The 72,089-nt window shown below is 46.5% G+C and overlaps 1 protein-coding gene across 1 annotated transcript; it reads right to left on the bottom strand.

Annotated features, from left to right (window-relative positions):
• Positions 1 to 24,103: 24,103 nt before the first annotated feature.
• LOC146788933 (glutamine amidotransferase-like class 1 domain-containing protein 3, mitochondrial) lies at positions 24,104 to 30,990 on the bottom strand. The gene is made up of 4 exons (XM_085630500.1): positions 30,512 to 30,990; positions 28,059 to 28,230; positions 26,185 to 26,386; positions 24,104 to 24,747 (listed from the first exon to the last, which is right to left on the bottom strand). The coding sequence occupies exons 1-4, from the start codon at positions 30,617 to 30,619 to the stop codon at positions 24,555 to 24,557; spliced, it is 675 nt and encodes a 224-aa protein (XP_085486626.1). The 5' UTR covers positions 30,620 to 30,990; the 3' UTR covers positions 24,104 to 24,554.
• Between the last annotated feature and the right edge of the window lie 41,099 nt (positions 30,991 to 72,089).

Here is a 72,089-nt window from a genome sequence, read left to right as displayed (position 1 = left end):
GTCACACAGTACCCTCAAGTCACTGTAGGAGGCATTCTAAGGAGTACAGAGAACAGGGGCCTTATATACCCACACAGGGGCTCAAAAGAAGGCGGTACAAGTACACATGAGAAGACGTACACACATAGATGGTCATACAGAAAATGCACAGTCAACAAGTAGGAGGAGTAATGAGTTGCTGACATCATTGGAACAGCCTGACAGTTCTATACTAGGAGCAGGTGCATTCTACTAGCTAGGCCCTTCTGAGCATGTGCGAAGTTCTTGAAGAGGGAGAAAGCAAATGGCTAGCACATAGCCAATTAAAATGGCTGACAAGTACAAAATGGCTTTCAGCTCATGCTAACAGATTCCTGCAATCTTTAACAGTAGTTCATCAGTATCAGACCAAGTACCTCCTGAAGAAGCAAGTAGTTCATCAGTATCAGACCACCCAACTCTGGAAGAAGCAAGTAGTTCATCAGTATCAGAACAAGTAACTCCTGAAGAAGGAAGTAGTCCATCAGCATCAGACCACCCAACTCTGGAAGAAGCAAGTAGTTCATCAGTATCAGACTACCCAACTCCAGAAGAAGCAAGTAGTCCATCAATATCAGACCACATAACTCCCGAAGACCACTCAACTCCGGAAGAATTAAGTAGTCCGTCAGTATCAGACCACCCAATTTTGGAAGAAGCAAATAGTTCATCAGTGTCAGACCACCCAACTCCGGATGAAGCAAGTAGTCCATCAGTATCAGACCAAGTAACTCCTGAAAAAGCAAGTAGCCCATCAGTATCAGACCACCCAACTCTGGAAGAAGCAAGTTGTTCATCAGTATCAGACTACCCAACTCTGGAAGAAGCAAGTAGTCCATCAGTATCATACCACCCAACTCTGGAAGAAGCAAGTAGTTCATCAGTATCAGACTACCCAACTCTGGAAGAAGCAAGTAGTCCATCAGTATCAGACCACGTAACTACGGAAGACCACCCGACTCCGGAAGAAGCAACTAGTCCATCAGTATCAGACCACCCAACTCAGGAAGAAGCAAGTAGTTAATCAGAAATAGACTACCCAACTCGGGGAGAAGCAAGTAGTCCATCAGTATCAGACCACACAACTCTGGAAGAAGCAAGTAGATCATCAGTATCAGACCATCTAACTCCGGAAGACCACCCACCTCCGGAAGAAGCAAGTTGTCCATCAGTATCAGACCCCCCAACTCCAGAAGAAGGAAGTAGTCCATCAGTATCAGACAACTCAACACTAGATAAAGCAAGTCAACCATCAGTACGAGACCACCGAACTCTGGAAGAAGCAAGTAGTTCATCAATATCAGACCACCCAACTCTGGAAGAGGCAAGTCGTCTATCAGTATCAGACCACCCAACTCCAGAAGAAGCAAGTTGTCCATCAGTATCAGACCACCCAACTCTGGAATAAGCAAGTAGTCTATTCAGTATAAGACCAGCCAACTCTGGAATAAGCAAGTAGTTCATCAGTATCAGACCACCCAACTCCAGAAGAAGCAAATTATCCATCAGTATCAGACCACCCAAATCCGAAAGAAGCAAGTCATCCATCAGTATCAGACCACCCAATTCCAGAAGAAGCAAGTCATCCATCAGTATCAGACCACCCAATGCCAACAGGTGAACTTACGTATAGCTTCGGGTAACCCCTGTCCTTATAGTGAGCTGTTCTGTGTACTTGGGGCCCAACTGGATTGATTTCTGGGGACTGGGGCTTATTTTGTATCACCAAACTTGTCCCAGAGCAAGAGATTGAAAAACAGAAAAGGATGAAAGATGATTAGATAAACTGTGACATAGAGAAGGCAGATGTGAAATAGAACCTGCAAGAGTGAGCTAAAGAGACAGGAAGTGTAAACAGTGGATAAAAGAGGCATGGGGAAGAATCAAGACTGGGTATCCTTGGCAGCAGGCAAGCCTGACATTCGGCAGCGGGCTCCTAATAAAAAATCATCAGGCCCCTGCATTTATTTATTTTACAAATTATACACTGCCGCACATGAGGTTCTATTGGCAATTTGCTCCAGCCTCTCAGACTTTGACAAATTATTTGTCCATTTAAACAATGATGTCGGCATATCGATTTGTTAACACTTTGGGTGACAAACTTTAATACATCAAGGAACGATAAGCATTGGCAAAGGCAGGATTTCTTGTCTATGTTACCTACTGGCTTTGCCAATGCTTTTTAACCATGCTGCACAGCAAGAGGAGACACGTATACCAGGGAGAGTGTTCAAAAATACACCCTCTCTCATGGAGTGCCTAGCACAAAAGAAAAAAAAGAGCTTAAAAACCAAGCAGTGGAGCAAAGATGGCAATCACAGAGACTGTAAAGAGGCAATGGCTATAGAAGAGACAAACACAAGATTAACAAGCTGGAATATGAACAAGCAGCAGGCAAATGAGATTGACAATGAAAGCCAGTCAATAGTAGGCAATGGGAGTGGTCCAAGCCCCTCTATGTCCTTGGTAAGCCACAATATGTCTTGCAAAAGAGATCGTGCGAGCTGTCTAGCAGGCTTGACGTAAAAATCATAGACATTGTGTGTAGAATGCTGTGGCAAAATCCCAGCTATTAATGGGCTCAGGTAAAAGCATATGCTCAGAGGAGGTTGGAGTTTCGTAATACACCCATATCATATACCAAAATGGAATAAAGTAATCGTCGGGTCAGGACAGTCAATAACCATATTGTGCAATGAAGGTCAGTATGGATGCCTAAGAAGGACAAACGCCAAACCGGAAATCAATCAAAATGGGAACAAAAATCCTTCTACCAAAATACTTTTTTATGTCCTATTACAGGCAGTCAAATTTCAAAGATCTTATAAATCTGCAGACAGTCACAAAACGTGTCAAGAAGAATTTATAACAAGTTTAGCAAATGCCAATGGACTTTGAAAAAAAATATTTTAGAGAGGTTCTGCAAGGGTCCTGTTGTGTTTTAACTACATTCTGTTTTGACTTGAGGTTGCCCAGTAAGATTCTTTGGTTGGTGGGGAAGGTTTTCAGGTGACTGGAGGACAGGAAGTGCCTCATTGGGATCTCAAATGTTACCTGCAGGAGCTCGTGACCTTTCTTCCCACCATCAGTGGCCCAACGTGCCAGCCCCTCTTCCTATTTCCACTCCAGAGCAAGCTCAGTTTCTCAACCTTGTCATGCAGCCTCCATAGCCAGGCTTGGTAGGCAGTAGAGATGGGCATGACAGGGATTGCTCTTGACCAGAACTAAACATCTGCTGAATCAGCTGGGGAGGGGGCTACGAGAGTGTGAGCACTGAAAGATTCCCTCCCCTAAATGGTACATATAAGCCCATATTCCCGGCAAGGTCATGTGCTCCCATCACCTACTTGTCAGAAACTGGCAAGCAGGGCTTGAGGTTGTTTACCTCTGATGTTCCAGGGTCCATCCGACAATGGTTCTGTAAACTGGGCCAAGTACAACCCCTTCAGCACTTGACTTTCAGTGGCAGCGATCGCGAGCAGACTCAGGGTTATCAAGGAGGTAGTGTGGCAGTGATCTAGCACAGTACTCAATAAACACCCAAGAGTGTTCAGTTCAGTTCAGTTCAGTTCAGTTTAGTTCATAAAGCTTTATTCCATTTTTACAAATTTACAATCATAAAAGTACAATTTAAAAATCGTTTTTGCATTGCATTCAGTTAAGTAAAAGTTACAGAGTAGCAGCTATCATGTTGGCAAAACGCAATCTTAAAAATAGACGATATTATTACATGGAGAATTAAAATCATTCGAACAAGAATTATAATTCAACAGTGGTAATTAAACTTTTCCTTAAATAAAATACTCACTTTAAAAATATGGCAAGTCTCCATACTACATGATCATTTTCCAGTAACTGAAGTTTTAAAAAAGCAGGGCAACATTGTCTTAGCCCATAAGTTTTTAAGAGCGGGACCAGCCACACTTTTCTTAGTTCAAAGTAAAATTTACAGAAGAGAGCGGTGTGGATTGTAGACTGGTGTGAGTGGTTATCGCAGGAACGCGGTGGGAGTTGTCTCGACCAATCATTCATTTTGGGCCATGACACCATTCTATGGAATATATTTAACCTACATCTAGCCAATAACATTCTATCAAAGGTAACAGATACATATGACAAGTATGGCTCCATTCCAAAAGTAGTTAAAATAATTTGATGATGGTTAACGGTGGGCTTAGCGAGTTCACTAGACAGTCTGGCCTCTTCTAACATGCAGAGCCCCTCCCTTTTTAATGTTTCCTGTGAGATCTTCTGCAAGGAGCTTGGGTTTGTAAAATACACTAGGTGCCCTAAATCAGTCCTAAAATCCCGAACAAAGTTGATCCATGGTATTTTTAAGGCTCCATCTAATTTAAGACAATCAGCGAGAATATCCCGATTTAACTGTGTCTGCTCCTTAATCCAGATACTATGCCACAATGGTATCGGTTCGATTTTAATTAAATTGGATAAAAAAGGGAGACCCAGTTCTTCATGACAAACAAAAGTTGATGTGCTTGGGGAGACGGATAATATAAATCTTAAAAAAGAGTTCTCCACTTGTTGCAGCTGTGTTGTGTTTGCTAATCCCCAAACCCCGGCTCCGTACATCGTGGAGCTGATACACCTTGCTTTGTAAGAGTGTACTAACTGACTGTCCAACCCAGTGCTTCCCCTTCAAGAGTCAAATTACTTGTAATGCACACTGGTAGTTAATAGTACACACAGTAGTATGAGCACAATGCAATTTAGCACCCTGGCACGTACAGCTGGCTCAGGCTCTTCCTTCTATGACCCTGGGCACTCCCCCCATTGTGGTAAAGGTGCCGCACACCTCTGCTCACACAATTATGGGCAGAGAACTTGCTGCGCTTTGACAAATGGAGAGGGCAAGAATGTGCCACATCTGCTAAGATGTGGTGTATTCCCACTCTCCCTCTGTGCTGGCGCACTTGTGGCTGCCAAGCGCCAATGCAGACACCCATCTGCTATGATGCCAGGGTGCCTGCGTTACAGCCAGGATTGTTTTTGTGCAGGAAGGGACACCTTCCTGAATAAAACAATCCTCTGAGGTTTTTTCCTCTTTCTGTGTGTGCTACAGGATGCATACATTTAGAAAGCAAAAACAAGAAGAAATAACATGTTTCACCTTGTTATGCCTCCCTTGGGAAGGCATACCATTTTGACGCATTCCCAGGTTTACTAGTGTTGGTAAACATAGGGAATGTGCCAAAATCCATGGGTGGATGCCTGGGAACACCCTTACTCCACCTACGGAATACCTTCCCAGGGCAGAGTAATGCAAGGCAGTGACTTGCTCTGCCTTGTGAAACTCCAGACTTACTTTGTCATGTAGAACCCCACAAGGTGGCTTCCCATGGCATAGTAACTCTCACTTAAGGGCTTGTGTTGCCCTTGCGCCACCTTGCATGACACAGGGCAATGAAAGCCCTTGATAAATCTGTCCCCTAGTGTGCTTCGACACAGGTACCGATCACCCCATACTCTCATAAATAAGAGTTCCATCTCAACAGATCTCTCATGGTTTCTCACTCTCGAGTCTGTACCAGCCTGAGTGGCTCAGGTTCTCCGGTGGCGGCTGCCTGGCTCCTCTGGTGCTCGCATGGTCACCTGTTTCTGCGGTGAGCTACAGTCTTGATTGACCTCCTCAGCGGTGGGGTTGGTTGGTCATGGCGATGGAGGGTGATCTGCACCCTCTTCAGGGCTGGCTCAATAGGTGCTTGTTGCTGCCGCGCTTGGGCTGTTTGGGTCCGGGTCGGTGTAGTCTAGCACAGTCGGTCATGAATGGAGTTACAGGTCTCGCACACAGTGACATCACATGCCCTTTGACCCTAATAACATCATAGGAAGTGACATCATGTGACCTTTCATCTGATGTCATCTTAGGAAGTAATGTCACTTAAAGTTCTACCCTGATGATCTCTCTCAGCTGCCTTTTACCACTATATCTCCTTATCACCGCTCTCTGGATTGTCTCTCCCTTCTCTCAGCAGTCTCTTTATCCCCCATTAATTACCTAACCATTCTCTCACCTTTCAACTGTTTCCATCTAATCTGCCTGTCTCTCTATTACCCCCACCCCGTATGCCCTGTTTCTTTCAGTTTGTCCTTGTCTTTTTTTTTATCACCTTTCTTCCCCATCTCCTACTCTCCCTCTCTGTCTCCTTAAAGTGTCTCTTTCTCACCGGTCTCCCGTCTATCTTTCATTCCTTTCAGATATCTCTTTTTCACCTGCACCCCACAGCTGTGTCTTTCTATGCAGCCCTTTCTCCCACCTCCCTCACCCTCTACTTCTTTATTGTGTCTCTCTCATCTGTTTGTCTGTCACACCGTACACCTATCTTTTCCCATCTCTTGCTCTCCTCTCTCAGTCTTCATCACCTCTCTCTTTAGTATCATCCTCTATCACAACTGTTGTTCTCTAGCACTGCAACCTCTGTCTCTTCCCCTCTCCATCTCTCTCCACTGTTTTTGATTTTTTCTCTCTCTCTCTCTCTCTCTCTCTCTCTCTCTCTCTCTCTCTCTCTCTCTCACACACACACACACACACACAACCTTTGCCCCTGTATCTCACTTGTTTATCTGTTTTGTCTTCTTCCTCTGATGTGGTCTCTTACCTGCACTTGTTCATCTCTTAACTCTTCTTTTCTCTGTCTCTCTCTTCTCTGCCTTCTTTCCCTCTCCCTAACATGGACAGAGGCACTGAGACACCTTTCCCTGGACCCCCTCAACCAGCAACAATAAATTAATTGTCTTGCATGTTGGTTATTTCCAGTTACTGTGCTGTTGCAGAAGATGCAAAAAGAACAATTGATGGACAGAATGCAGAACAATGTCATACATTCACCCCAGTACAGAGATCTGGGCCTAAATCCATCGTTTTTTTGCTCACCATGCCAGTCCACTGTGGACCCAGCGTTATGCAAAACAGCCTTGACCCTGCGCCCAAAGGGAACAGTCCAGCCCGAACTGCCAGGCCAGGTCCTCCCTGGACTGGAAACAAGCATCTTAGGACCGGTTTCGGGCTTTGAGCCCTCATCAGCCAGGATAGGTTGACTCCAGTGGTATGGAGAGCACGGGACCCACGTCTGGGCATACCCGTCCCACTCGGGGTGACAAATGCAAAAAGAAGATGCCATCACAACACAGCTTGCAAAGGCAGCTCAGTTTAGAGGCCCAGAGCCCCCAGGCAAAGCCTGCTTCAGGGCAGTGCGACTGGTGCAGCCGCACTGAGTGCTGACCTGTGTAGAGGGCGCTCACCTCAAAGGAGGGGTGCACAGCATTTCACAATAACTGATGAATGGAGAGATGAGGGGCAATTTTGCCGAGAGGTAGTGAGAGAATCCGAGGAGGCGTTCATAGGGTGTGGGGATGCCAAAAAGGATTGTCGCACCCGGCGACAACAGCGTTAAGGCCAACCCTGCCTCCAGGTCATGAAATGATAACATTTAGTTTCAGTGCATTGGAAGTTTCACTGCTGATTGATGGGTGGCAAAGATCCCTGTTGTCTGTCAGTTATAGAGAATTAAAAAAACCTAATGAGATGTTAAAATTTCCAAGCCTGGATAACCAGTGTTATGGGTTGCAGGAGGTAAACCATGGGTCATCAATGAGAAACCTGGTGCCCCTAAAGCCCTTATTTGGGAGGTCCCTACAACACTTCTTCAGTCTGCACCAGGTCCACTGAAATGGTGTCCCTTGTAGTGCCGACAGTGGCCCCACCGACAGGAACAACGCAAGTGTCGACCCTGTAAATGAGGCTGTGGCTCAGACAGTAGCTAGGATTTGTGGCAGCTATCCGGATAATACCATTCTTGAGCAGTAAATGATTGACCAGTTCCCATGATGACTCCTTTCCAGTGTTTCTAAAGAGGTCACAGATTGGGAGACCCCGTGATGACTGCCTCACGCCCACCCTGGTGCCCCTCACCTATAAGGATGTCAGTGGCCCTGAGGCCTCAAGTGTGACTCTATACCTGCCCCTCCCCCACAAGGATGTCAGTGATCCCGAGGCCTCAAGTGTGACTCTATACCTGCCTCTCCCCTATAAGGATGTCAGTGGCCCTGAGGCCTCAAGTGTGACTCTACACCTGCCCCTCTCCTATAAGGATGTCAGTCATCCTGAGCCCTCAAGTGTGACTCTATACCTGCCCCTCCCCTACAAGGATGTCAGTGATCCTGAGGCCTCAAGTGTGACTCTATACCTGCCCCGCCCCTATAAGGATGTCTCCATGATGACCATATACCTGCCTCTCCCTATAAGGATGCCAGTGATAATGAGGCCTCAAGTATGACTCTATACCTGCCCCTACCCTATAAGGATGTGAGTGATCCTGAGGCCTCGAGTGTGACTCTATACCTGCCTCTCCCCTATAAGGATGTCAGTGGCCCTGAGGCCTCAAGTGTGACTCTATACCTGCCCCTCCCCCACAAGGATGTCAGTGATCCTGAGGCCTCCATGATGACTCTATACCTGCCCCTTCCCTACAAGGATATCAGTGATCCTGAGGCCTCAAGTGTGACTCCCCTCCCCTATAAGGATGTCAGTCATCCTGAGGCCTCAAGTGTGACTCTATACCTGCCCCGCCCCTATAAGGATGTCTCCATGATGACCATATACCTGCCTCTCCCTATAAGGATGCCAGTCATCCTGAGCCCTCAAGTGTGACTCTATACCTGCCCCTCCCCTACAAGGATGTCAGTGATCCTGAGGCCTCAAGTATGACTCTATACCTGCCCCTACCCTATAAGGATGTCAGTGACCCTGAGGCCTCCATTATGACTCCAAACCTGCCCCTTCCCTACAAGGATGTCAGTGATCCTGAGGCCTCAATTGTGACTCCATACCTGCCCCTCACCTATACGGATCTCAGTGATCCTGAGGCCTCAAGTGTGACTCTACACCTGCCCCTCCCTATAAGGATGTCAGTGAGCCTGAGGCCTCAAGTGAGACTCTATACCTGCCCCTCCCCTATACGGATCTCAGTGATCCTGAGGCATCAAGTGTGACTCTAGACCTGCCCCTCCCTTGGCATTCACCTGATGTAGCCAGCTAAGGTCTGGCATACCAACGTTCCTGCAGATCCATGCAGGAGAAAATAGGAAGTTAAAGGGGGTGGGGTTCAAAGAGATATGTTTTGCCTTTTTAGCTTCCATAGGAAATGTTTCTGGCTATAACTGTTGACCAGATTTACACCAAACTTGGCATTATAGTATAACCTTGTTTCAAAAACCCTGCTTTCCTTGGTTTCCTGTAATTCCATGCAGTAGTTTCTTTTCGATAAAAGCATTTTAAAAAAAAGAATGGGTGGGTTTTCAAGGGGTAACACTTTTTTTATACGTATCTGCCATTTAACATGATGATTCAGTGGTTCGCGGTCTCTGTCAATCAAATTTGAATTTTTTAACAAATGTGATTGGCTGCACAGGGGTTCTGTAGAATTTGTTTTCTGCCATCTTGAAAATCATGAATCAATTCTGATTCCTGATGCTTGTGCCGTAGAAATAAGGGGAGTGCTCATGGGATCCTAGAGGCATGGAAATGAGAACAGCCACATCAGGAAAAACAAACATTGCCAAAGCCAGTATGTCTCATCTGTGGGAGAGTTATTGGCTTTGTTATATTCATTTAGCCATGTACAGCAGCGTGGATGCTGTGCAGCATTGTTGAAAGTCAGAAAAAATAAAATCGATGACGCAGCCAGCTACGACACCATGGGGAGTTATATGTTTTCTTAGTATGGGAGTGTCGTTTACCTTCACAAAAAACCTTTGTAATTACCTTACCTCTGAGCAGAAGTTTGCCGTGATGGTCCCGCATGAAGACAACACCAGAGGAGTAAAGGGTGGTGATGGTTACTTGAGGTTTCGGAGTTAGCAGAGGTAAAGGAGGTGAGGGTGACTTGAGGGTTCGCGGTGGTTATGGATAAAGGGAGGTGAGGGTGACTTGAGGGTTCGCTGTGGCTATGGATAAAGGGAGGTGAGGGTGGCTTGATGGTTTGGGGGGTGGGTAGAGGTAAAGGGAGATGAGGATGAGTTGAGGGTTCATGGATGAGTAGAAGTAAAGGGAGGTGAAGGTGAGTTGAGGATTCTGCTGTGGATAGAGGTAATGTGATGTGAGGGTGACTTGAGGGTTTGGGGATGGATAGAGGTAGCAGGCGGTGAGGGTTCCTTGAGGATTCGGGTGGGCAAAGGTAAAGGAAAGTGAGGGTGACTTGATAGTTATGGGATGGGTAGAGGTGAAGGGAGGTGAGGGTGACGATAGTTATGGGATGGGTAGAGGCGAAGGGAGGTGAGGGTGACTTGATAGTTATGGGATGGGTAGAGATGAAGGGAGGTGAGGGTTACTTGAGGTTATGGGGCAGGTAGAAATAAGGAAGGATAAGGGTGACTTGAGGGTTCAGGGGTGGGTAGAGGTAAAGGAAGGTGAGGTGAGTTGAGGACTCGGGTAGATTCAGGCAAAGGGAGGTGAGGGTGACTTGAGGGTTCAGAGGTAGGAAGAGTTAAAAGGATGCAAGGATGGTTTTCGGGTCTGGGTGGGTATAGGTAAAGGTAGGTAGGTCTAAATTTAGAGTTCTAGTTGGTAGAGGTAAAGGGAGATATAGATGATTTTAAGGGTTCATGTGGATAGAGATAAACGGAGGTAAGGGTGATTTTAGGGTGAAGCAGAGGTAGAGGTGAAGGGAGGTGAGTATGACGTGAGGGTTCAGGAACCGGTCCTAGGATGTTTGTTTCCAGTCCAGGGAGGCCCTGGCTTGGTAGTTCGGGCTGGACTGTACCCATGAGGCACAGGGTCAAGACTGATTTGCATATGGCTGGGTTCAACCTGGAATGGCATGGTGAGCAAAAAAAACGATGGATTTAGGCCCAGATCTCGGTACTGCGGTGAATGTATGACATTGTTCTGCATTCTGTCCATCAACTGTTGTTTTTGCATTTGTCACCCTGAGTGGGAAGGGTGTGACCAGACGTGGGTCTCGTGCTCTCCATGCCACTGGAATCAAGCTATCCTGGCTGAAGAGGGGTGAAACCCCGAAACTGGTCCTAGGATGTTTGTTTCCAGTCCAGGGAGGAACTGGCTTGGCAATTCGGGCTGCACTGTACCCATGAGGCACAGGGTCAAGACTGATTTGCATATGGCTGGGTTCAAACTGGAATGGCATGGTGAGCAAAAAAATGATGGATTTAGCCCCAGATCGCTGTAGTGGGGTGAATGTATGACATTGTTCTGCATTCTGTCCATCAACTGTTGTTTTTGCAACAGACTATAAATAGTCTACGTCATGACCGATTACATTTATGAACAGATCTAGTCTCTGCCAAAATGCATTCAAGCAAGTATTAAGCCAACATGAAATTGACAACTCTGCAATACCTTTTGGAATTTCAATACCAATTTTATTGACACCAGAATAATGTTTTTTTAGAATGTTTATATGATATCATTATTTAAAAATAATGAAATTTCTATGTTTTGCATAGCCAGGTTTTTAGCTATGTACTAGTTATTTATGCTTTTTACATAATACATTTATATATTTATACACTCATGTATAAGAGGAATGATACTTCCCAAAAATGTTCTGTCTATCACTCATGAAAAAGTCTTTTTTCCATGTCCTTACCTGTGTTTTTTCACCACGTGGTTTTGAATTGCACTATAAGTAGTAGATCTGGAGTGTACCTCGGTATGTGAACAAGCCCAACGAGGTGGGCGAAACGCGTCATTCTGCCATCAAAATCTCTTAAATAAATTACATTGACAACATCCAGTGGAGTCCGTGTTCCCGCTTTGTTGCTACGCAGTGGTGTAGGGATCTTTTATTTGCATGTATATATATATATATATATTTCCAGAAAAAAACATAGGTTTTACAGATGTTATAGTTAGGAATTTGCATTTAAAAAACCTTAGAAATTCACTGAAAAAGCCATAGGTGGACATTTGACTCATATAAAACCAGAGAAATTTGCATGTTATAGTTAGTTGAGCTAATTATAACTCGCGCGCCGGCAATGCACTGGTGATGTCGTCACATATTACATCACTCATGACATGGTCAGTGACATCACTGATGACATCTCAAATGACATCACTGATGACATCACTGATGACATCATCCAGTGAATGTGTGTTTCTGTAAAGTTTAAATATTTTTCATAAATATCTATGTCAAGGTGTATTGAAGAATGAGTGGATTTACAAGTGACTGAAAGGATTATTTAGTAGGTGCTTGACTGACTGTATAAGTGAGTGATTGAACATATGCTACTGAATGCAAGGGTTAGTGACTAAACTGTGTGAAAGTCTGTATTAGTGTCTCAGTTGGTGTATAAGCGGCTGCATGAGTTGGTGAGTAGCTACATGAGTGTCTATATGGGTTATTGATTTGTTGTCTGAGTATCTGTATGGGTGCTTGAGTGTCTATCTGGGTGGGTGGGGGTGTGTGACTATGTGCATAGATGTCTGACTGGGTGATTCACTGGTTGTATGGATTCAAAAGTGCATCTGGGAAGGGCTGTATGGGTGATTTAGAGTGTGTATCGGTGTGTTGGTGAGTGAATGAATGTCTCAGTGGTATATGTGTGAGTAACTACATATTTTTTAAGGCAGTATATGTGAGTGTTGGAGTGTATAAATGACTATACATGAGAGTAAGTTATTTGAAGTGTGGGTGTATAAATGAGTGTCTGCTTGTATCAGTGATTGTATAAGCCAGTAAGTATGTGTTAGTATCTGCATAAATAAGTGATGTGGTGTGTGTATAAATAATGGAGTTGGTTTGTATAACTGTATACATGAGTAAATGGGTATGTGATAGATTCTTTGCATGAGGTGTGTGAGTAACTCTATGGCTGAGTGGCAGAGTGTGACTGTATGTATAGGTGTATGAGTGCATATTATATACTGTATTGATGAGTAACTGCATGTATGAATGACTGGATGTGGTGTACACCTAGGAAATAGTGGGTGGTAAGTAGTATCTGGCATTGTTGTGTGTATGGTTTCAAAAATAGTAATCTGTATTTTAGAGTGTGTGTATCAAAAATTATATTAGGGCATCAGTATGTGCATCAGATTATCACGTGGATGATGTCATCAGTGATGTCATTTGAGATGTCATCAGTGATGTCATCAGTGATGTCACTGACCATGTCATGAGTGATGTAATGTGTGACGTCATCACCAGTGCATTGCAGGCGCCCGAGTTATAGTTAGCTCAACTAACTAAAACATGCGAATTTCTCTGCTTTTATATGAGTAAAATGTCCAACTAACTATAATGTCCCTGAAAACCTATGTTTTTTTCAGTGAATTTCTAAGGTTTTTAAAATGCTAATTCCTAACTATAACGTCTGTAAAACCTATGGTTTTTTCAGTGAATTTCTAAGGTTTTTGAAATGCTAATTCCTAACTATAACGTCTGTAAAACCTATGAATTTCTAAGGTTTTTTAAATGTTAATTTCATGTTTTAATATTTATAAAATCTATATTTTTTCTATTTTTTTGTAATATTTTGGAACTCTATTATCTTTTTCTTTTTAATTTGAAAAAAATATGTAATTTTTTATATCTTCAAAACAAAGTATGTATATCTTATTTTTTTTATTTTTTGTTGTTGAGAAAACTGGACTCCCGTACCGGTAGTGTACCAAGCTCCATCAGCACGCGAATCCTATCTGCCATATTGCTAAACTCGTAAAGGATGCACATTTTGTATCTGACGGTTTCGTAGCACCGCGTCCCGCCTAACATCATGTACGTATAAGGTCGTGCCAGCTCCTAGTTTGGTATGCGACGGGTGCACGGTACCAAGCCGTGCGTTATGTCATATACATATGAGGTCGCGCCAGCTGCGCATTCCGTATGCGATGAGTGCACGCTGCTAGGCCCTGTGTTACGTCATAGACATATGGTATAGCGCTGGGTACGCCATTCCCTCAATTTTTCTTATGTCTCAATACTATATCTAAATAAGTTTAAAGCGATAATCTGAAATATTATAAACATTTATATATTTCTAACTGTAATAAACTTATATTATGGTAAATATATTTTCTCAAAATCACGTCGGGTGCGGCCTCCTTGCATGCTCGGTGCGCGATTGCCATGTGACCTTTAAAAAAAGCATTTGATTGGTTCATAACATTTCCCATTGTAACAGTTGGAGAACCCCACCCATTTTAGTCATTCTCTCTACAGTGTTTGATGAGAGACACCTCTCCTGCTTAGAGAGCTTTTTTGAAAAGTTTTTTGCTGTGTACACATATCTTATAGTACACACAACATGCAACGATCATCTTGATCAATATTCATGCTCTGTACAGTGGCCTTCCACGTGTGATGGCCATGCATCTGAAACATTACATCAAAAAACAAATGTGTGTTGCACAATGCCCCTAGTGTGTGTGTGTGTGTGTGCGCATTATTGTGCTGCCTTTCGGCCTGGCTATTGGTGGCTCGAAGGGGTATCATCTGCCATGGGCAGAGTGCACATATTAGATCACAAGTGACAAACAGTAAAGAGTAATGTGCAGATTTGTGTTGCAGTATGCTCTGTAGTCAGGCTTTACCACTATAGTAGTGTGTCATATGTGAGACTTTCAGATTCACGTTTGACATGCATTGCTTGACTGTAATGAGCGTTATCAGTGTATGACGTAACCTCACTGCTGATCCTCGCTCCATCCGAGCACATTCACATGTGTGCGCTTCGCGACAGCAACTCTTTCAATAATACCGCACACCATTGACATGCGTGTCTGCGCATATCCACAAGCTTGACAATGACATGTGATGTTGTCCATTCAATGTTTTCGGACAGCATCTCATTAGCGATAGTTGCCGCCCTCCCGGTACATGCTACATTAATGTAAATTGCGGATTGTGCGATGTCAAAACTGCAACAGGGACACACACATAAGTACACTTCCTGCCCAGGCAGGAACTCAACAGCGCCCAGGTCCCCAGAATAATTATTCACACCCCTACACTGGCCTGGCATACGCAATCCCAGCCCACTTTGCGTACTTATAAATAGTATAACGACGACGCCAGATGTCCCAGTTCTTCCACACTGCCTCAGGTGATATGGCCGCATCCACCTCGCATATCACAATGCGCAGTACAAAAAAGGGATCCATGAGGTGTACACCATCCTGGCAATCAAAACTACATCTGAATTGTGAACCCTGCTGGCCGTTGTGTTTGGACACACACCAATGACAGCAGGTGAGCAGTGGGGCATGGGTGCACAGGGGCTGCAATTGAGCACGGTGCGGCGGGCGGGGTGGGGGCATCAGCCTGGGTGCGCAGGTGCGAACAAGCGATATTGCCGTGCATAATGATGTGATCTCTGACCTCATTCAGTCACATCTCCGTCTCATTTTAAGGACCTGCTGCACCGTACTGTAGGCCTGAGCCAGCGGGCAGCGCTGCCCTACAGACACATGGTGTTGGCTTTTGGGGCACTGTAGTGAGCTGACTACTAAGTGTACATGCACACAGGCTTGCGCCACTGCATTGCATGCGCACATTATGCTTCTAGCATGCGCTCTGTTCCTTTGTATGTGAACGCTGGCATAACATATTATTATTTAACTTTGTGTATTCTCGTGTACTCCAACTCCTCTTTGAACCACGATTACCACTAACAGTTGGTAGATCGTACTTCAAGAAGGAAGGATGCACTCAACTGGTGTTCTCTATTAAGCTTCAAATAAACCTTCATTTACCTCAAGACGTTTCCACCATTATATTATTTCTCCATTTTCAGACACTGAGTTAGTGGCACCAGATGAGGGCCTGGGCATTCAGACGCCTTCCATCGTGGTATCAAGACACCGTCCCCGACCGGAGACCTGCTGTGCCACCCTGAGAGTGGCACCCCGGAGTTGGAGCTTGCACCGGCACGTCGTTGGACACACCGGTTGTGGCAGGTGAGGAGTGAAGCCTAGGTGCCCAGGAGCTGCACTTGAGCACAGTGCGGGGGAAGTGGTTGGGGTGCAGCAGTCTGGGTGCAAAGGTGCAGGCAAGCGATGTTGCTGTAGATAATAATGTAATCTCTGGCCTCATTCATATCTCTGTTTCATTTTAAAGACTTGCTGGACCGCACTCATTCTCGCGGACCCCAGTATCCCAGACACACGGGTGACGGGAGGTGAACAGTGTGGGCTGGGTGTAGTACGCCGACGCTCTGTCTCCTCCTCCCTCTGTTTTTTTGACTCTCCCTTCCACCCACTCGCTCTCTGTCCCATTCTCACTTTCTTCCTTTCATTCTGACTAGCTTTCTTTTTCTCTTGGACATGGCACACATACTTATGTTTCTTTTTTGTCTTGCAGGTTTTGCTTCCGGAGGAGTCCCACCCACTTATTTCATGTTTTACTGTTGTTTGTTCGAATAAAGTTGCGTTTCCATTTATTTGTGTTGTTTTATTAAAAGTTTTTTTTTACCAATAAATAAGTGAGTGTATGGGTCTTCTTTTTCTGACAACACTTGTCTGTAGTTTATTGTGAAAATCGGCGGTTGATAGGAAGTTATGAGGGAAAACATTTGTAATTTTGTGGTGCACTTACCAAATATAAACCAACAGACTATAACATAAATGAAGCCTAGGTAATTCTACAACTTCAAGGGTTCTCTGAGTGTATCACTTTATAACACCATGAGTACTGCCTGTGTGATTACAGAACCAATAAGGCACTGCCTAGGGCCACCGAGGCTTCAGGGACTGGCGACGCCCACCCTGCATATTTAAGTAAAGTCCCGGAGGGTGACGATCCCCGGACTTGAGTTGGCCTCGAAGCCCCCCGAACAATTACTAAACTGTATAGTACAAACGCATACTAACACTCTTTACACAGTTATACAACAGCAGCCAGCATGCTACAGCGCCCAGAGCCCATGACTTTACAGGAATCAGCTCGGTTTGATCCACGAGTCTTCACACCGGTAGGCGTGAGTATTTCGCTTCCCACTTCCGGTATAGTATAAACGCACGGTAGAGGTCAGTAGTTCACTTCCCACTCCCTGTATGATATAAACGCCTACTAACACTACTTGCACAGGTATGCTACAAAGACCAGAGCACATCACTTTACAGCAATGAGCTAACGGTTTAGGCTCTCGGTTTCATTCCCGAGTGTAGCAGCATCTCATCTCAGCACCATGTCATTCTGAGCAACACCGCACTTTCAGGAGTGACTACTTCGCTTTGCACTCCCCCACAGAGGTTACAGTGCTCCTATCCTCCTGTTTCCTACTCTTTTTGCCCTTTTTTCCCCTTACTCATTTCAACGGAATCACAAAATGGCTGCCAACACTTCCTAGTTGCAACAGCTCGCAGCCAATAAGCAGCAAGCCTGTGCTCGTAACGCCTCAGATGACAGAATTCCCAAATATCGATATCTGCAAATTTCAATATTTCTCCAAAACTACTGAATGGATTTACACCAAATAAACAACAGTGTGCTTTCTAGACCAAGACCCTTCTCCCTGCCGAAATTGGGGTAATACCGTTCACCCGTTCGACCTGTAGCCTTGTCTTAAGTTTCCTATGGAAAGTGCATGGAGAAAACACGTTTTGAGACCCCCTTTTTTCTCAGCCCCCCTTGATGAATCACCCCCAAACTTTCAACATAGGGGCTGATATGAACAAAGAATTAGTTGGGGAAATTTCACGAAGATTCATCAAACGACGCCAAAGTTATAAGCAAAACAAAAAATACTCTTCCTATGGAAAATTGGTCCTAACTATAACTACCTACTGGCAACCGCCAGTAGGTAATATATATATTGAAAACATTTGAGAGAGCGGACACCCTTGCTTTGTTCCTCTAGTGATGTTAAATGTATTTGTTAACATCCCATTTATAAGTATTTTCAATGAAGGTGTTTTATATAGTGTTATAATAGTATTAATTATATTTTGTCTTTTAGAGCTTTCCACAAATAAACCCAATGCACTCTAGCTAAAGCTTTTGCTGCATCTAAAGTAGCCATTGCTAGGTGTTTACCAAAGGTCTCAGCAATATCTAGTGTGACAATTAATAAGTGGGTCAAGTCAGTTAGTTGTCTACCTGGCACAAAACCTTCTGGTTGGGTTGTCTTATTGAGAGGATGGTATCTACCAATCCTTTAGCTAAGATACCCACAAAGAGAATATAATCACAATTTAAAGTGATATTGACCTGAGAGAAACTGGTTTCCTGGAATCTTTATTGGGCTTCACTATCAGCTTAATAGTAGCTTCATTACAAGAGAGAGGGTCTTTCTAATTCTTAAACAAAATCAAATTAAACATTGTTTTCCATATTGGTATCAGCTCTTCAGCCAGCTTTTTATAGCTGTCTAGGAGTCCCACTTGGACCTGCTTTACCTTTCTTATTTGACTTGCTATCTTTTCCTCTGTACTTTTATGTCAAGACAGGAGACTAGCATTATGTATTCCTTTATTTTCCTTGTTGAATACTGTATTTTGGGCGGGTGTAAGTCTAGGCTGCTCCCTGTTGTGCAACCAGTCTTTAACCATATTTATATTTGGAGACCAATCTTCTGTAAATAGTGTGCTAATCTCTTAAGCATCTCCTTCGGTATACCTCTGGGACATTGATTTCTCTTCCATTTCTCTTCCAGTGTCGTGCTCAGTTAAGGTACTTATGTAGGGGCATATTATCAAGAAACTGTGTTAAAATTATAGCCGCTTTAGAGGCAGAAAACTGCTGCTAAAGCGTCAAAATGGGCTTGATAATATGCCCTTGAGTATTCCCATAGAAGCCCATGTTCTGGTGTTGATAATTTTAACCCTGTGCTTGATAATATGCCCCAAAGTTCTTAGTCTCATCAGATCTGGATTTCCATGCTAACAGTGCTTCACATTTCTCCCCATATTCAAAGTGCTGTGGTTTGCTGGCACTCCACTGGTTTTGCACTTTCTTTTCCAGGCTTATTTTGAAATCACACTGAAACTTTTCTAGTTCTGGTTGCAGTTCTACCTTTTTACGTGGTGCAGCAGCGCTCTGTTGTTGTATTTCTTGTTCTTTTGCTGATATTCGTTCTTCCAGCTTTCTATTCTCTTCTCGAACCCTGGTACCATGATAGTATGCTATTTTACCGATAATTCCTCTGACAAATAGCTTGTATGAATCACACATCATCACACGGGAGGCAGTGTCCAAGTTCTAACTAAAAGACTCCTGGGTTTTTCCTCATCACTCCTGGATGATATTTGTATCCAGCAATATTGTTCTAGTTCCTGAATTCTAAGCCTAGAATAACTCTGGTGCAATTAGAAAGATGATGGGGACATGTGTCACATTTTTGGTCTTTTTTATCATGGAATATTCAAAGAGAACATTATATAGTCGGAAAGATGTCTGTACTGTTTACAATAGAACACGCATCCTATCTTACTCCCAACCTTTTGTCACCAGATATCTCACAGACCTACATTTTCCAATGTTTATTTAAGCTTGCAATACACTTTCTGATTGGAGATATACTTATTTTTGAACGATCCGTCTAACTTTTTATTCAAGATTACATTGAAGTCCCTCCCACTATGTATGGAAACGGAGCATTGACCAAGTTTAACTCCAAATGGACTGGAAATGTAGGATCACCTTAGGATCATCTAGTGGCGGCTGCCTCTGTACGGGGATGGGGGGCTGGAGGGGGAAGGCTTGATATAAAAAACAAAAATGCACTTAGCTTCTTCTTTGCCGCCGCTGCTGCACATCTCTCCCATAGACCTTGCAGAGCACTGGAAGCACCCAGTCTCTCGGACTCTACCAGCCAATCACGATGCTGCAGGAGCAGCATCGTGATTGGTCTGAACGGCCGAAACGGCTGCTCAGGCAGTAACTGGGAGGCTGGGCATGTTCTTCCCTGGGCTGTGCAACACAGCCCTGTGGAGAACATACCAAGTGTGCATGACTGTTTTGACGGCCCCAGAGGGCGGACCAAGCCATCATGCGCACTTAGGGAGGGGGTGAAAACCACTCCTGCTCCCTCTGAGTTGGAGGAGCCCAGCCCTGCTCCCCAACCTGGCTGGAGTCAGAGTTCCGCTAAGCAAAATAAAATGATAATAACTTATTATCATTTTATTTTTATTTTGCACTGCTCAACGAGCAGTGGGGTGAAGCTCCTGCGCCTTAGCGGAGGAGCCGCCACTGGGATCATCACAGTTTGGACCAAAAACACCCACACATTAATATATTTCTCCCAAGCCTAATTGTTGGCAAAATCCATCTCCCCAAGTTATCAGTTTTATAGTCAATTATGCTAATTTCCATATTTTTGCTAGTTACTATTGCTGTGACTTGAACCCAAGTAAAACTTCTAAATAGTCGTATGCATTCAGATCTTGCTAGGTGGGTTTCTTGCAATATAATGATTTGTGCATTACATTTTTTAAAGATTGTGCCACTATACCTTGCTTCTTCCTAGAACACAACCCTTTATATTCCAAGTTATAATCTCAATCAAGTTCTTTCCATTCTCTAGTCTTCTCTGAGCTCTACTTCAACATCTATGTTCTCCTGAGTTCTCTATAATGCACCCTGAGCACCCTGTTTTAAAAAACGCCCCCCCATGCTCCCCACCCCATACTCTCCGTTGCTCCACACTCAGTGCAAACACCCTTGGAAGAACCCCTCTTCATCTTCCGGCAGCATTATGTTGCCCGTCAGGATTTCTTTGCTGGGCAGCTTAACTCTACTGTCTCTTTAAAGTGCATACTTTATCCCAATCCCCGCCCTCTTCTTTATAAGCAAACTTTAAGCCATTACTTTCATTTTCCTTATCAAATCGTTAATCTCCTCTAATTCCTTTAGATTCAATATTTCATTTTTCCACATGATTTTCAGCACAGCTGCGAATTTTAATTGAACTTTAGCTCCCAATTTCTGGAATTCATCTGCTTTACGTCCCAGATCCCATTGGGTCTGAGCAGCCCTTTTATAAATATTCAATCTAATATGATAAGTGAAATTCTCATGCGTTACCGATTATGATTTTAATGCATTCCCAGTATCTTTTCCTTAAGATTGTAGGTATAAAAATTTACCACTATTTTCCTTGGGTTCGGGGGGTTTGACTAGGGTTGTATTTGGAGGGATCTCTGTGAATCCTCTGGATTTCAGCCTCTAGGTTATATCCTGTATTGCCTCTCATAACTCCTTCTTGCCATATCTCATTACGAATCCCTTCAAGTCAATACATTCGGCTCTCTCTGGAATATTCAAAAACCTCAAAACATTACGTCAGAAGTGGTTTTCCAATCTTTTAATGTCTGTTGTCAGATCCTGGTTTTATCATCTTAGCTTTTCTATTTCTCGTGTGTTTTTTGCAGATCTGCATTCACTTTCACCATATTCTCTTCTAAAATCTTACTTCTTTCTGACAAATCATATAATTTGCATTCCAAAGCACGGCAGGACCACCTGTATTTCTTTTTGGTTACTTTCTGAGGTCTCAACCCTTGTCATTATTTCCACTCTTAGATGCAGCAGAATAACTTCCAAGGAGGCTTCATCTGATGGGAATAAAACATCACCTGTGGACACCCTTTTCTCCTGGTGCTGCTGTCTCTCTGCCCTCTCTGGTCCTCAATTGCTAAATTTGCTACAAAAGGGCTCTCCTGGTCACATCGAGTTTGTAATACCTCAAATCCATTTACAGTGGGGATGCTTAGGACCGGGGTATTAGTGGTCACTTTCCCATCTGTACTCAGCAGTGGCTCCTTCGCTATGGGGGGGGGGAGGGGGGGGATGTGCTGCACCCCGCCAGCAGCTGCAAAAATTGAAAAATAAAATGACAATAAATATCACAGAGACCGGTGCTGGAGATGCCTGGAGCATATTAGAGTTACGCCATCTGTCCTCTACTGATACCTGGAGCCTCCAATATTTACTCTATCCGTCGTATAATGTACTCAGAAGGACTTGCACAAATGTTCCCTGGATCCGCTGCCCATGTTTCTTGCGTTCCAAAGTACATAAATTCAGAGTTCCTATGACACAGGCAGAGATCCGTGCATGGTATAATCCTGGAAATACTAAATGCAGCACTGTGTTTGTAAATCTGTTAAGGCTGAGTGTTCAGGCTGTGGAATTGTGGTCTTTCTCTTGGTTGAGGGCGGGTGCTGCTTTTTTTCTTTAATTTGATATGTGTGGTGCTTGTGTATGGCTTTCGATCATTTCCCAATTAGTCTTCAGCAAAGTCTAGAAGTGTTATTTAATTATTCTACTAATCATTTCCTGAAAATAAATAGTACTAGACTAAGCTTATGGAGTTTTTGCTGCACCATAAAAATATTGAGTGCAGCCACCGGCTAGGTTCAGAGTCCCACAGAAGAGTAAAAAGTTCTACCTACTAAGGGATGGTCTTGGCAGAGAACCTCCCATGGTAAAGATGTGGGAGGTAAAGTTCTCTCCCATGCAGATGGGTTGAGGGCTCTCTACCAAGGAACATGGAGAAAACCTTTTCCAAGACTATAAAGGTTTATACCACTGAAGTACCTTCTGTAGTCTTACAGAGAACAGATTGTTTATCTTAGGATGTTTATCTGTCCCACAACTATCCTTTCTAATTAAGGTTGAGAGATAGAGTTCATACTGTTATGCCATGGATTATTTGATCTTATTCATGGAATATTGTTCTTATCACCGTGTTATTGCGGTTTGAATATACGTGTTACATTAAAATGTGATTGTTTTGGAGTTTTTTTTTAAATCAAAACTAAAGAAAATTTCATTAGATATGCTCTAATTATATGGTTTTAGATTTCATCTTATGCTTTAATGTTTTGTCTTTCTTCTTTTATGTTAGTTGTGTGCAGTGAACCTGCTTTGATACGCGTTTCCAATAATCAATGATGCAATGCATAGAATTAGCTTTACTAGTCAGATACCCCTGATCTGACCCCGAACCTGCTTTTGAGACTGACGTCACAGCCGGACTAGGGAACCAAGAGCAGCCCTGGTAAAACAAAAGGCTCTAAACAGACCCGCTCCCCTCCTATCCTCCATCCTTTCTCTCCTTCTCGCCACCCTCTATTCTCTCTCACAGATCTCTTGCCCCCTCTCCCGCCCTCTCTCTAAGCCCCCCTGTGCCTGCTGCAGTTAAACTCGGGGACCTGGGAGAAGAGACAGATTCATCAGCAGTGGCCCTGAACCGTCAGAACAACTCCAGTCCACCTGGGAAATGCCCTATTGAATAACAAGCCAGACAGGCTCTTATTGGCATTAATGGCCCTGCAGACTTGCAACCTTTCGCTTATCTGGAAGGGATGAATGAACAGAAAAAGAAAGGAAGGAACGGAGTGGACGGATGGAGGAGAGAAGATGGCAGGGAACTTGGAAAGTCAACAAGAGAGGACAAATTACATTTATTATAATTGTCCATGGGCAGAGGACACAAGTTACATAGATGCTAGTGAGTAGTTTTATTGGTTGCGGTGGTAGAGGGGATACAGTACCTCGCAGTGGTTTTAGTTATAACAAACATTGGCCAGTCCAAAAGGTTTAGCATATTAATGCGCTGTTAAGCCAGACCTAAATACCCATCTACGCTGACTGCAATCCTCCCATCTGTGCTGTTGCCAGAGAAAAACACCAACAATGATCTAGTTATCTAAGACACTTCAATAGCATTACAATATATGTGTGCACCAGAAAGTTGAAGCTCAGGCACCTGGATACAGCGGCGGGCGGCACATGTAATGGCATTGGTGCGGGGTGGGGTGGGAGGGGAGGAAGTCGACAGAGGACGGAATAGGTATAGTTAAATAAATAAATAATACCTATTTCATCATCTGTCGACTCACCCTTCCTGCCACGCCCGCCCCACCGTGATTACCTGTGTTGCCTGGATAAGTAAATTAATCACAGCTGTGTGGCGGGAAAGCACTTTTTTGGGAAAGCACACAACTTCTGCCCATTCAAAACATGTACTTCTGGCTCCCAACATGTGGGCGGGGCCAAAGCCACTCTCCTGGCTGGTGGTTCTCACATAACTATCTGGCGGCAGCTGCACAGTCAAGCCATACCATATTAACAAAACAGAAACAGATGCTTATGAGTATAATTTAAATAAAGCAATTTTATTCAATATAAAAATACATCAATACGGTATTCAGCAGTGCCTTGGTCCACACCTCTGGAATTAGTGCACTATAGTAGTAGTGTGTACTGGGTGTGGCCTGAGGGGGAACTCTGTCCTCCATATTATGTGCTGTTGTGGAGGCGGCCCTGGTCTAAGTAGTGTATGTGGTGGTATAAGGACCTCCCCGGTCTTCATAGTTCACGATTCATTGGGACTTGAGAGACGCCATGTTGGGTGTGGTAGCAGAGCTGACGGGGGTCCCGCTGTTAGTCTGTTGGTTTGGTGGTAATTGGGAGTGTTTCCTCTGTTGAATTTGGGAGCTGAGGTAACTTTGGTTTCTGCGGAGGGTCTGGTGGTACCTCGGAGTTGAGGGGTCTCTCCATTGGATGTGGCAGCCGTACAAATGTTGCACGTCATCCACACGCTGCTCACGCGAGCTTCAGCACTTCCTTCACCATCGCACCAACGCCGTCGAAGACCTTATGGATGGGGGCCTTACACATGAAGGCACTGGTCGTCACTAGTTTGTTCTTGGCGTCCACGTGCACCTCGTGTACGTCTTTGTTCACGTGCTTGCAGCCCATGCTCTCGATGCCTTGCGCGGTCTGGGCAAAGGGCCACCTGAGGATGAGAAGAGACGTCAGTCACTGAATACTGTCTAGAGTGGAGAGGAACAGGCTGTGCGGACAGAGCACTGATTACAATCTGAGCTTATTGCAACAGTTAGGCACACCCAGAAATAAAGGTTACAACAGAGGAGGAGGAGGCGGGAAATGTGTCATATATGTGTCTTGTGCAGGCAGTTACCAATGAGGCCGTTATCATGAATGTGTGCGCGTGCAAAGGCCCCAGATGTGTGTCTGGTATATGCGATTCCACCGTCTAAAGCGCATACATTTAACTCCCAATTGTTTCAGAATTTCTGCATGAACTGCAGGCACCAGAGCCTTGAAACAGAGAGGCAACCACTGCTTACTGTTTCCAAGCCGGGCCGGCTGCAGCTCGCGCACTAACTCGGAGAAACTCCGAGTAAATGTATGCGATATAGGGTGTAAAGGTGCAGAGAAACAGTCACCACTGCCCCGGGCCAGGCATTAAGAGACCGTTTGGTCCTTACTGGAGGAAACTGCCTGCACAACTGTGTACACCAGGAGCAGTAACAAGCAAAACATAAGTGGCAGAACCATGTTATGCTGATTATTCCCCATTTTTCCAAAGTTATAATCAGGTGGAAAGACCAGGCAGCAACGGGAAAAACTACATGTGTACGCCAGTTGCACCTGTTATCACCGCCCAATTCAAAGTGATGTGTTAGTATATAAAAGACGGGAGGGAAGGGTGGTTGTATGACCATGTATTATAAGAAATAACACACCCCGTAGGGTACATCATAAGGATATTGGAAGTAGCTCTGTGGCTTCTTGAAGAAACTTGGTTCTTTCGATAAAACTCTTCCGTGAGTTCCAATGGCCATATAATGTATAGGTTGCTGTATATAGGGCCTGTACAACATCCATCAAGACTGTGCCCATCAAATTATATAAAACCACCCCGTCCTACCAATTTCAGGGTGAGCGGCATGCACAAGTTTCTGACTTACAGGCCCAAAAATTGTATTTTTGCACCCTTGACTGAATGGTTGATGCAGTCACTAACATCAGCTAGACATGTGGACCACCCCAGACCCCTTGACCCCTGATCCATCACATGATTGACCCTTTGGCCAACTTTCCGCCCCTCAACACCTCTTAATTGCCCCAAGGGGCCTTAAGATTAGTTAAAGAGTGTAACCTATAAGAGGTTAATCTTGTGATTAGAGCCCTGGTTACCTTCTTTCCTGCCGCAACCTTCACGGGCCCTGACAAATGGGGCAGGCATAGCAGTGCCCGGGACACCAAAGGGCAAGCAAGGTATGGACTCTGCCACCCCTGGATACCCCTAATGGACATCCCTGGGATGAGCTGGGAAGCACTGAGCCCTTGTCATGGACCTCCAGACTTCACTCTGAGTCCCACCCCCCCCCCCCTATGTCAGTCTAGGCTCAAGACTATCACTCACTCGTCGCACTCTGCGTCCTGGCCCACGGTGACCTCGCAGCCGGGCAGGATCTTGGCTGCCAGCACCGGGGAGATGCAGCAGAGGCCGATGGGTTTCTTGGCCGCGTGGAAGGCCCGGATGGTATCCTCCACCGCTTGGTTGACGGTGCAGTCCTTCCCGTTCACGGCCCAGGAGCACAGGTTCTTCGCCACCCCGAAGCCACCTGCAAACACAAGCCCTGTTAGAGTGATCTGAGGGTTGGACAGATGGAGGGAGGAAACAGGAGGTACGTCAGCACTTATCAACATCAGAGAGTGAGAGCTCCAGGGTGAGTAGGAGACTGACTGTGAGATGAAAAGACCCTCAGTCCTCTGGATTCCCCCCTTGCAGAATCTAATTCAATCATCATACGTTAGCATCACAGATGGCCTTCAAAAATGCTCCCACAATCAAAGGTGACCTTTCACCTGGGCTTTCACACAGACTGCTACAATCGCAGATGACACACACCAGACAGCTTCTCCACTGACCATTTGCCCTTCACTTTATGCATACATACCACCATTCCCTGGGAGCCCCCTCACCTATTAGGATCAAGAGATCACTTTACACATACCACCCTCCCCTGGGAGCCCCCTCGCCTATCAGGTTCAAGAGATCACTTTACACATACCACCATCCCCTGGGTAACCCCTCACCTATCAGGATCAAATGAGCACTTTACACATACCACCATCCCATGGGAGCCCCCTCACCTATCAGGTTCAAGAGATCACTTTACACATACCAACATCCCCTGGGTGCCCCCTCACCTATCAGGATCAAATGAGCACTTTACACATACCACCATCCCCTGGGTGCCCCCTCACCTGACAGATTCAAGAGATCACTTTACACATACCAACATACCCGGGGTGACTGCTCACCTGGCAGGATAAAGAGATCACTTTACACATATCACCATTCCCAGGGAGCCCCCTCACCTACCAGGATAACAGCATCGCTTTACACATGCAACCATTCCCTGGGATCCCCCTTGCCTATCAGGTTCAAGAGATCACTTTACACATACCACCATCCCCTGGGTACCGTCTCACCTCTCAGGATGAAGGCATCACCTTACACATACCGCTATCTCCTGGGTAACCCCTCACCTATCAGGATCAAAAGAGCACTTTACACATACCACCATCCCATGGGAGCCCCCTCACCTGGCAGGATCAAGAGATCACTTTACACATACCACCATCCCCTGGGTGCCCCCTCACCTATCAGGTTGAAGAGATCACTTTACACATACCACCATCCCCTGGGTACCCCCTCACCTGGCAGATTCAAGAGATCACTTTACACATACCAACATACCCCGGGTGACTGCTCACCTGGCAGGATAAAGAGATCACTTTACACATACCACCATCCCCTGGGAGTCCCCTCACCCATCAGGTTGAAGAGATCACTTTACACATACCACCATCCCCTGGGTACCCCCTCACCTGGCAGATTCAAGAGATCACTTTACACATACCACCATCCCCTGGGTGCCCCCTCACCTGGCAGGATCAAGAGATCAATTTACACATACCACCATCCCCTGGGTGCCCCCTCACCTGGCAGATTCAAGAGATCACTTTACACATACCAACATACCCCGGGTGACTGCTCACCTGGCAGGATAAAGATATCACTTTACACATACCACCCTCCCCTGGAGCCCCCTCGCCTATCAGGTTCAAGAGATCACTTTACACATACCAACATACCCCGGGTGACTGCTCACCTGGCAGGATAAAGATATCACTTTACACATACCACCCTCCCCTGGGAGTCCCCCTCGCATATCAGGATAACAGCATCGCTTTACACATGCAACCATTCCCTGGGCGCTTCCTCACCTGGCACAATCAGCGCATCCAGGTCGCTGACCCTCAGCAAGGAGAGGTCTTTGACGTTGCCCCTGGCGATGCGCCCGCTCTCCACCAGCACGTTACGTTTCTCTGCCGTGGGCTGCCCTGTCACGTGGTCCACCACGTGCATCTGTTCAATGTTGGGGGCGTAGAGTTCTTCCTAAGGAACAGAGGTCACAGTGAAGCAGAAAGATTAGCAGCCATACACTCTTTTGTACATATTAATTCATTTTTTAAATGTATGTATGTATTTATTTATTTAATTTTTTCCATAACGTGACCATGACCAAGCGCTCTACACTGCAGTTTACAGATTTACACTGGCCCAAAGAAGGTGACAAGTGCATGCGTGTGACATTTCGATAAATGCAAGACTCAGCAATGGCGCAGACGGCGCAGTGCTCAAAAGTAGAAGTGCTCAACAGTGTACAATACAATGCACATATACAGTCATCGACACCAACAGTGCATCAAGCCCAATATAGTTCTTAGTTATTCCAATAATTTCAGTAGGACACAGACAGCCCCTGTGATACTGTGGACGTTTCGACCCGAACATTGAATCACCAGGGTCTTCCCCAGGACAAGTACCATCTGTCACATAACCCCTTTCATGCATTTAATTCTGATCGGTTCAGGGAAGCGGACCTGTGGTTCTAGGTTGTGTGGCTGGTCCCACCGAGTGAATACTCACTAAATGTCCTGATCTGACAGTAGCGTAGCAAGGCTGCCCTGGTACAAACAGGATGATGGACCTAAGACTGATGATGGTGTAGTAAAATACAACAATTATCAGAGTTCATTGGGACCCTCTGGGCTCTGAGCCCTGGTTCACTGCACCTGGTGCACCGTTAGTAGCTATGCCCCTGGATCTGAAACAAAATGGACGGATTCAGCAACAATCTCGCCGAGGGTACACTGTCTTCCCTGGCGGACCTCAAGACGTGCGTCCTAAGCATCAATAGACCTGTTTTAAATGAGGCCTCGAGGACCGGAAGTCAGTTTTTGTATTTCTGTACATAGAAGCACACAGGGCACAAGTCCTAAAAAAAGAAGTGGGGGGACGCTGTCACCGGAAGTGACGTCACAACAGGAATCCCATGAAAAGAAGTGGTGGGGACGCTGTCACCGGAAGTGACGTCACAACAGGAATCTCATGAGCATATCTTTGGTAATTTACGGGAAACTTCCCTCCCACCCGGGCTCTCTCTGCTCACACAATGCTGTCCAGCTTTTGGGCAGGGGGGACGGCGTCCACCCGGAAAAACCTGGTAAAATAAGTGGGGGGACGCCGTCCACCCGCGTGGTACCCCGACTCGAGCCCTGGAAGCACATAAAAGGCTCAGGACAACAGCTTTACAGCAACCGTTACTTCTGGACGGGTTTCCGAGAAGTCGGAGAGCCGTGTCTTCGCGGGGTGAAGGGTTTATTTCTGCCGAGACAGGAATAAACACGCGGCGCGTGTATGCGGCATGGCAGTGAACTCACCGTCTACGGGAGCCGTCTCTCTCCCTGGCAGCGAGGTCACTCTCCAGTCTGTGACGTCAGTGCCACACACAGCATGTCGCCTGAGCATGTCAGTTCCCAGCGCCAAGCCCCGGTGACGTCACCGTCGCTGTTTGTGATGAAACACTTCTCGATGACTGCTACATCCCCTGACAGTGATGTTAGAGTCTCTGTCACCGATGCTACACTGTCGACCTTTCAGTGCTTGACACTAATATCACGGCCCCTGATACTTACTGATCTGATCCTCTGGGAGTGACCTGGGAGACCATGGCCATGACGTCACAGTCCGTTGCAGGTCCATAACAGTATTAGGCGTGATGTCACAGGCTCTGGCACTCATACTAGCATCTGCGCGTAATGTCAAGGTACCTGCTGCGGACATCACAGTCCGAACCGGTGATGGCACCGCTCCTGGAAGTGACGTCACAGTCTCGTGTGATGACAACACAGTTACTGGTTGTGATTTCAAAGCCCTGCGCAGCTATGTCAGCATCCGTCGCAGTGACGTGCACGTGTCTGGCTCCAACATCACGGAGTCCAAGAGCAGACTAAGAAACCCCGTCAGTGATGTCACAGCTCGCGGAAGTGACGCACTATCCCATGGTACCCTGTAGTGATGTCAATGCCCAGGCGGTTTTGTCTGCACCCTCGCAGTGACGTGCCAGTAACGCTCTGACACCGCTAACTCTGAGAGAACCATAGCGGACCCTCCAGCCCAAGTTCTGAGATGTTAGAGCCGCGGTCGCAGTAAATAAAAGTTATCCGATTTCATAAAGAATGCACGGCTACCATCGGGAACTGTCCCAGGGCAGGTGGAGCCAGTGGAGGAGCCAGGAAGGATGGACGGCAGATTTCAGCTGCCTCTGTGGACAAGCCCAGCGGTACAGAGCGGACACCCCCATATACATGTATGTCAAGAGAGCAGGCCTTACCTGAGCCCCGGCTCTGCTGAGATGGACCAGAACCGCGGAAGCCTCGTGGACTTCGCTGCCGTCGTACACGCCGCAGCCGGCCAGGATGATAGCCACCTTCTTCCCCATGGTGTGAAGCGAGCACTGAGACAGACAGACAGACGGACGCAGGGTCAGAGACAGCGAGGGCTCCGGAGGCGGCTGTGGTGAGGGGAGCTCAGACTCGTGTCTGCTGCAGGTGCCTCCGCGTCTCTTATAGTCACAGAGTCGGACAGACGGACGCAGGGTCAGAGACAGCGAGGGCTCCGAAGGCAGGACAGGTTGTGGGGAGGTGAGCTCAGTCTCGTGTCTGCTGCAGGCGCCTCCGCGTCTCTTATAGTCACAGAGTCAGACAGACGGACGCAGGGTCAGAGACAGCGAGGGCTCCGAGGGCAGGACAGGCTGTGGTAAGGGGAGCTCAGTCTCGTGTCTGCTGCAGGCGCCTCCGCGTCTCTTATAGGTACAGGAGTGACGGGGTAGGGCGGAGGAGGAAGTGATGGGCAGCGCCTGGAAGTGCCCATAAACCGCCTCCCGCGTGTGCAATCAGCATGCACCTATGCCACCTGGGGATTCCCCTACAGATGTCACACCCAAGCTGCTGAGTCACCCACGCTTTGAAGAAATGCAAGAAGCAGGTACCCACTATCTGCCTGTAACAGGAGCAGGTGCATGCAACACAGCAACAGACTTGCGCCTGCACACACAGCCCAGCCCAAGGAAGTCCATGTGTGCACAACCCCCTCCCCTCGTGTCCAGCCACCTGTGTGCACACCCCTCCCTGTCCAAGGCAGACCCCTATCTGTACACCAACTGTCCTGTCCAAGGTAGCCCTCTGTGTGCAAACCCCTCCCGGTCCAAGGCAACCTTGTGTGTGCACACACTTCCCTGTCCAAAGCAGCCCCCTGTGTGCACACACCTCCCTGCCCAAGGCAGCTCCATGTCTGTACACCACACGTCCTGGCCAAGGCAGCCCACTGTGTGCACACCCCGCCCTTTCCAGCCCCTTGTGTGCACAACCTTCTGTGTCCAAGGCAGACCCCTCACCGTACACCAACCACCCTGTCCGAGGCAGCCCCCTGTGTGCACACACCTCCCTGTCTAATGCAGACCCCTATCTGTCACCAACTGCCCTGTCTAAGGCAGCCCCCTGTGTGCACCCCTCCCTGTGCAAGGCTGCCCTCTCTCTGTCCACACACTGTCATATCCAAGGCAGCCCTCTGCATGCACACACCTCCCTGTCCAAGGCAGATCCCTCCCTGTACACCAACCACACTGTCGAAGGCAACCCCCTCCTCCTATGTGTACACCCCTCCCTGTCCAGGGTAGACCCCTATATGCACACCAACTGTCCTGACCAAGGCACCCCTGACCAAGGCAGCCCTCTGTGTGCACACACCTCCCTGTCCAGGGCTGCCCCATCTGTACACACCCCTCCCTGTCCAAACCTCTGTGTGCACACAGCTACCTGTCCAAGACAGCCCTCTGGTGTGAGCACACCTCCCTATCCAAGGCAGCCCTCTGTGTGCTTTCACTTGCCTGTCCAAGGCAGTCCTCTATGTGCACACACCAGCCTGTCTAAGGCAGACCTCTGTGTGCACACACCTTTCTGACCAAGGCAGCACTCTGTGCACACACCTGTACTTCATGTCCAAGGCACCCCCCTCTCTGTACAGAAACAGTCCTGTGCAAGGCAGCCCTCTGTGAGCACTCATCCGTCTGGTCTGGCCAAGATTGCCGCTGACCGTGGCCCCCGCAGGGGGCCACTAGAGCGGTCGGCGCCCTAGTGTCGTCTGGGCACCGGTCACCCCTCCCCGCCTTCTCCTCCTGGGGGGCAGGGACTCCGGCCGGTGTCCCCCTCCTCTTTCCTGCCCGGAAGTGACGCGACGGGCGTCACTTCCGGGGCTCCTCTGGGCGTAGGCTATATAGCCCTCCCCCACCATGCCGGCAACCTCTTGTCGCTTTGCACGCTGCAGTGGGCAGAGCATCAGTTTCGTAATCCCCATGTCCTGAGTTCGATTCTCTACTAGGACTTTAAAAAATAGCGCTGGAGATTGAGCGTGTGTTTTAGTCCATGCGCCGGAGGGTCGTTTGTGCCATTTCGAGCCGAAATCTATAGTGAGTCCCGATGCTCCCCACCCCCGCCCCGGCCCTGTCCCTGGGCAGTACCAGGTGAACGGGGCCCTGTGGCACGGATTGCCACGGGCGGGGGGCACGAGCTTCACGGGCCCTAGGCCGGTTTCTGGGAGGTGTACATGCGAATTGCGGAGCCGCAAGGGCCCGAGCTAGCTGGCCCGTCTGGCTGCCCCGGTTGGGATCCCGCGTGATGGTCGGGGGCGTGAGGTGGTTGGGCGGGCTGGGGAGAGGCTGCGGTGTGGCGGCTAGACTGCGCCGGCGGCTGAAACCACTGCCCCCCCCCCCGCCGCCACACGGGATCCGTGAAAACCCCGACATTACCCGGGCTTGAGGCTGGGCCCAGGGACGACCCGTCGGCCAGGCCACGTACCAGAGGTAGGCCGCAACTGGGGTCAGACACGCGGTCTGCCCTCCCCCCCCCCTCTCTCACGCTACAAGCCGGGGCTGTGCGGGGCTTGGGGCTACCGGGATGGCACCTCACCTGGCCTGCTCCGCCAGGCTACCTACGCAAGGCCTGGGTCACAGAGGCTGTTAGTACTAAGAGACTCCGGTTGGGGATGCCCGGCCTGTACTTATACGCCCAGGGGGTACGGGGTGATAAATTACGCCTCCGGTGCAAGCTTCCTCGTGGTCGCACCCATGTGGGTACGATTGCACCCATCCCCCCACCTCCCTGGACCAAGGTGTAAAGTACTTACGGGCCAAGCACCGCCGCTCCCACACCTTCGGGTCGAGCTCGCGCGCCAGGCTTCGAGCACGGCGGCTAAATCAATGGTGGTTCCGGGCGATCACGCCCCCCCCGTTTTTCATTTTGAATAGGCACAGGCGGTCCCCTGCTCAGCCGCTCCAACCCCTTTCGGGCCGAGCGCGCGCCGGGTGCAGGGTTAGTTTTGATTTAACACGGGGAAGCGGAAGTGGGCGGCGAGTAGCGCACGCATCTGGGCGGGGAGGGGCTGCGGTCCGTAGGCGACAACTGCCGACTTTGGTGCATGAACCCAGGGTTCGAGCCTTGGGGTCGCGCCACAGCCTGTGATTCTGAGCAAAATGCTTCATCCCCCCGTAATTAAATTGCGATGTAAATACGGTGCCTATGTAAAGCGCTGAAACACCTGCGGCTTGAGTTCGCGCTATACAAATATGTAAAAGATTAAGCACACGTGCCAGCCTCTTCGCAAAGGCATTGAATGCGCCTACTTCGGACTCCGTGCGGTGCCAGCGCTGTGCAGTACCTTTCCGCGGGGGGGGGGGGGGCTGTGGCCGTTGGTGTAAACTGCCGACTTTGGTGCAGGAATCCAGGGTTCGAGCCTGGAGGTCGCGCCACAGCTTGTGATTCTGAGCAGGTGCTTCATCTCCCCGTAATTGAAAGTGGGATGTTAATATGGTGTCCATGTAAAGCGCCGAAACACCTGCGGCTTGAGTTCGTGCTATATAAATATATATAAAAAAATAATAATAAATACGCCACACGTGCCAACCTCTTGCTAAAGGTAGTGAATGCGCCCAGATCGGACTCTTTGAGGTGCCAGCGTGACAACAAGGGCGAGCTTCGCGGCGGCACCCATTGGCGGTTCTGAGTAACCACGCCGCCCCCCGCGTGAGTGAGTTTGTAATGCTAATCATACCGATGCACAGCTGCCCCAACACCTGCGGCGAGCGCGCGCCAGTGAATTTGAAGGCGGGGGTTGGCGATGCAGAAACCAGAAGTGGGGGTGCGCGGGACGTGTTTATGGCCGGCCAGCACTGAGGAAGCGCGGCGACGCGCGCGCACCACAGCCAGGGAGGGCGCCCTCACGCACGCCTGGCGGACGGCGTTAGAAGACCTGGGGGGGCACGGGTTGCAATCGCGGGCTGAGGCTGGAGAGGTTGCCCATGCGCCATCGCCCCAAGCGGCGTTTGGCGGGGAAAATTACTAAGGGGGCGGCCTCAGGAACAGAACGCCCCAGCCGTGCGCGTTTATACTGCACGGTAGCGGGGAGTAAAAAGGGGGTAGGACAGGCGAGGAGACGGGGCACCTCACTGCCAGACCACGGGGCAGGGGTTGTGGGGTGCGGACTGCCCCTGGGCCAAAGTGTTTGACATGGGACACTTTATGCTGCGTTAAGATATCAGCTGGGGGGGAAGGAGTTCTCCCCCCCCCCTTTTTCGGTTTCCGTGCCTCACATTTGGTTTGTTTTACAGCAGCCTTGCGGGAAGGATTAGAGGTTGGACGCGAAGCCCAGAGTGACTATTGTGTGCGTCCCACTACCGCCTGCACGAATGCTGGACAGAGCGCCCACCGTCGGTATCCTGCTAGTCGTTGAGTAAGTACGGGTCGGGTGGGGGGAGTGAGGTGTTTCCCCGGGCCAGGGAGCGCGATGAGAGCGCCAGGGGGGGGGGAACACGCCTGTGGTTAAAACATGTGTTTTTCCCATTCCAGACTGTGAGGCACACGCCCCGAACCAGATGGATAGTCAGGGATCCCCACCACTGTTTACAATGAGGTCCCAAGTTGACGAGACCCAGACAGGCACCTCCGAGGACGCACGTATCGCCGCATTTCTCGACCTGGCCAAGACCAAGGGATTGGCTTGGGCCACCGAACTTGAGAACCAGCAACCCTGCAGACTCTGGAATCGCCAGTGAGGTCCCGCCCGTAGAACGGTCGCACAGCGAGGATGCAGGCCCCTCTAGGTCCAAGAGGATACGTCGCCCCACAGTCAAAGAATTTCCGGCGGAGAATCCGCCGGCGAGAGGCAGAGCTGCTCCTCCCCCCCGGGCCGTAACCCCCCCTCAGGCCCCCCCTGGCCTTGTGCGCCGGACCATCGGTGGCGCCCTCCAGCTGCCCTAACCCGGTGGCTTTCGCAACATTGGAAGACCGTGGTAAGCTCTCGGCCACTTTGAGAAGCTTCATGGCCAAGGTCAGAACGGGCTTAATGCTGGTCAGGCCACCCACGAGGGCCCTGCCCGCCGCCCCTGCACCACCCGGTGGTGCCACGGGGCTGCCAGCGTTCACACAAGTTTGGGGGTAGGGGGGCAGTCCATCCAGCGCCACTGTGGCTCAGGTTGGTGGACTGGCACCCGCCATCCCTCCGCCCTTGGGAGTACAGCACACAGTTGTGGGGGTCCCCACATGCGGGTCATGGGTTCGAGCTCCGATGGGCCAAGGTATAATTACACCCCACCAGCCACATCGCACCGGGCGCACGCTTACAGATGTGGCCCCGGCGTTCTGGGGGGGGTGCAGCTTACGGCGCAATGCAGAGGACTTCGTCCAGAGAGCCAGCATTGTGGGGAGAGTGCCAGGAGAGCCCTAGGGCCCTCCCCGGCCACACAGACAAGCTGCTTTCGCCCCAGCTTCACCATGCTGGGGCGGCTTCGGAAGTGCGGGGTGCCCGGTTCAGTGAACCGCGGCAACCTCGGTTGAATAGTCACGGTATTGCGGGAAGCAAGGTTGAGGCAGCTGAGTGATATTAATCACCACCGAGCCTATGCCATGAGTGGATCCCAACAGGGCCCATTCAGACTCGCATCCTGAGGAAGGCTGTTGGGAAGGACTATGTTGGGTAACCGTTACGCACCGGAATTAGACCCTGTGGGTGTATGTTGCGGCGAGCCCGACTGTGCTCTGATGCGCCGGGAATTACGATGAGGCGCACATGGCTGGTTGTGACCTCTCCTTGCTAATAGCCTGCGGCCTGCCGGAAGACCTTTAGTACTGGGACGCGCGAGTTAGGCAGCCCCGACACCCCATGTAGAGTTCTCCCCCGACAAACGCAGCGCTAGGCCTGCACACCCTGCCAGCTACTTATCAGTAGCAAATGGCGATGCGAGTTTTCAACACGCAGCAATGGGGGTCCAGATCATTGAGATCTTGGGGCGCCCATGGCTGCTCGCAGGCACCGGAGGCAACAAGCTCCAGACCGCCTGTTTCGATGATGAATGTGCGGGGTAACGGCACAGAGAGGCCCACACCAGCAGCTTCAATGTTGACCGGCAAGCGGGACATAACACAGGAATACCTACTTGCGTACTACAGCACAGGCGGTAGTATTAGCAGCTGCCCCTGGTAAACACTTAATTGAGGGCTCCTGTTTGGGAGCAGCGTTGGTTTTGATAAAGTCCAGCACCCCCTTTTATGCCCACTTAAGGGAAGGAACTGACAGTACACGGGCACACCCTTCCAATTTCTAAAAATGAGTTTGCATACAATATTCAGGGTGGTGGCGCGTATTCAACATGGTTACACAGCAGCAGCTCACTATTAGTACAGAAATAATAGGTGACCCCCCCCCACTTGGCATACAGGAGTTTCTGTTTTACCAGTGAAACCTGCTAGGGATGGTAAGTGGGAACACATGGCCTAAGCAGCGCAGAGGGGAAGCTGTGCAGGTAGGCATACCGGGGTCGTTAAGTGAAGCGCTGTGGGTCGGTATTGAGACCATTGAGGTTAGTTGGCTCCCACAGGTGAGAGGATCGAACAGAAACCAGTGTTGGTTGGCACCAACGTGTTAAAGGACCGGGTCCTTTGCAGGCACAAGGAGTGGGTAACCAGCGGGTGGCTACATACAATTAGGGGGCCATCCACGATGGGGGTAATTCAAAGGGTGGTCCAAGCAGACTCATGCATCATAGGTTTAAAGCATTCAAGAAGGATATTAAGGGACCAATTTGAACATTCCCCGCTACCCTAAAGGCGTTGATTGTTCTCAGGACTTCAGCTTTGCGAGTACAAACTCCTGGAGCTGCCCCGGTCCACTGGCCTTCGGTTAATAAGCTTTCATGGCTGCAGCTCCAAGGTTTTCCATTTTTGTTAGGTTCAGGGATAGCTCTCCACCAGCCAGGTCACATGACCGCAGATTATGCGAAGGCAGGTAATGATAGCACCTTATGTTAGTCAGCGCCAGATACCACTGGGCGAAGGTATTCAATTAGTCAGAAGTGGAAATGTGAAAAATGTTGTTCCCAGCAGCACAGGAGCTTTATGAATCGGTGCTGTCATTCGCCAGGCTGGGAAGATGTGGTTAGAGCCCGACTGCCCACAACTACCTGCACAGTTGGCGTCTCTATTTCAGAAGGGGCAAGTGTTGAGTATGTTACTCTCTGTCCTCTTATCCAAGTACGTGGCTAACTTCTTGGCATGTTGGGATACTGTAGCAAAAGGGTTATGGGACACATAGGCTGGGTGAGGGACGTACTCGAAATCTGTTATTATGCCCGTGTCTGCCTGCCTTGCCACTGGTTAACAGCCCCTCAGTGGGAAGTATAATTGCACTCTCACCCTGGTAGTTACAACCCAAAGAGAGGCGCTGCGAAACGCTGAGCGGCTCCCGGCCTGAGGGCCTTATTCAAACATCGGCCGGCACCAAATAGACGAATACCATGTACTTGGGTGGGGCATCTTTCTGCAACCATGGGTAGGTTTTGGGTCGCCCCAGTAAGACATAATTACCTGCGCTTTAGCCAGGACAGCAGGCGGGTGGTGGTCATCTAACAGGGGTGCTGTGGCGTATAAAAGTTCGTAAACGCTGTGCCTATTGGCAACAGGGTATTAATGTCCGGGCATTACCTTTATTCTGGAAAAGGGCAAGTAGTTGCACAGAAGGTTCCCCGTCTGTCTCCTACAGGCTTGCCTGCCCCCTGGGTTCTCCTGCTAGGGGCTGAAGATTGGAAGGGGCACCTTCTGTGACCAGTATCACTAACACGGGGCTAGTCAACGCCGGGGTAGATATACCATGAAGTGCATGATTACTACTTTGGTTTTCCATAAGTTTTGGGGGTCAAACTAGGTTGGAGCTTTAAATCCACAGTCCTTAGGAAGCACCTAGCATTCCGCCAATCCAAGTAAGGGCAGTTGGCGATAGATAAAGTAACAGCAAGGCGGGTAACAGACACCGGCTGGTCAGGCCTCTTGCCAAGTAGATAGGTGGAATATATATGTCTCTCGGGCCTTGCAGCTGGGTGGAGGCGGTCCCATCGCAGGGTACGCACAGGTGAAAACGGTGTGCTTCTCAAGGTTCTCATGACCAATACGGTTTGTGGTAGCACACTAAGCTGATTGTTTTAGGTCATCCTGGGCCGCATTTACACAGCCCACTAGGAGCACTTCAGTTGGGGGGAGCCACGCCCATTTAGAGGCACGCCTGGGGGGAAACGCGGGGCTCCCTAAGGTTCCCATCACATAGGCGGTGCGTGGCATCGCCTGCACCAAATGTTAGGCACCATAGTACAGACAGTGCGCCCTGTATTGAATCAGACAGATTCTCCATGCGGGTATGCCTAGGGGGCCCCACCAGAGGGAGCTGAGCGGGCGAAATTCCCTACAGGGAGAAGGGTTGCAGGGCAAGTGCTGGAGGGCAGCCTTGCTCATTGTCGCAGTACACCTAGTCATGGACATTCCTGTGCGCCTTCATTTGGCATGCATAGGGACTGTTCAAAGGTTAAGTATAATCCTCCTTGACATAATAGCCAAAGTAGGCAGGCGGGTCTGGGAGTAGTCACCTAGCAAGTGGGCTGCTGTCCCATAGATGGGCACGCTGGTGTTCAGACACACTCGGCGCTAGAAGGACGGCAGCTAGGTGAGATCAGCAAATAGATGGGGCTTTGTGAGCCTGGGAGTCGGCATCGCCCCCGCGCAGACTTGGCTCGGGCTGAGGCAACTGAAGCAGTGGAACTTTCCCTCATGGGGGTGGATAGTTCTTGGCACAACTTCCCAGGCCTAACGGGTCTTTTGTTTTATCAGACACTATCTGCCCCAGGCTACCGTCAAGGGCTTTGGGATTTAGATGGGGCCATCTAGAACCAGAGAGATGGTTCTCTTTCATCTAGATTGCAGGAAGCTCCAGACAGGAGAGGTGGCAGGTAAGACTATAGCTGCTTTGGTGGGGGGCTCTGGCGGCGACGGTGGCCGCCTCCAGAGCTGTGGCGGAGTTACAGGGTGATCTGGAAGCAGGCCGGTACTAAGGGTATCTCTGCGCGGCACCATAGGGGGTGCCAGAGCCAAATCCGAGGAGCCTCATGGGAGGGTCCCGGAAGCCGTGTCGGTGCCCCGCTAGTCCTTCGGGCGGTTGTGGGCCTGAACAACCGGGGGGTTTGCTATGCTACGCTCCGCCCCAGGAAGGGGCGTGAGTAGAAGTTACCAACGGTCACGTGATCCTGGAAGAGAATCACTTGGACGGCAGCATAGGCGGGGTTCGCCCCAGTGCTGCCCGGCTCAACAGGCGGGCAGGCGACCCAGTTGGTTGCCTGCCCTTGGATCGCCCGTAAGATAACCCACCTATTACATAACGGTGTATGTAATAAACCTGCAGCATCAAATAGTCTGAGTGTGTGTTATTATTGGGCAATGTATTTTATTGGAGGGGGGACTGAGGGGTGCCAATGGCGATACTATGCCGCTGACCGCGGCCCCCGCAGGGGGCCACTAGAGCAGTCGGCGCCCTAGTGTCGCCTGGGCACTGGTCACCCCTCCCCGCCTCCCCCTCCTGGGGGGCAGGGACTCCGGCCGGTGTCCCCCTCCTCTTTCCTGCCCGGAAGTGACGTGACGGGCGTCACTTCCGGGGCTCCTCTGGGCGTAGGGGGAGGCTATATAGCCCTCCCCCACCATGCCGGTGACCTCTTGTCGCTTTGCATGCCGCATCCCTCCCTACCGCTTACCCGGCGTGGTTGGCAGGTGGGGGTGAGAATATTGTAATATTTCCTTTTTTCGTTGCAGGCGGAGTTACAGGGCGATCTGGAAGCTGGCCGGTACCAAGGGTACCTCTGCGCGGCACCATAGGGGGTGCCAGAGCCAAATCCGAGGAGCCTCATGGGAGGGTCCCGGAAGCCGTGTCGGCGCCCCGCTAGTCCTTCGGGCGGTTGTGGGCCTGAACAACCGGGGGGTTTGCTATGCTACGCTCCGCCCGGGAAGGGGGGTGAGTAGAAGTTACCAACAGTCACGTGATCCTGGAAGAGAATCACTTGGACAGCAGCATAGGCGGGGTTCGCCCCAGTGCTGCCCGGCTCATCAGGCGGGAAGGCGACCCAGTTGGTTGCCTGCCCTTGGATCGCCCGTAAGATAACCCACCTATTACATAACAGGGTATGTAATAAACCTGCAGCATTTTGTACCCAATCAAACAGTCTGAGTGTGTGTTATTATTGGGTAATGTATTTTATTGCAGGGGGGACTGAGGGGTACCAATGGCGAAACTAAGCATCCTGCATACACCTCCCTGACCAAGACAGTCCGCTGTCTGTACACAAACACATCCGTCTGTCCAAGACAGCCCCATGCCTGTACACAAACCGTCCTATGCAAGGCAGCCCTCTTAGTTCACACAACTCTCTCTTCAAGGCAGCCCTCTGTGTGCACACACCTCTCTGTTCAAGGCAGCCCTCTGTATGAACACACCTCTCTGTTCAGGGCAGCCCTCTGTGTGCACACACCTCTCTGTCCAGGGCAATACTCCCTTAGGCTTTACACACTTCCATGTGCAAGGCAGTTCTTTGTGTGCACACACCACCATGATCAAGGCAACCCTCTAATTGTGTGCACACCGCCCAATCCACAATGGCCTTCTTTTTGTGTACACACCTCCCAGTTCAAAGCAGCTGTGTGCACATTGCTACTGCACATCTGAAGGTCGTCTGCCTAGCCCTCTATGCGTGTCCGCACATTCCTGACCAAAGGATGCTTGAGTGTGAGCACACACCACCCTGCCTAAGGCAGCCCTAAGTGTCTGTGACACCACCCTATGGATGCCCTAAGTGTCTGTGACACCACTCTATGGAAGCCCTAAGTGTCTGTGACACCACCCTGTGTAAGGCAGCTCTAACTGTCCATGGCCCCATCCTATGGAAGCCATAAGTCTTTGTGTGTGTGTGGGGGGGGGGGGGTGGGGGGCACACACTGTGGCAGCCTTGAGCATGGGCAAGCCTTACCGTCCCAAAATACCCGCTGTGCTTGTTCCAATACATCTTTCTAAGGCAGCCCTGTCCCTCGGCAAAAGGAGCGCGGAATATGTGTGCACACCCCGTAGTGCAAGGCAGATCATCGTACTCAAACCGTGCTGTCCAAAGTGCCTCTGTGTATGCACACACCTCCTGTGCAAGGCTGCCGTTTGTGTGCACACTTCAAAGGAGGGGCCGTGAGTTTTAAGGACAGAAATGCCTGGATGAAAATGGGGGTGCCCCCGAATAGCCATTCAACAATAATGATGGGACAGGATATTGAAGACAAACTATCAAACATAAAGTACAGACAGATGAGTGAGTCGAGATGTTCTATACCTAACTCCACATATATGTACCTACCTGGTGCGTATATTTTCAAGGTGCGTGGAGGCGGAGTTAGGAACAGTAAATCTACACTTCTCTATATGCACTTACCTTTTGCATTTTGGCCCGCGATATTCTGTCATCGATATCAGAACGCCATGATATTGTTGGGGTCGATATTCAGTAGCGCAATCATTAAAATTTATCTTGGATGAAGATGGGTTTGTGTTCATGGATGGAGAGAACAACGCAGCCTGGGGATGCGTCTCAACCCGTGTGACTCAGAATAAGTGTTGGTCATTGACCTGCGCCAGGATATACTGCCAGGTGATTGTGTGATCTACAAATCTGTTTAACATAACATATCATTACATCACACAACATATGACATAACATACCATAACACAACACAACACATGACATAACATATACCATAACATACCATACCATAGCATAACATAACATACCATGACATAAGATAATATAACACAACATAACATAACATAACATTAACATAACATTACATACCATAACATAACATACCATAACATAACACAACATAATAGGATACCAAAGAAGATCTGAGTTTGCTCATCAGAGAGAGGTTTGGTGAAGTCTGTTCAGGAGTGTTAGGGAAGTTGCAAGGCCATCCATGAAGGATTATTCTTGAAAGTGACACCATTCCAGTCAAGCATGAGTGATGAGCGAGTACCGATTAGTGTAGGAAAGAATTGTAAGAGAGACTTGAGAAGATGGATAGAGTGGCTGCAATAGCAGGAGCCAAGTCCACAGAATAGGTTTGAAGAGGGGTGGTCGGTAGCGACTCTTTAGTGACCCAAAGTCTGGAATACTTGATTGTAGACGTCAATCCTTGCCTAAGATCAATGAAATGATTCCAATGCTGCCTGGGGCTGCTCCGCTTTAGACTTGAGAGCCGCAGAGATCAGGCGGAGTTCGCCCCAGAAGCAAACTGCTTATTCCCTGCATAGCATCCTTGGAATTGTTATGTTTTGAAAGAGTGCCCCTGGGTCTGGCCTCAGCAGCCTCCGCGGTACAGCTGGCCGTGGTCAGCATTGTTAAGGATTTTGATCCAGAAGTTGACATCTTCGAGGATGATGTGATGATGTTCTAACTTGTTCTAAAAACAAAGAAGATCATTTTGAAATTTGAAAGGAGGTGTGTTCCAGGTTGCTTAATTATGGGTTCACTTCGAGTTTTGAGGAGTCTTCTGTGTTGCAAGACAAGGTACACTATGTAGGACGTTCTATTTCGAAAGAGAATAGTGCTCGAGGCCGATCTGATAAAACCAAGGCGAAACTCCTCTCATTTGCTAGATTATGAGAATAATGCAGTAGATTTGCCATGAAGTCTGATGAAATATTGTAACCTCTTAGGCTCTTATTGTACGAGTCACCAACTTGTTAACAACAATGAAAAGCCTTTGAAGCTGTAGAAACACCAGTCTCCACTGCAATTAAAACATGTGCAATCACAGTGGACGCTAATATGCACGGAGTATGGACTAGGGCGGTACTCTACCAATGCCCTCATAGCTCAAAGTGGAATGTACCCTTTTTATTAATTGAATTCTCAATATCATTGAATGCAAGTAGGCAGTGATCGAGAGAGAACGTATTGCTTGCATCTGAGCTAATGATTACCTCCAGTACTATGTGTGGGGAAATTAATTAATTCTTCGATCTGACCACAATCCACTAATTAATGTCCCATCACCTTGAGGGGGAAAGGTCTATAGCCAGGATCGCAAGGTATTGGTCCAAGTTAAAAAAATACTTGTTTGAGATAGATTTTGTCGTGGCAAAAATTATGTAATTGATGACTATCTCTCAGGTCTTCCATTAGAACTATCCTTCAGTGTTAGCAAGGAGGATTGTGAAAGTGATAAACTATCCACTTTATAACAAAGAGTAAATCATTCATAACATAAGTATTTGTAAAGTGCACATTCACCCCAGCAACGGGGCATCTTGGTGCTGAATAACAGATGTATATTGTTACCCAACTCAATGGTACTCATTTTATCGACCTCAAATCAATGAAAGGCTGAGTGGACCCGCCAGGATTTGAACCTGAGACCATGAGGTTGAACACAGAGCCCTGCAGTGGATGCATTAGTCCACTGACCCACCATACCCGGCATTGAAGTATGAGTCTTTCAAATTGATCACAAATTATCTTACGAAAGGATGGCTAATGCCAACATAGTAGTTTGAGGTCACAGAACGATGTAGCAATAGAACTAGTGTTTGAAGATCCCTCACTTTCGAAAAATGGAACGTGTATAACACACGAAGGAGAAACAGCCATTACTACGCAACCGTTACAACGCATGCAATTACATCGCATGGCGTTGCAATGAAAAAGGTGTGCAGAAGTGGGTAGAAGGTGTTGGATTTAACTCCAACACCTTCCCTACTGTTGCACACACTGGAGTTGGAATAGAAAATTAATCTATTCCAACTTCCAGCGCTCCCCCGACTGAAAGTCGATGTAAAAGTTGGCGTTGCAACGGCATGCGCTATAATGGCACGCGTTGTAACGTCACATATTCCTCGTGAAGGAATTAGGAAAGATATGCTTGGGCATGGGCCCCCGGGTCACATGGGAATGTCAGCTCTCAATAACCTAATTAAATTTCACTTTTGGTCTCCTGGCTTGGATTTTGAAGCGGATAGGAGGGTAAGACATTGAGAGATCTGTGCTGGTACAGATACATCTGCTAAAAGTTCCACTTACCTTTGGCTCCTGTCAGAAGTCGCACTTTTACCTGGCAAAATATCACCTTTGACATTGTCAACCCTATTAAAGTTTTGTTTAGCCAACTTGTCTTCGTCTTAGTTGTCCATCACTCACTGCGCCATGTTCACAAAGATAAACTTACATGTGTGTGTCAGTTTATTCTTTTCAGTATTCACAAAACTGCAATTTAACAGTAATTTTAAGACTGTGGAGACTCCACGATCAGGGGGGAGGACTTCACACATAAAAAGATAGGCCACACATAGTTGTGCTGTCAAGCCAGATAAAACAACCCAAACAAACAAAGTTGACATTTGTGGTGGCTCTTTTTCTACCCTTCCGGGTATCTGATATTAACAACAATGGCAATTGACCAAAGCAATATACAAGGAAAGTTCATAACGATACAGACAGACAGAACAAGGCACAACTTATATGAGACAGATCTGTCTGGTGGGACTTTTTTAAGTCTCGGCTACAGACAGCTTTACTTGTCTGTTTGCCAGACCGATTGCTTCCAATTTACACACCGAGGGCTTTGGGTCAGCACATTGCTTATGAATAGATGGCTTTGTTTGGAGGCCTGTCCTGTTTCTGCTTCAATAGCTTTCTTCCCTGCTCATGTATATATCACCCCAAGAGCATTTTGGTCTCCCAGTGTTTTGATTGGTTGACTTTATCCTTCCAAGATGGCCCTTAATTGAAATCAAGGGACTGCTTTTATGTATGCACTGGAAGGGAGTGTATTTTTTGCCCTCTCTCACCCTTGTGCTGCCACCCCTTCCACTTCTTCTATGCCCCCGATTCTCCACATTCCTTCCTCAGCCACACTCCTGCCTTCTCATTTTTCTTTTCTTTATTAGAAAACCCATTCGAAAATTGACATCAGTCACATCACGTGTGTGTGTGTGAGTCTCCATGCATGAACATGCAAGCGATTGCACAAGATTTCGGCAAAACCATTAGCTCTGCATTCTAGAGTAGCAACCTGGTTTGGGGTCATTCAGTAAATACCGTTTCCCTATTCCTTCATATATGAGCTGCAAATTCGATGCAAAAGGATTTTCCACAAAACAAATATATAGATATCTTTCTGAAATATGTCTCCATTTCTCAAGGTGGAGATGAGGCGCTCAGTTGCGAATCAGCTTCTGGCACTACCTTAAACCTGTCGAGGCAGCACTTGGTGTGCGGCAATAGTAGGCTGTGTGCTGGGAAATAGACCAACTGAGTTCTCAGTCAGTGTGAAATTGCAAATAGAGGGATTTCGACACACCTCTGGAGTCACGTCTGCAATTCCTGGAAAACACTAGGTAGCCAGAGGGAAAGGATGAGCAAATTGTGGTTCTGTGATTGTTGATGTTCTGGTTTCCACGTGTCTCTAAGTGGGCTTGCCGTGCTATTTTTAATTCCGTTAAATGTTCCCCAGTCCTTCCCTGCGCATTGTTTTTGTGAAAACTACTGTTGTAGTAAACTAGTGAACCAATGGTCTAATGTTTGAAGCCAGGTCAAGAACCAGCCAATGCAAATCCCACTTCCACTGATTTGGGCAACATTTTGTTTTATGACTGATGTACATCGCAAAGTGTTGATTTGCAGGAAGGTGCGAAACCCCCTGCCTAATGAATATTAATCAGCCAGTAGACATGCGACAACCTCGACAACCCGCTGCAAAATCCTGAATTCATGCTTATGGATTCCTGTGAGCGACAGACCTCACGGTGCATTGACCAATGTGCGGTGGGAAAAATAGCAACTAAAACAACAATCAGATTTTGTGTAACAAATATATATACATACATACATATACATTACAAAGCAGTGATTGAAATGGTGCAGACATAGTAAGGTTGCCACTGGGCAGTCATAGTGAGGTCAGAGTTTCCATAAGAAGAGCATCTTTTGTTTTGTTCAAAACTTTAGCACAATTTGAAGAATCTTCTCAAAACGTTTAAAAACAGAAGTTGATCCACCTCAGCTCATTCCTGGAAAGTTTTATGTAGATTGTCAAGCTAAGAAAAAGGAGTGTCCCAAAACCAGCGGCAACCGCCATAAACAAAGGGTGGTGGGGCAGGTGGGGTCACGCGGGGGAAGGGGGAGAGTTAGAAATACATTATTTTAATAAGATTAAAAAAGACCTACATTTTGCCGCCAACCGCCTCCAGCATCGAGTTGCATTCTCCGCCTTTCCTCTTCCTGGGTCCCAGCAGCCCCTCGGACCCAGACTCCCATCCAACCCGCGTGCTGCACAGCACCACGGGGATTGGTCTGATCAGTCAGGAAAGATGCCCTGTTCAGACCAGGGTATCTGTGGGGTTTCTCCAGCTCGGCTGCTCAATGCAGCTGGTCTGGAGAAAACCTAAGTGCGCATGTGTGTTTTGATCGGCCTGAGATGGCCGGCCAAAACACATATGTGCATTAGAGAGTGAAATGCACATAGCACTCCTCATCCTGGCTCCCATGCCTAAGCCCGCCCCTCCCAACACCGCGGGCCAAGAGCAGGCAAATGCAAAATAAAATTATGCCATTTAACACTTTACTCAGAAAAAGGAAGTGAGTTTTGTGATTGTAAAGCCGTTCAGCTGTTTTTGAAAGTTTGCCCTTTTCAAGAGGGGCTTGGTTGGGCATGAAGAGCTAAAAGGTGAGGTATATCCGGATTGTTGGAGTCCAGTTTAAAAGGAACTGGTCCATTCTGATTATCTGGTCACAACCTGAGCAATATACTTTGGCATCCATTACAGGACCTAAGGACATGGCCCATGCGTTCTGTCTGTCGGCCAAAATCCTTTATTTCTAAGAAATAAAGTCTTATAGAAATAGTACATAGGCTTTATTTTACATACATAATTACATACATCATAAAAATCATACAACACTTAATTTAATTAATCCATCAACACTTTACATCTGTTTGGAATATAAGAAACACTGTATAATGTTAAACTTCCTTAAATTAGAAAAAAACTCAATCACAGATCACAATATCAACTCATACCAATTAAAAACCTTTAAGGTATCATAGTAACCCAAGACGTATAATTTGTTTGAGGAAGGAAAACATTGTAAAATGCAAGGTGAAGAGCCATACTCAACCATATGTTCTGAAAATGAATTTTAAAAAATGAGGGGAGAAGGATGAGTGCACCCGGACCCCAAGGGGCAAAGGGATACCCACCCTTGATTGGGTAGCCACAACATGGCCAACGTGTTGTGGCAGCCATTACATGGCTCGTGGATATAGTCCTCATTGAAATACATTAGGTAAAAACATGTTTTCGAGGGTCACAAATAGAAGCACATATATAGGGTGATAACAGATTTTACTCACAATACAAGTCATTTGTTAAAGATGTTATACTCATTGTAGGTTTTCAGGTGGGTTCTCCAGGTGATTTTACAGAGTGAAAAATGATGACTCTGCTGGGATTTGCTGAACCATGTTTAAGAGAAAACTGCGTACTCTCATGATTTTCTCATGAGGTTAAGGAAGGTGATCTAGACGTATAAAATGAGAGTACATTTCCTATAAGCTCACACTATCTTCCTGAGGCACGTGAGAATAAAATCTAATGTTTTGAGAAAAACATTTTTTGTAAATTATATGGAAAAGAAAGAGTGAGATAGATTTTGCCGCTTTTAAAAGGAGGGGGCTGGAGGCAATGCCGACCAGGCTTCCTATACCTGCAATTACTTGATTGCTTTTATAGTGTAAGTGCAATGGCTAGCTTTTTAAAAAGTGTACCTAGACTAAGGAAGATTGTTAGGGGCTAACTGTCAGAATTAACCAAAATTGAGTAAAGCATGGGCAATGGTACAGCAAGTTTTATAAAATGCATAATATTTTCACCTGACCTCTATACAGCGGAGTCAATTTTACTTCCCGGACCCTTTTCATGGTAGATGAATTATTTTTAACAATTAATGATTTTACGTATTTTAAGAGTGTTTTAGTATGTTTTTTTTTTAACTGTTATATCTGCTTTTGTGATTTTATATGACTAAAATCGAATAAAGTTTAATTTGAATTGAATTGAGTAAAACATGTTCTTCCAGCAGCAGTCTGTCAGATCATTTCGCTTCAAGGACCGAACCTAGCATTATGCATTCATCTTTTAATTACTACTCCATGCAGTTCTTTAAGTTAGTTCTCAAAACTCCAGAAATTAACATCAAAGCTCTTGAGAACCCAGACACAGTGGTCAACTTCCTCTTTGCATTGCTGCTCAGGGTCTGAGTTGTGTTTCTATTGTGAGATTGCTTGTTTGAATATGTTTTTCAGACACTGTGATTGGTGAGTTAAAAAGCTGTGCATGAGACCAGTTTTATGGCTGAATCGAGGCTCTATAATGTTCAATTTGAAAGTATACTTTGAGCGCAGCCACGACCTTTAAAGCTGATGCCTGTCATTTAATCTGACGTGCATCAACATTGGGTGGTAGCTGTGTAACGTGCACAACATTTGTGATGACGTAATGCGTTATCGAGGCCATTTTGGATTGGGTCTGGCATGATCGCGTCAGTTTGATTCTTTAATTAATGTATTTATTTATATATTTATAAAGTTTTATAGTGAGAGTCTTCTACCAGGATTGTTTTGCAGAAAACCAATCATCAGGGGGGAGCTCCTGGCAGTCTTTTATACATTTGTTATTTAAAAAAAAAAAAAAATACATTCACCAAAATTTCATTAAATTAGATAGGGCCTCATGTACTAAGTATAGATTAGGTAAAAGTGTTCTCAATTTTCATACTGACTTTTAGGAAATACATTCTTAGTTTGTGACCAACCAAAAATACAGAATCGTAGAGAGTCACAATTTGATCTACCTCATACATTTGAATGAGGTAGGTAGCAATTTGTGACCCACTACAATTGCTACAATCACAGGCATTAGTTGCCTGTTGGGGTCAGCAGACCACCATGTCATCTCTGTGATTGCTTTCAAACAAATCAAGCATTTTTTTTAAATGCAGCAGTTTTCCTTGAAGGAAAACGAGATGCATTTACAAAAAAGAGAATGAAAATATTCGCCAATTTTTTTTAAAGTGCCTGCTTTAAATAAATGTTTCTGCTCAATTCACAAAGGAGACGGGGTTGCTTTGGGATAAAAGTGATTGTCTGGTTAAGGGCTAGGTATAATATGCTTCGACATCTTGAAAATCGTGAATTGAATTAGATTAGTGACTTTTGAGCTGTGGAAAAACAAATTGCAGGTTGGGCATCGGACCTGCGAAGGATATGCACAGCTGGAGTTGGAAATACAGTGTAAAAAACAAATTTTTAAAAAGGGATCCCCCCTTGATCCAGGCAATTACAGGCCTATAAGCCTTATAGATGTGAGCCCAAAAATCTATTCTAGACTTCTCTTGCAAAGGTTGCAGAACTGGATTGAGGAGAATAATATCCTTACCCCACTTCAAGCGGGATTTCGGTCCAAAATTTCAACCATGGACCAATTATTTAGGCTCCAGATCCTCTACTGGAAACACGTCACATTGGAGGGGGGTAGTCTATATTTGACCTTCGTGGATTTGAAATCTGCATTTGATATGGTGGACCGCAACCAGCTCTGGAACTTATTGCTAGATATGGGGGTTCCACCCTATCTATGCTATCAATTGAAGATTCTCCACGACGGGACATATGCTAGAGTCCGCTACGGAAAATTTGGTCAGCTAACCGGCCCTTTCCCAGTGGAGAAGGGTGTGCGCCAGGGCTGTGTCCTTGCCCCAACCCTGTTCTCACTTTTCATTAATGGCCTCATTGACGACTTTCTGGAAACTACAGACATTGATGCTCCAAAACTGGCTTCTCAAAGATATCCTGCACTCATGTTTGCAGATGACACACTGCTGTTGTCAAAATCACCGATGGGCATGCAGCGGGTGTTGAACCAGTTTTCCAACTTCTGTAATAAAAAGAATTTGGTGGTCAATATAGATAAAACAAAATATATGGCCTTTAACGTAAAACCCTCCAACTACCCTCATCCTAAAATGGAAGGTATCCCTTTGGATAGGGTCTCTACTTTTGAGTATCTAGGTCTGACCCTGAATGACAAAATGGGATGGTCCCCTCAAAAGATCAAAGCAAATCTAAAACTTAGTCAGGCTATAGGGGGCATCTTTAAAGTCTACAAAAAATGCCGCCTAAAAATCATAAGTGCCCCTCTTGAAATCTATTCTGTGCAATCCAGGTCCTCGACACTCTATGGAGCTGAATTATGGGGCCATACTTCTGTAAATGATTTGGTTAGTACCGAAAATAACTTTTTTAGGAAACTCTTAACTCTCCCAAACAACACGCCGCTTACACCTCTGAGGCTGGATTTAAACATTCGTCCGTTATCAGAGGTTGTTGCTACTAGGCCTGTGATGTATTGGAGGAGGATTTGGAGTACAACTGAGTTGGCATGCTACAGAGATGAACTGAAAGTAATCTTGGGCACCCTTGGAGCCGATAAGATTCCTAGGCTCCAGTATGTTCGGCAGACACTCAATCAGATTGGTCTTGCTCACCTCTGGGATTATCCTGAGGACTCAATTTTAGGCATCACCAAGAAATCTCTTGCCATAACATTTAAAGATTACTTTTTACTGAAAACTTATAGCTCGGCTAAACCATCAAGTCTGACTGACGCTTTCCTTGACGTCAAATGTTTTTATGCCTTTGTGCCTGATCATGACGTCATACAGCCTATCTTAGCAAAGAAGCTATATTTACAGTTCAGATATGGCACCCTGCCCCTATATTCATTTACTGATCGATGGGTGAGTGGGACACAGCATGTGTGCCCGGGTTGCTCAACCGAATTGCAAACCATGACTCATGTCGTGCTTTTTTGTCCAGCGTATGCTGGCATTCGGAAAAAATGGATTATACAGTTATGTCTAAATTTGGGCCTTAGGAGCTATCTTGATTTCTTTAGGATTTTGAGAAGCGACACAAACCCACTTATTGTGGTCTCAGTTTCAAAGTTCCTGTTTGCAATGTGGCTAATTCGTAGGAAATTACTAGCAAAAATTATCCACTGATATTTTAGTATCATTATGGCTAGATTTTCGTTAAACCACCTTGATTACTGATTCACCATTCATTGTTTCTCTGTATTTTTAAATTCCTAATTAATTGGAAATTATAATTTATATGAAAATTGTGATTTTATGATTGTGCTTTTATGATTTTATCGAATCGCAATAAAGCTTTCTTGATGATAATGGTAAAAAACAAATTGGTTTAATCAAATGCTGCGGCCAGGAGAGCCTGGACAGAATGTGTCTGCTCAAAAGTCTCTGGATGTACAAAGTTTTGGCCATTAATTTATACAGTTCATAGGGTGCAATAAAACAACTTTCTACATCTCAGTTGTAAACCAACAAACCCGGGAATCTGATAAGGACACAAATGACTCTCGACCTAGGGGAGAGCTAGTGTTGGCCAGCGTGTATGTGTCCAGATGTCTGGCATGAGGAGCGCGTGATCACTATGTGTGGTGGGCCTGTCGTTTACTGATTGGTTGAGTAGTCCTAACTACATGTTGTATCTATCTTTGTGGTACTTTTAGGGAATGCAAGCATTTGGCCAAAGGGGTTTTATTGGGGCCAATTATCTCAGACTTGTTTGTGGTGCAACTAGCTATCTGTGGAACCAATTAGGGTTTTCCCTGGGTTCGTGTTTGTCTTTGGTTTATGTGGGACCCCACCTGTGACCTGTTACTCAATAGGTGTGGGAATGGGTCGCAAGACCTGCCAGACCATTTATCTCTGACTCAGGGTTGATGGAGAGGTCAATACGACATCAATGATGTGAGTTCATTGGAACTCCTAAAAATAATATAGCAGCACTGGTATAGTTTTTATCAACATTATCAACATTACGCATACAGTTGTCATTTTGTACATTGATATAATTCGTACTGGTATTAACAAGGTTATGTTTGCTCTGCTCTGAACGTACATTGACATTGTTCTTATCCGCAACAATAATATTATCGTATGCGCATGGATCATGGCATACATTGGTTTCATTATTGCTGATGTCAGCAGTACTGTGCAGCCACAAGTTAAGGTATACATTGACGGGCATTGTGCGGGTAAAGGCATACGTTCGCATTGCATTTACTGAAATTGCCATTATTGGGCCTGCGCATATCATGACATTCATTGACATCGTATTCACCCATTCCGACAATTGCCCCCTCTAGTTGACTCATCAACTGCTCTCTCCTCCTTGTATGTCATGACAGTGAGGAAATATGAATTTTGTGATCAGTTATGTCCCCTATCGTAGACCCCAACGGCTCCATGTGCATGCTATAAGTACATGTATGTTCCCTCCTGCTCCAGTTTTGAAGACGCAAATATATGTGCGTCCACCGCCAACATGTCCTCTTTCAGATCCGCCATGAATGGGTCAGATATTCCATTCCTAAGTATGAAAGGCCACCGACTTTATGTGGTTCACTTTCCCCGTTTTACAGTTCAGGCGAGTAGGCCCTGAATCCTGTCATCAAGTCTTTTCCTGCCTCTTGTCTCTGAAAGCTTCGGCCTGAGCCTGCATCTGTATCCATGAACTTTGTCCTACTCCCTGCGCGGCTAACGGTGCCTGACTTCGGCCTGTCTGCCTGCCAAAAACTGTATTTCACCTTCAAGATTATCTGCTCCGCTCCTCATCCAATGCATTCCTGTCTAGTAGTTTAGGTAAACATTCTTCCAGCTACCGAGCGAAGGGCCCGGCCTTGCTGTCCTCGTGCAAGTAATTCATAGCCCCTGTTACCATGGAAGATTCCTGCCCCCTCGCATCTCATGTAGACACTTAGACGCTTGTACACGCACTAAGCAGCCAGTATAGAATAGATTCCGCCCGAGAAACCTTTCCTTTTGGATAACATAGTTCTTTAAACATAGGATGTTAGATATGATTCGGGATTAGGTTGACTTGACCCCCCCAAGACTTCTGTCTCCACATGTAGAGCTAAATGTCAAGTCCCCTTCACCCCCTAGTTGCACGTCAATCACACGTCATGCGGCTGCGCGCGCATCTCTGCCAAGTATTTCTGCTGACACTGCAGGATTCTCTTATGGATCCGCCCACTTGTGACATCATGTTTAATGACGTATCTAGTTACGCCTGTATATACGCCCCTATTAGTTACGTATGCACCTTTTATCTGTATTATCAGCTGTTACGCCTCTTGCATCTGTTTCATTGTAATGCCTTTTCTATAAAAATGATTATCTGTCAATAATGTATGCCCTTCACTTCCTGAACCTCCGTGGTGATGGAACATGATGCCTACAATTCGAATTGTATAAGGAATAAAGCCCTTTCAGAACCTCTAATACCACGGATTCTGCCTCTCATTTTACTGAGTTATTCTTAATAGTTTTCCGCATCAAAAATAGTACAGGTAATTAAAATATTTACCACAACAGTTATGTTATTTGAAAATGTTTATGTGTGTGTGTAGTGTTGGTTGCTTTTTCCTTTGCTAAGTGCATAATACCTAATTGGCGGACTGCTTTTTCACAGCAAGAAACCCTTGCTTGTAGGAAACAGAAGTACAGCAATGAGAATCGGTCCAAATGATGTAAACAGTTTGGATACCCATAAGGGGAGCCATCAAAAAAAATACTATGCAGCCAGTCATGCTTGGGGGCACCTCCCTCCTTCTTCATGTCTGTTTGTTGACAATTCAGTTCTTGGATAGCATACACTAATCCCCCTTTATCCAGGTCATTCCTGGGGATAAAAGTACAGCAGAAAGCACTAATGTTGGCACACACCCCACCGTCCATAGCGGTCATCAAGTCAAACACATATCGATGTTGCATCACTATAAGACGGATGGCTCTCAACTCCTTTTTGATAGCATTTAGGTGGAGCTCAGTACTGTTTATTAGTTTCATCATCTCCCATCTGGTTATTTACAACCAGCGGGCATTGGCTTTTGTTTGCATGGTGAAAAAGGGTATTGACCCTCCGGCGTGTACTTAAGCTTCTGTGAACAGTATGAATTCTTCTGGAATGTCCTTGTACTGAGCCCAGCTAAAATGTTCGGCAGTTCTTCTCCTTCGAGACTGATGCAACAGAGTTGTTTAAGTTTGTAATGGATGTTGAGACAACTCAGATATATTTTCTCTGGTCATGAGGGTGCAGAGGCCACGCTATCTGGGGATGAGCTGGGCATAGACAGGGTCCCCACATTGCCAATACAGATCCATCAATGTGGAGGTGCCCTATTGCAGGTCCGATATAAGCATTGTCGTGCCTCAATTTTTATTGTTGACCAAAGGTATGGTTCCTTTGCCTCTGAAACATAAAGAGTATAATATAATTTTTTGTACAATTAGGGGTTACCTCTTTCCCTCCAACCATGTGTACCTAGAGATCTTGCTATCCCAGATTCCTTGGCACCAGGTGGATGGCATTTTACCCCCTCCCATGGGACTCACTCCGCCCACGTGATTGAGTTGAGCATGCCTGCATTGGAATTCCATGCCCAGGGTCCATTTTTCGTTAACAGTGGTGACCCCAATGATATTAAGGGGCGCCCTGTGATCTAGACGGAGGCGGGACAGGACGTGTTTGTGCATTGGTGTAGTGGTCATGCTATCTCTAGGAACCTTTTTTCTACAAACTCCAGGGCCAAATAGTGTCTTCCCCTGTGGTGCCCCTCCTGCTCATCCTGTCTACTTTAGACTGTATGTCACTTGGCTCAGTGAAAAGATACAGGGCAGTGAGGTTGGTTTCATACCAGGTGATGTTTACTAGAGTCTTATGGGGTTCTAATCAGTTGGGTTGGATTTTTGCCCTTATTCTGCGTAGGTACAGATGGACGAGACATTTTTTCTTTCTCGGGGCTATCTCCTGTGATAAGTAAAGCCTGTCTGAGCCTACGGCGTGAGGTATCAGTGAATAGATGTATCATGACCAATTTGTAGTTTGTGTACCTATACTGTTTATAAGCTGATACCAGGTGTTGTGTAGAAGTGTACTGTGTAGTGCATGAGGAATACTATTGTTTGGCTCGGTGTAGGCGTGGGTGAGATGAGAGAGGTCTCTCTGCATGCGTTGCAAGAATGTAGAAGCAGAGCTTACAAAATCATGCCCATATTTGGTTCTGGAAGAGATCAAAAGCACCCTGGCTAAGGAGAGTGTACAAAATTGTAAGGGTACATAACTTAAAAAGCATTAGCAGAATGTAGAATTGTCTTCGGTGAGATGTTTGTTGTGTGGGTCTGTCTTTTGTTGTTCCTTGTCTGTGGTCCAGTGTAGGGTGGCTGTTGTCTGTGCTTTGGTGTCTGATGTTTGAGTCTGGGCACCCAGGGGTGTTTTTGTCTTGGTGCGGTGCAGAAAGAATATGCCTTAAAAATGAATTCAAAGGTCAATAGAATTCTGTAGTACTTGAGCAGTGGTCTTTTGAAAGTCTTTTGAGAATCCAGATTAGTGGAATGGCGGGTTACAGCAACGTTGTTGCACTTACAGTTTGATCGCAGACCTGTGGGGTAAGAGCTGTGGTTTGTAGGTTAACTGGAAAAACTCATTTGTTAGGCAATTTATTAGAACATTACTGTTTCATCTGTAAAACAATCCTGCTATTTGGTTTTTACTGGGAGGCTGATTTTCCTATTAGGATTGAATGGAGATGATGGACTTTTTTACAGCATTGTTGAGGTTTTTAAGGTTTTTTAACTATTTACAGTGAATGTTAGAATTCTGGGGACGGCTGGGGATTTTTTAAACTGATTTGTTCATATTATGGGCTTTTCCCCCCCTCTCCTTGCTACAGCGGGAAACTTATTTTCTCTGCAGCCAATTCTGTTCAGAGTGGAATGTTTTAACAGATGCTCAGGTGTCCGTTTGACCTATCTGGGCTACGTGCAAGTGTGAGGAGAGGCGGATGTTCAATTTTTATGTTTAATTTTCCATTGACACGTGTGTCTCTTGCATCTCTGCAAGTGTTGTGGAATGAGGTTTCTCTAAATGTGCTACATTTCGGGGTCCCACCCTTTTTCTGGAATGGTTGAGAACATTTGTGCTCTTTTGTGTGGGTCCCAGTGGGCTGTTCCCAGTTCATGGGAGTTGCCACTTCTAACGAAGGATACTGGAGGTGGTTGGAAGTCGTGCGGGTCCCTTGATGGGGACCTGCAATAGAAAAAATGGCAGGGGCTATGTTTGCTTGCATTGTTTTCTTGGCAAGAGTCAAGGGTCCCACTGGGACTTTAGGTGTCCGGCCTGACGGGGATGGCATAAACAAGCTTGGTGGGACTTTCCACTGGATTGGGACCCATGTGCTGAGTTTTTTTTTCGGGGCTTTGAGGGTCCGTCGCTGGGATCCTGGACTGGGGACCCTGTGTCTTGAAAGTGGCCACGGCTGGCATCGGGCCATCCACCTCTTTGGATACTACCTCAAGGGGCCCCATAAGGGTCATTTTGACCAGCAATGCATGGCTGGCGTGCCCACCCCTATACCCCGGATGAGGGGCAGAGATGGTCAACTGTGGATACCCTCTGCCTCCCACTGCTTCAACCTCCCTCGGACTTTGGATGTACATGATCTATTGCTTTTGGTGAGATGTAATCCAAGGGTTGACCTCAGTATGTTTTGGAGGCGTTTTGGGGGAGAGGAGGATGGAGCCGAATGCTCTGCTTCCAGAGGGGAGTCAGGTATGCAGCTGGGGGCTTATTGTGCAGCGAGTAAGTGAACAGAAACGGCTGCTCACTGGTGGATTTAGCTACTGACTTGTTGCTGGAGCAGTGTGAGCTATGTAAAGCTCTAGAGTTCTTCTCTAGCCCACCTCCTCAAACTGCCTGAAAGTTCTGGCTTCCACCACTGGAGCATTCTCCCAGTTTTGGAACTATAGGTGGGCCTCCATTTGGAGGACACTTTAGACACGTTAGAGAGTGGGGTCCTTTTGAAATACTGCGAGTCCAGGTGAAAGGGGCATAAGGATCTGGCTGACCGCTTCCATGCACCGGTGGGGGCCGTTCTGCTCCCTCATCAGACTGTATTCCCCCCGAGGGTGCAGTAACAATGGGCGCCCTTGTGGTTTCTTCTGAGGCAGTAGTGGCACTCTATGGTGGTTTGAGGCTGCCCGTCTAATAGCTTCCTGGTGCAAGCACTCAGTTGGATTCCCCTGGGGTCCTGCGGCTGAGATCTTTTCCCTTCAGGTGCCACCTTTACATTAATGGTCGTACCGAGCCCTTTGGGGGTGCTTTCACCAGTTTCTTGGTCGCTCCATCAGAACCAAAGGGTGGGAAATGTAGGAGAAAGCCTGTCCACTCTCGGCCTAGGGATTTCTCCCATGCGACCAGTAGAGACAATTCCCTGAGACAGTGTCCTGATGGTTGGACTTGTTGCCTTTCTTGCTGTGGTCATTTGTCCCGGCCCAGTATTGGGTAACAAGGGGGCTCCTACTACGGGAAATGCATCCCTTGTCTGGGTGCCACTTCGCCTGGGTTACTTCCTCCTTTGAGTAGGTGCCTTGGTGGTGGCAGAGGCTGAATTGGGTAGCCCTGAGCCAGCCTACCCCCTAGCCTCAGGGGATGGGATAGCCCTGTGCGTGTTGTGAACCAGGGTCCCTGATTTTCTGCAATAGCTATATGCTACTGCTTTGGCCGTATCTACCAAGCGATGGTGTGCCGGGCCAGGCCACTGTTTAATAATTAGACCCGAAGATTGAGACACAGAAAAACAGCACTCCCTCAACCTTCTCTGCCAAACTGCAATTCAGTCCCTAAATCTGGTGCTGCGCTCTTTTCTACCCTTCAAGCATTGAAGGCAGAACATTTTCGTGCAGCGCTTCCTTATGTGTAGACAGTGAATCTGGGCCATAATCTATTTCCCCCTTAAATGGCAGGCAAATATTTATAAAGTGAAATTACGGTATATGCTAATAATAATGACTTGTTATTTTTTTATTTTAGTGCTTCGTACCACACTTCTGCTGTTTCTAACCGCTTTTTTTTTTAACTCGTTACTATTGTCCACTAATGGTACTCGATTCAAGGACCCTCGGTGTATAGAGAACTGAGTCAGTCTTCCAGGGATTTGAACTCTTGTTATGCTGCACATTCATCCCATTGACCTACTCCTCTGGTTACAAAAGAGTCGTTTTTAGGATGCGGCTCTAGAGAGCACACATGTGCTGTCTCAAAAGAGACATGCGGTATCTAACTCATCGCTTCTCATTTGCTGGCACCATTAACGCTCCATTTTTCCTTCTCCTCATTTGGCAAAGGCATGCGTACGTCATTGCTCTTCCGATGTTTAGCCCCTCCCCAGAGCAACGTCCAACTACTATTAAACCTATGAAGCAACAATTTTTATCCATTGTTTCGGGCACTACCTTATTCTTTTTTTAAATGGGTGACCAGTCCTGCCACACGTTAGGAGCGCTGTTGTTTTAATTAGCGCTACTCGCCGATGTTATTTTTGTAATCCCGTGCCGATGCCTGGCACCTGTTTACACCATGGCTGCGCCCACAAGGGCTGCAGCCACCACTTCCTCCTTCTGTGCCAGCCGCGACATGAAGCCTCCAGCATTGCCTTCTCCCATCATCCCAGCACTTTGCCTCTGCAGCGCTGCTTCCAACAAGGCCGCTGCTGTCGCTTGACTTGTTGGTGCTGTCAATCACGTAGCGCACAAATAGCTGGCCAGGAACAGAGAGCTGTTGTGAGAGGTGGACAAAGGTTCCCAGTTGCATACACGGTGTGGCTGAAGGTGGGCACAATGTCCTTCAGAGGGGTGAGTTGGCATCTCCATGCTGATGAGCAGAGGAGAGGTGGCGAACTGCTCTGTGGTCGAAAGTTTGTAATTCCAGAAGCTGGGTGCATAGCTTGAGGAAGGCGTGCCTTCTGGCGGTTTCCTTTTTGCGCTTCGCTACTTTTCATGTAATTTCCATTTTGTTTGTATTATGATTTCTTTCATAACTGATTACAAGCCCACTAGAAAAAACTTTACTAGTCTATTATGCGGTTCGCAATATAACTGTGTTTCCCTTGGTTCTGATGAGTGTATTTCCGAGACCTGTTTAAAACGACCTCTTTTTCTTTTATATTCATTATCTGCATTTGAATTCTTTGTTTAACAGGTCACTAAACTCACAACTCAAACTCACAACACACAACACTCTTGCTGAATCTTAAAGTGGACCGCCTTTTTCGAATGTCCGTGCCACAGCGCTGTGACGTCACTGTCAGGGCCATTGGAATTAAACGATTTTGCAGCTGCTGTGTTTCCTTATTATTATGGATTTGCCCCATAAACCATAATCTTCTGCATAATTTTTAGATGTACAAAAACACTCAAACGGATCAAAAGTAACTAAAAAAGCAGCAACACGCACGGCTGCTCAGTGAATGGCTCTCTGAAAGGTTGACTTGCCCTCTTTCTGTTGCTTGTTGCTCTGTTTCGCTGTTAAACTGGAACTAATGAGATGAAATCTTTGCGCGGACAGATGTTAACCTGTGGGAAACTGACAAATTATGGAAATAATGCTATTAAAAATGTGCCACATTATGCCGTATAATGTGCCTTCTCTTGCTGCAATATTTAGTCACCCCTGGCATAATTTGGTCCTCCCCTGCTGCCCGGTGACCGTGGCTATAGCACTGGGACTTGCCCATCTGACTGTTCCACAGCGCCAATGACGTAATTATAAACTCTTCTTTAATTGGTGTCACTGCAATGTGACGCCTGCCTCTCCCTTAAACTAAACCCTTAAAACTGCCCAGCACTTCTGGCACACCAGTCCTAGCACCACCGTTAAATATTGAACTTATTTTAGAGCCATCAATAAATGGTTTAAATCCTTACAGCTGTTTTCAGTGGTGTGACTTATTCCTTTCCTTTTGTGACAATACACAGAGTTCCGTTGCTCCAGAACACTACACAGATGTCCCGAATTACCAAAAACAATGCAACACAGTAGGATTCATGAAACCTCCCACTGAAGCAGTACCATGAAAACCACAAGGTCTTACAACATCTTGTGAATTAAAACCTGAACATGAAGCGTCTGAAGGTACAATAGCTCACAGTCATCCAGCACAATCTCCTTGGTGCAACAACATAAACTGCTGCATGGCTAAACACTTATAAGGTCCCAAAGGCGAGACCTATTGGCTATGCCAATGCTTGTTGCTTTGAAGAAAATGTTTCAATCACTTGATTTTGTGTTCATGTCAGTTTGCCGATGACCGCCTCACCCGGTTTTCAGCCAATAAGCATGGATTGCTAGTATTACCGCTTTATCGAAGACACAATATTTCTCAACTACGATGTGGTCTTCTCGGGGGAAATCGTATGGTTCTGTTAGTTGGGCGATGTGGTTATACCTCCTTTGAACCTTCATGGGTTGGAAGCAGTGTGTAGAAACATACACTAAAAAACATTCACTTTGACAACGGCAAAACCTCGGAGCTCGGCCGTTGCCGAGACCTATTGGCTTTGCCAATGCTCATATCAACAGTGGTCTTTTCCATGGCCCTGCATCTTTTGGCGACAACTTTTGCGCTCTCCCTCGACACCCCTCTGATTAAGGGGGGTCTCTTGAGATAAGCTACAGCTGCTCTTTTTCGAATATACCAGCCGATACTTGCTTTTCCCACAGTGCGTGGAAGAGTCTTGAATGTCTATGTGGTGAGGCAGAGTAGAGCAGTGGTCGAAGTCGGCGGGTTCGGCAGGGCACGGTGTACCCCTTTATTTTTAATTTTATAGAGTACGTTCCTCAACTTTTTTATTTAAAAAAATGCGTCTCAGGACTGCAGAAATAGCCACGGCCTAGAGATAAGTCTCAGCCGTTTAGTGGCCTTTCGGAGACGGGAGAGGTGGGTAGAGAAGGAAAAGGACTCTGTCTTTTCCTTCTTGCCCAGAGAAGACAAGGAGAATGACCACTTCTGCTCCGTCACTGTCAGCTGCACCCCCCTCTCTTTCTTCCTCATATTCCCTCTCTTTCTGGCTCTTTCCGGCTCCTCCTCTCTTGCTAAAAACTATGACTTCAACAAACAGCTCTTACCCTCTCTTTTCTCTCCTTTCCTTCATGCGCTCCCCTGCGAAATGCATCCAAAACACAAAGAAACACTTTTGCTGAAATGTCTTCTTTTTATGACAATTTTATATTCCAAAGTGCAACCTCGGGATGGAGAGAAAAAAAGGTTAAAAATACGAAAAGTAACTAAATAAAGCAAAACAGAGTGGCCGCAAAGTGGACAGATTGATGTTATTCACACCCAAACACATTAGCGCCACTTTACAGAGTTTGCCAGTGAAGCGCTACTTTGGTTTCTTCACCTTTCTTTGAACAACATTGTTTTCCTCCCGGTGGGGAAGTGCACATTCCGGGAGGTACTGCAATATCGGGTTGATCCGTGGAGTGGAAACATTTAATGTGATCCTTATCAGCTGTTTTCCTTATTTTCGTTTATTAAATGTGTACCCTCTGTGTTCAGGGATGTGGTCTTTTTAAACCATACTGCTTGTGTTTTGTAAGGATATAAGCAATGGGCATTGAAATGGGTCTCTTCTGGGCCCTGTCGACAAGTCCTTAACTTATCAGACAAAAACACTCATTGATTTCTGAATAATGAGTGTAAAAGCTTTAAGGTATTCATGTAATTCCTGCTTATATTTCACATGGTTTAATCTTGCATTTCCTTTGAGTGTTTGCTTTTTTCAAGATGTTATTACATTTTTTTAGGCAGCATATAACGCTTGTCTAGTGCATATTTTGAATTGAGTCCCATCCAGGTGTTTATAGCGGGTCACAATTGGGTTGTAGCTGAAGGCAGTGCGAGTTTCTCTCAGCGGGGCAATATGGTGCTCAGTGGGGGAGAGGATGTGGCACCATGGCCAGAGCTGCTGAATTTGGAACTGGGGAACCAGGTTCAACCTTTATCACCAGTCCACCAGACCACTCTCCTGAGGGAGCAGATTCCCATGCTAGAACTTAGAAGGCCCCAATAGACATTAGAAGCCCAGGTGTCTTAGCACCAGCAAGTGGACCCTAGCAGTAGCAAGTGTGGGTTAACTTGAAGGCCAGCCCACCACAATCCACACTGAAGTTCACCTCCAGTCTAGTGGGCAGGCCTATGACGCAGCACAGAGGTCATAGGACCCTTGAGGTCAGTCCACCTCACCCTTTGGTACCTCCATTGTCCTTGTTTCAGCAGTAGTAGTGCAACTCACCAGGAATCGGCAATGCAGGATTTGCACGCACACCAAACTAAGTTCACAAACTTCCCAGTCTCTCTTCTTCATGCACAAGCACTTTTAGCATGTGCTGCCTGCTTTGGGACCACTGGAATTATGCAGCAATGACAAAATTATGTCATTGTGTTGACTAAATTATGCAGCAAATAAAAGGCTGCATTGTGATGAGGTACATTTTCTGATACTTTTTTATTTTTACATTTTTACACATACTAACAGTCTCTGCAAAAATGTAGCCTTATCAGTGCTAGTGCAACGTGCAAATGCAGCCGTGAGAAAGGTGACCAGTCAACCTTTGCAAAGGGCCCTCAACTTCGCAGCAACACAAGTTACATGTTTTAGTAAAATCGTCAGATTATGCAGCATATGATGTATTTTGTGGCAAATATGGCTAGGCATAATTATGTGGAAAACATTTGCAAACTTGGATATTTTTGCCATTCATGTTTGGACTGCTCTTAAAAGTGCTGATGACAGAAACTGTGTGGCTCGGAGATAAGTGGCTTGTGATTCCACTTTAAAGCATATTTAGGACATTGTGTGATTGGAAACATATTCCACTTTGTGAATGTATTTTAGTGTTAGTAGCATATTAAATCTTAAATAAACACGTGTACCCATTGGTTGAATTAAATAACGTAATAAGCTGTAACTGGTCAGAGAAATGCCAAACAAATATAAAAAATGGGGGGGGTGGGCATATATACAAGGACTGGCGCATCCCTGTATATTAGTAGGGATGCGCAAGTAAAGATGCGACACGTAGGAATATGCTTGCACCACCACGCATGAGTCGCATTTACAATGCGACACACCGAGGCGCAAGGATAGTCAGATGCGTGTCGCATCTTATGTCGTAAGGGCAGTGCATTGCTGGAGTTGTGTCACAACACAACTCCAGCAATGCTCAGGGGCGCCCTATACCGAGCATGCTGCATCACTCTGTACACATGCTTCAAGCAGGCATAAGGTTTTGACGCAGCGGGGACGTAAAAGTGACTTCGTGAAATCTTGTAGATTTCACTGCGTCACTTTTACGGGGCTCCCTTGCGACGGAACGCCCACCCTGCATACATTATACCTGACGCAGGTATAATGCAGCGCAGGGCTTTATAATGTGACGCATCTCATTAGATGCGTCACGTTGTAAATCTGTGGCATAGTGGCGCATTGTTTATGATGACGCTCCGTCACAGAAGTGACACAACGGTGTCGTAAAAATGTCGCAAGGGGCTTGTAAATCTGCCCCGGGATGTTTTGCTCTTTCTGGTCCCAACTCTGACTCCGCCCACTGACCCAGTCCTTGGGTTATTCCCGCCCTCTGATTCATCGCCCACAGTTCCCCTACTTTTTTTTCCCCCACTTCGACCACTGGTAGAAGAAAGTATCGCTTCGCAGCGCTGTAGGCCTCTGAAAAATAGAAACTTACTGCAGTTATATCCCGTAAAATACTCGCGTGCCACAAAACAACCCACCAAAAGAAGGCACTGAGCGCTTCGATCATTATCTAAATAGCAGCTATATAGGAGGGTAAAATGATCTTAATAAATCCATATAAAGGTGAAATTAGAATTATTCTATAGCGCCCCCTTTCTACTAGAGAGCTGATGATTGATATCACAGGCCCAGAGTTTAACCCCCTCCTCTTAGGTAAATACTTGTAAAATTATAAGCGCTGCACTGGAGGCGCTATATGCAGGGTTGGATTGGGATTAAAAATCGTCCCGGGTCTGCTAAAAAATAGTGGCCTACATATGCATATTGCGTTTCCGCAAAGTTTTATAAAAGAAGGGAGGGAGGGGGTCTCAGACAGAGGCATGTTTTCTAATCTTGACTGAGATTTAAAAAATTTACGGATTAGTTCTACTGGTGAAACACGCCTCACAACAAGTGAGACCACTTCCGTTCTGGTCCCCTGCCCCCGCTCAATATGCATACATTAATGGGACGGCCCAACGAGGGAAAGCGAGTGACACCTCTGCCCGTTGATAAAAGGGAGGTAATGGACGCCCATCTGCCTCGACCACTCAGGCACCTTCTGGGCCGCTGGCAGCATCCAGACAACACAGACAGCCCCCAGGCTGCCCAAAAAAGCAGCCCACAGCTGGAACTTGGATACCGGCCCCTCGGCCATTGCCCGCCTCACCAATCCGACCCTGGCTATGTGCGTGAAACCACTTCTTCGCGCAAAGAAACCGTAGGGGCCAACGGTTGGGGAAAAGTTTGAATCTAGGAGCTAGACAGGCCGGTTTTGCCACAAAATGAGGGTTTACATTGATGAAGAACGTTTGTAAAAAACGAAAGTTATGTTTGGATAGGATGCTTATAATTTAATTATTATGACGAAAAATGCTCTACATTGATAACTCTGTAGGATGACCGCTAGAGGGCGCTCCAGACTCGCAGCACTACGAGGAGCCAAGGGCTGCGGCGCAGACAAATATTTCGGTGAAACTGGATGTACCACAAGCGCCCACAATCATTTTAAAGGCGATTGTTTTTTGTTCCACGGTAAATGTGTATGTATTTGAAAACATTGACCGCATGCGTGGTGAGATTAATTCATATGATTTTTTAAAGAATTCGAAAGTTCTGTGGTCTACGCTGTTTAGGGTCTCCCTGTGTTAAGAAGAATGTTGTTTACAGGGTTTTGTCGATATGTTTACAGTTCCTGAAGGGGTTTTACAGGCAGGAAATTCTGGTGTTCCCACACCTGGAAAAACTGGGTGGAGTGGAAATCCACAGGGGAATTCGGATCCACACAGCTCTTAATCATGGCTGATTGGAGCACAAAGCCCTTCTCTAAGCGTTTACGAAAGCTCTTGTCATTTAGGAATCCATGACTGTGCAGAACAGTAGATTTGGTCCAGTGTTGTAATATGTCACAAGGGAGTGTGACGCAATGTGACGGTGCACAACTAAGGGTGCGTTTGGGAAGGATTCTGTAATGGGTGGAAACATATATGAGGAATGGCTGGGGGAGGCAGAGAGTGGAAAAGAGGTTGTTGTATGTTAGAAGTGAGTATTTTAAATGTGGTCCAACTTTTCTTCTATCAAATTAAAACAACTGTCCGACTGCTGGACGTGAATGTAGGAGATATGGGAATTTTGGACATCTTAGCATTATGTGTGTGTGTGTGTGCGCGGGGGTAAACATTTGTATGTAAGCAGTATTGTTAAGGAAGATCATTTGATAAGGATAGTAAGAGAAAAGGGTGATGGGACTGTGAAGTACACTGATCCTTATGGTATAGTTGAGATTGAAGGGAAGGGGGGTAGATTCTGGATATATTTACAAGGATTCGTTTCCGTGAGAAACTGGGTCAATACTAATTTGCATTCGGTGGGCCTCTATCTAGGGTGGCACAGTCGGTGAACACAGTGGGGTGGAATGCTACCCGAGTGATTGCCACTGTTAGATTATTTACAAGCATTCATCTCATCACACTTTGGGTGTTTGTTTGCCCGTACTATGTCTGGAAACCTGAGACTGGAACACCTTTCCAAGCCTACTACTGCTAATGTCTGTGAATTCCAAAACATTAGTAAATTTGCACCCATTCAAGGATTACTTCTGTGGTGCAGATTTACTAATTTGTTCGTTCATTTAAGTTTGTTCTCCAAAAAAATGAACAAGTTAAATGCTCTTAGAGAAACGAGAACAATGAGAAAAACGGACACAGGCACAGTAAACCCAACACAGGCACAGCAAACCCAGACCAAACTACAGAGCAAAGAATGCATTTGGGGTGTCACATCCCAAACCATACCCTCCACTTTCCCACCGAAGCTCCAGCACTTCCCATGCCACCTAGGGATGGTAGTTCTCCTGGGCACTCATGACTACGATTATGTACAACACGGTGGCCTGGAGTCCGTGCCCTGGGATCACTTATTTTAAATGCGCTATCACTGCACACACTCTTATTCGTCTCTGCGAAGAGAAGCCGTGATGGTAGTGTTCTCAAACCCGCGCATGTATGCAGGGTACCAGACTTCCAATCTTTTCCTTCGACAAATTATGACTGACAGCCCCATGTCGCGCCAATTGTCTGGCTTGGCTCTAAGAATGCATGCACGAACCAAATCATGAAAACGTTTGCCAAGTATATCACGTAACAAGCATAATCTAAAAATATGATACAGTCTCTCCAAAATTCAAAGATTCAAAAACGTGTATTTCTTTAACCTGCGGAAGCGTTTTACCTTAGAATATATCACTGCATAGACAGACATTTATAAAAAGTGAACTTTTTAAACGTGAACTTAGAAAAATGAATGGCTTGTCCCTCAACGACAATGACATTAGTGAACTAAGAGGCAAGTCAGTAGTCAAGGAATCCCTAAACCTGGCCCAGATTCTTAGTATAAATTGAGCAACATCATAGCCTGTTTAATCAAACATACGAGGTGCTTGCACATCCTAAAGTTGAGTCTTTAAAAGTGCTCTCATATGTAATTATAAAGAAAAATAAGGCTCTGTGTAATAAAATGCATAGGATCACACAATTTGTGTGAGCAGGGAAGATTGTATTCATTGCGTGTTATCTGGCTTCATGTTCTGAAATTAAGCTGCTAGATGTATATCTCTGTCTCTCTCTCCTTCCTGTTTTACATCAAAGGTCACTGGTTTGTCTTTTATTCTTGGTGCACGATGAGAAAAACAAACACAGACATAGCAGGCGAGACTTAGGGCCGAGACCCAACTGCTAATTCATGAATGCATTTATTTGGGGTGTGTCACACTCAAAAGCCCCTCTTAAAGCTTCATCCTTTTTCCCACTACCTTCTTCACCAGGCAGTTAATTTGTCTTAAAGTTTATTAGCTTCATGTGTCAATCCTATCACTAGTTTAGCTGCAAACACCTGAAACACCGCGGCCGCTGTAGGGTTATGGACATTCAGAATACATTTTCTTATCAAGACATTTTTTGTTGTTTTAAGTCGTTCAAGTGCGCCTTTGATGGGCACATTTTTCTTGCGAAGTGTGCAGACTAGATATCAAAGTTGGAATATCGATGGTGCTAAATATAGACATTCATTGGTAAATGCAGTAGGTTTCGTCTATGTGATTAATAATAAGTAATTTATTTTTGTAAGTGTTATCTAAGGGAGGAGTTGTGGAATATAAGTTACTGAACCTGCATACAAGTGCTAGGACTTGTTTATTGAGAAAGGCAATATATTGTGCTGAAACTGGTGGTAATATAAAGCTTGGATATCAGGTGAAGAGCGGGGAATTTAAGTAAAATGGAATGCACCTCACAACGTTCCCTAAATAAAAATGTGAGAAACATATTTTAGAATGGTTGTGATTTAGGGGGTTGAAATGAGCATCATAGGAACTATGAGAACATGAGTTGAAAGGCATTGGAGAAAAAAATCATCAGCTCACAAGCACATTTGAAATGCATGCGGACACCAGGAGATTAAATCAAAAGAGTCAGACCAACCACAAAAAATTCAGCTGAAAAGCCCGCAAATCATATGCCGTCCTAAGAAAATAGTTCTTAAATAATGGTGGGGTTGTATGATGGAACAATGCATGCCTGAACAACGCATGTCTGAACAACGCATGTCCGAACCACGTGGTCTTAACCACGACTGCGTCCGTACTACGTATGCCTTTACAACGCATCCCTTTACAACGCAATTGCGTGGTAAACACATGATTGGTAAAGGTACATGTGTACTAAAGATCACACCCCTGCCCCCAGCCCTGAAAACTGTGCCTCTTACCATGCCCTGAGCCCTAAAAATTAACCCCATTTTAAGTGCTATCCCGAATACAACAAACTAGCTGCTCTGCAGCATAGCTTAAAGTTTAAAAAGCGCTATAGTGCGGTCAATACAGTCCGCATCATAGCGCTTTTTAAAGCTTTAAGCCATGTTGAACTGTAGCTAGCGCTGCTGTGCAACATGCTTTAAAAATACATTGACAAAACCAAAAGATGTTGCAGAGGCTAAGCCGATTGGCTTTGCCAATGCTTGTTCACTATCGTTCCCATTTCTTGAAAAAGTTCATCTGTGTCATCTGTCGAGTTACATTTTTAGAATATCACTCTGTGTCTGTTGGGTGGACGGGTAAAGTAAAGCCTCCCCGTCCATTGTGGAAGCTTGGCAGATCAGATGCGGTGATTGCTCTTCCCGACTGCTCTTAGTTGTCGTTCCTGAGCGAGTTCCCATGAGTTGTTTGCGGATGCAGCCTCAACAAGGCTTTGGTTGGCAAGAAGGCATTGAGAGTCAAGTATGGGAATATCCACGGGGGGTTCGTCCTCACTGGAAAGTATTGGCTCTATCACATTCCTAACATCACTTACTGGATGATAGACCAGCAGTCCGAAGAAGTGTTTTAGGATAATCTTAATTTATTTTCCCTTTTGTTTTTTTTATACACACCACTCGCATAGCTTCAGTAGTATCTGAAGACATCCATCAACATCCCTTAAAAAACACACTTGCACATGGTAATTTTCATCGGCCATGTGCTGCTCAACAGTTTTTGTTTTACATATATAAATATATCTCTTCAAGGCACTTAGATGTGGAGTTAAGAATAGTAAATCCATACCTCCCTCTGTGCGCTACCAGTGCTTGAATTGAAAATATAGAAGTTGCGTCCGAGAAGTGGCAGTACTCTCTCATTCAATATATTGCATCAGTGCAGTGAAATGCAGATACTCTACCTTTCAAATTAAAAAAGTGCTGGTTCTTAGTACCATTCAGTACTTGGCCATTTAATACACTGGCCCTTACCTCTTCGATATTTTGTCCTTTAATATTCAGGTCACGATGTAGTGACCATTCAATATTCTGCCATAGATATTCCTTCACACAGTTATGCCGTGTCCTGTGTATGCAAATCGCAAATGCTGGTGTTGAAGAAAAGAAGTTATAACTCATTGGAGAGCAGAGGAGCTTTCCACTGTTACAGCTACGAACTTATGAGGCTGAGGTCAGGCATCAGCGGCAACTCCTCCATTATGGCAGAGGAGCATCACTCCCCCCTGCCAGAAGATGCGAAACGTATAAATTAAAATGATAATAGCACATGTTTATTATCATTTTTTATTTTCTCCATAGGGCTGAGTCTAGGGGGGGGGTGGGGCCAACGTGATGACGGGCATAGGAAGAGTGGTGGGCACTGCTGCTAAGTGCGCACATGGGTTTGGCCAGCAGTCTTAGGACGGCCAAACCGACATGCGCACTGAGATGTCTCCAAGATGGATACAGCAGGTACAGTCTCTCTGGGAGAGCAAAACCAAGGCACTCAGGCAATCCCGACACTTCTCTCATGCTGCCAGCATGTAACCTTGAGTGAATGTGCAACTTTTATATTGTAACTCTAACCACTAGTATCTGTAGTAGACTTATGTACTTACTACCCTTCTTATGTGAATTTAGAGTTTATCTGTTTGTATCTTTTATGTAAATGATGTACTCTGAAGTCCTTCTGCAATGTAATTGGTTCTATTGTAAAGTGCTCTGACACCTTCGGGTAAAGTTTGCGCTATAAAAACACATAAATAAATTAGAGCAAAGTCTGGATAGGCCATAGGGGTCCCTGGGTGCCTCAGCCTGTGCTGTAGTGGAGACAGACGAGCGGCGATTCGGCAGGCAAGCTTTTTTTTTCTTGTGTGTGTTATTGTCGTCATTCCCACTTCCCCCGACACTGCCCCACCACTATTCCCTGACACCAGTTGCTCCTGTTAAGCATCAGAGGGACCACGCTACACTGTGCCATTTTGTGGAATTTCTGCACAAATGAAAAGATTTCGCTCCAACATCTGCCCTGTGGAAAGAGCATTTTTGGAGCACCTTGCCCGCACTTACTGCACCATTTACGTAGCAATGTGCAACTATAAGGTTAGAAGTGCACGCATAGTTGTAAAAGTACAAAAAAGCACCCGCATACTTCACATGGGTGCAGTGGAAAAAAATCCACCAAGTGGAAATACATTTTGCAAGAGAAGGAAAACATGGTTATGGTTGACATTTTGTCGTCTACGAGGGCCTCATTACGATGTCGGGTAGACGTGAGGAATCGGGACTGACTGACATTCGGTCGGCAGTCCAGACCACAGTACTAGGATGTGACCGCACATTTTGCAGTCGCACACTCCAATTTCGCTATGGGAGCTTGTGCTGTGGTTGGAAACCAGTCGCAGCACAAGCTCCCATAGAGACATGAGAGTTTTTGTTAATCCCTGCACCACGTGGCAGGCACACCATTGTGTCTGCCACATGGTGCAGGGATTGAAGGTGGGAACCAAACTGAAGGCCGCAGTTGCAAGCGGGCACTGTTAGGGCTCCTAAAGACACTTTCAGACAGGCTTTTCATGTTGGAAAGGCCAACATGAACAGCCTGTGGGAAGCCGACATAGTAATCCCCACGACGGAAACGCCGTCCTTAAGGGATTACGTGCCGGTTCCAACTGACCTACGGACTCCTTGAGCCTGTTGGAAGCCAGCCGGAATGACCAACTGGTTTCAATTCCGACCGCCGTATTCATAATACGGCGGTCAGAATCGAAACCCAAGATGTCGGTTGGAAAACCTCCGATTGACATCAAAATCAGGGCCTGAGTGTTGTTACCCGATAAACGGTGGAATTTACCCTATGTGAACAATACTTAGACATGTGCGTTGTACTAAAACAGTCAACATCGACATTCAACAATATAACTGCAAGATATTTTGACAATATTGTGAGGATAACAGATATGAAGTTGGAACAGTAAGTCCACACTCTATGTCGGGTACCGTGAGGATATTGTGCAAGGTGTTTCCGTGCCATCAGTGTTCTTGTGGAACTCCCATTTGCCAGGAAAGTTCTGGAAATCATAACTTCGACAAGAGGCGTCTGGCACACTTATTGATCCAGTTCAATTTTGTAAATGTCAGCATGAGATGGTATAATGCTCCTCAGTATGAATCACTCAGCCAGTTTCTCAATATTCTCTTTTCAATGGTTTATTTTGATGTGAAGCTTTTCTCAGGAGGTATGTTTCAGTTTGTTATTTTGAAATACACATTATTGGAGTAAACCTGTTTTTCACCTTATAGCACCTATGGTTGCATCCGGATGACCTCACCTCTCTCTTAGACGTTGGTGACGTGTCTATGTGACCTGTGACGTGCCCACGTCCCCGCCCAGTTGACATTTCCTTGTTGCTGTACTGCCACTGAGTCTGCTTTTAAGGAATGAGTCCCTGAG

This window comes from Triturus cristatus, chromosome 10 (genome assembly GCF_964204655.1).
Source record: "Triturus cristatus chromosome 10, aTriCri1.1, whole genome shotgun sequence".
NCBI lineage: Eukaryota > Metazoa > Chordata > Amphibia > Caudata > Salamandridae > Triturus > Triturus cristatus.
This window is presented reverse-complemented; position numbering and strand designations above follow the sequence as displayed.

Excerpts from the sequence above, each read along its gene's own strand:
- LOC146788933 (XM_085630500.1), bottom strand. The coding sequence starts at position 30,619 with ATGGGGAAGAAGGTGGCTATCATCCTGGCCGGCTGCGGCGTGTACGAC. Across the intron at positions 26,387-28,058 it reads GGATGCGCTGATTGTGCCAG|GTGGCTTCGGGGTGGCGAAG; the intron begins GTGAGGAAGCGC and ends TTGTGTTTGCAG. Across the intron at positions 24,748-26,184 it reads CAGGACGCAGAGTGCGACGA|GTGGCCCTTTGCCCAGACCG; the intron begins GTGAGTGATAGT and ends TCTCATCCTCAG.